Source organism: Solanum verrucosum, unplaced genomic scaffold, assembly GCF_900185275.1.
Source record: "Solanum verrucosum unplaced genomic scaffold, falcon-dt-bn FXZP01000051.1, whole genome shotgun sequence".
In the NCBI taxonomy this organism is placed as follows: domain Eukaryota; kingdom Viridiplantae; phylum Streptophyta; class Magnoliopsida; order Solanales; family Solanaceae; genus Solanum; species Solanum verrucosum.
The window spans coordinates 2086452-2158540 of NW_026020110.1; the positions used below are offsets into that span (position 1 = coordinate 2086452).

The window sequence follows — 72089 nt, forward strand, 5'->3', positions numbered from 1 at the left end:
AGAGCCTAACGTGTGAACTTTTAAGTTTGATGTTTGGTTTTAGGATGAATATTGACTTCCTGAGGTTAGGTTGAGGTGTCTAGGAATTAAACGTCAAGGTACGACCCTCTAAGGACCAACCAAGGGTCCTTGAGGGGGACCCTAAATCCTAACCCCTAGGCTGCCCTTTAAAGCAAAAAGCTACCAAAATTCCATGAACTACGGATGCAATTCACGGCCAGTAGATTAATCTACGGCTCGTGGTCCTGCTCCGTAGGTCAAGGCCACCAGGACCTAGTTGCAGACCCAAACCACAACCCCACAAGACGGGGTGTGGTCCCATCCACGGTTCGTGGATGGGGGTCTCGTGAACTGCACCTATAGACTGCCTAGACACAGCCAAAGGGTGGGTAGTTTAGGAAATTATTTTATTAATTGTTTTAAGTAGGAGTCATTTAATATAGTAATTATACATATATATAAACTATTTCATGTCATTAAACACCTCATTAAGTCATTATAACCTAAGACCCCAAATCAAAAACCCAACTACTCTTCCCTCCCAAAATCTTCTCTCTAGAACCTTCATTGAAGAACAAAGAAGGAGATCAAGGAAAGCTTGAAGGGAGGAGTTTTTATCACGAATTTGGAAGGATTCTACACCTAAGGTATGCGAGTTCTTCATCCTTGGGAAGCTATCACCCAATGAGCCATTTCAAAAGCTTTTAACCCAATTCTAGAAAACCCAATTAGCTAGGGTTTCAACTCAACCCCATGGATTCCTTTCAAAGTTGTTCTTAAAGGTTGAATTATGTTTGTTATTGATGATACTACTGATTTTAGATGATTTACACTTGAATTCCAAAGAATCCATGAGTTTTCCCCAATCCTAGCTATGGCTCTTCTCTACATCATGAATGTTGTTGAAAGTTTACTCAATTGATTGAATGTGGGTTGATTATGATGTAATTACTTGATATTAGTGCAAATCTACACGTATTCTTGATTAATCTAAGGTTCTAGGGTGAAATTGATGTAGCCTAGGGTTATGTCATAAAAGAGGCAAATTGAGGGTTTAGATGTGACCTTCTAAAATTGATGAACTTCTTGATGAATTGCCTTAGATTAGATCACCTAGACTTGAATTGGTTTAGGGTAATGCTTCTAAACATGAATTGAGTTGATCATGATATTATATGTATGTTTGTGAACACTTGAAGTATAAAGTGTCAATCATGATGTAATTAAGGTATTGATGAGTTGTTGGATCATGGTATTCCCTTATCTAATGTGCTATTGCTATATGTTTGGGATGATTTGGTCTATAGCCCTCGAAGGGCATATTGTGAAGGTTTGTTCATGTTGACAAGATTGTGTGTGAACTCATGATCTACTTAGAAGTTAAAGGTCATTCTTCTCTTACCCTTACACTTGATATTGTATGAATTGTCTAGGATGATGATAATGTTGTTGTTGTGTCATTGCAAGGACAATTACACACACACTTCATGCATAAACATGATCATGATATATCAATGGTGTTAATTGAAAGTATAGTTCTCATATGCACCTTTACACATTATTATGCATGAAATGTACATGACCATGATGATCATATTGTGTTGATTGAAAGTCCATTCTCATGAGAACACATGATCTTGGTGTGAAAGTTATCCTCACATACTAATGATGATTCTAATGTTGAAAGTCCAATTCTCACCTAATTGAATCTATGAGCTATTTAATGAATTGTATTGAATGAAGGATAGAGCACTCATTCACACATGTAAATACAATTCAAGACTAATGACGTATAATTTGGGAAATAATGCTTAGCACCGAGTGGATATGGATAATAAGGAAAAGGCCTTTCCGCCAATGTAATAGGGAGGGTCACCTAAAGTGAACTCATGAGATGGAAGCCCCTCCGCCAATGCAATAGGGCGAGTTTCTAGAAGCAATCTCCATATCACATAACTATGTGCCAACATAGGACCTTAGCTAGTTGATCCACCTTATAGCTATACATTTAGTTCTATCTTAGGCAAGTAGGACACCTTCTTTCAGTGTGGGGTTACACAACACCGGATTCCATGTAGCTCACATGGTCTATGTCGGTTATGGCAACTTTTCCCTAAATAATAAAGTAATGAATGAGACATGAACTATACTATGACTTCTTGGTAAGTTTACTTAGTAGGGGTGGGAGTATGAGACTTCACTCCCGCATTACACAAGTAGACTTAGTAGGATGTCATGGGATGGTTCCTTTATGTAAATTATGATATTTGAATGCATGTATGTGTATTGAATGGATAGTGTTATGAATGACTTTCCTTATAATTCAAGTAATGTACACACCTATTTCTTTATTTGTGACTATTGATTATGATGAGGTCTAAAGATGAAATGCATGACTAAAGTAGCTTCAAAAGAGTACTTAGTAGGGTTGGTATTATGGGATGCCAACCACACATTGCACAAGTGTTCCTTAGGGGTTACTAAGTAATGGCTTCACTATGAAATGAGTATGAATGTGATATTGGCTTGTGTTGTACATTATAAATACATGTTAGTTATCATACATTGCACAAGTGTTTCTTAGGGGTTGTTTATGTGATGATTACTTAATGATGAAATGATCTTGGTAATTGACTTTGTATTACATTGTGATTGGAGGCAATGTGTTGTGAAGATTGGGATGTGTATCATGTTGATGTTGGAGCCTATGCTTGTTATTATAATGATATCTCTCATGTTATGATGAAATGTGTGTGAGTTGCCTTATTGGTTGCATTCTCCAACTATTTCAAATATGATGTAAAAAAATTGCATATAGCATGACTTCAAATGAAATGTCCCTTTTTATGCATGTTTTAATGGTTTTGTGCATGGCTTCCATACTTAGTACTTTTTGTGCTAACCCCATCTTTCTACATTTTCTATAAGTATAGGCTTTGGAGATATTGGATTCCATCCTGGTGGCTAGGTTCATAGGGGATCAAGAAGATGAAGATTGGTGAGACCTCATTGTATTCGAGGGCTTGACCACATATCCTTTATTGTCTTTCTATTATGTTTTAGACCTTGGTTATAAGGATTTTGTCCCTAAGATTGTATTTCAAGAGTTTTTATTCCAAGTATAATAGATGGTTTGAGACAGTGTTGTAGATTATCTTTCATTTTATAAGAGACTTCGATTGTAAAGAAAAGTTTTTAAATTTCGCTCTATTTTCCTATGTTTTTGTGTTCATGAATGCTATGAGGCTTGTATGCGACCCCTTTGGGGCCAATTACATTGTGTTACTTCTAGGGGGTAACCCTGGGTCGTGACACAACTTTTGATCTTTTTGTGCGTTTTCACTTCTAAACTCTCAACCTTTGCTTAAATACTAGTGTGTCTTCATTGTGAATCAGTTTAATTGCTTGGAGTGCATATTTTCTCAAGATTCTTGACCACAAAACACTCCCTCATTCATTTTTGTTATGTGTGCATGTTTGAGGTTGGCTTTTCGAAGCTATCATTGATGATTTTGTTTGAAATTGATGCATATGAACTGGATTTTTGTTGTTGATGATGTTGTGCTATTTAATTTGTATGGATTGTTCTACTTAAGTCCATTGAATAGTACTCATGAACTAGGATAGTTAAGTTTGTGTCCGAACTTGCTAAAATTGAGTGTGAAAGTTAAAAATTGAAATTGAGTTATTAAATTGACTGGCTTTGATTGAATTTGAGTTGGGTGAAGTCTGATTAACCCAGTATTGTCCATTCGACTTGTATTTTCCCAATTATGGAATGGTGACATCTTTCTTAAGGGAAAATTGTCAATTTGGCAATGCTTTGTAAATTTTGGGGAAAGTCTAAGTACCCATGGGTAGATTAACATGTGGGTAACTTGTAAAATTGCTTGGGTACTGGGTAGTGTTGCATTTTTGTGTTGAATTTTTGAAAAATAGACATTGGGTTGAAATTACTTATTCGACGAACTTGTCTTAGTTCGCCAAAGTGATTAAGCGAATCATCGGTAAGCCCCAATCGCCTTCTAAAATTGAATTTTTAACTTAAGTCATGTCACATTCGGAGGGCTTGTCTTAGCTCACCAAAATCGACTCGATGGATTGCGGAGTTGGAGTTGGAGTTGACATTGCCCTTATGCCTGGTCCAAATTTGTTTTGCACTTTCACATTCGACGAAATTTTCTTTGCCCCTGAAACCAACTCGGCGGACACCAAGTTGGAGTTGACACCGCCTTTAATGTTTGAGTAAAATTTTATTTTGTTCTATCAACTTCAGAGAGCTCGCCTAACCTGTTAGGTGAATCACCTTTTCATTCGGCGAGCCTTAGAACATAGTTTTAACTATGATATTTGTGAACTCTTTTACAACTAACCTTCACTCGATCAGTGTTTTGAAATGTTGTGTCTTGCAGGAAATAGGCAAATCTAAAGGCAAGAGAGTGGTATCATCTGATTCCAAGCATGACTCTCCTCCTCCACCTACTCCTAAAATGAATAGGGGAATTTCAATTAATAAACCCATCTGAGTAGTAGCAATCCACTCCACGTGCCTTTACGTGTGTGAGTGAAGCACCTAAGAAGGTAGTATCCAAGAAAAGGATGGACATCATGTTTGAGCTGCCGAATAATTCGGCCTCACATGACTCCAAAGTGCTCCCAATCATAGCTCCCAAAACCCTTAATAGGCTCAAAGCAGCGAGGGAGTGAACAATTCTCGAGGAGAGGCATTTGCCGACGGATGGAGTCATGAGTGACTACCCAGCCATATTGGACACTATCAAGTTTCATAGATTTGACCGGTTCACAAGAGCTCGACCCCCTTATGTCTCGGCATGGGTCTATAAGTTTTACACAACCTATGCGGAGGACTTGCCCAAGAAAAGGAAGCGCATTGTTTGGAAACCCTTGGATGAGGTCGTAGTCTAATGGAAGATAGTGTTATGTCATGGAGGTGCCATTAATGATATTTTGGACACAAAGGGCAATAGGGATAAAATGTACAAACTTCGTATAAACCAGAGCTTATATGCACTTAAGGGGTGGCTGCCACCCTTAATTTCTGTATTACTCCCACATGGATGGCTGGTGGCAAGGATTGAAAAAAAAGACATCAACATCAACACCCGATTTTCATTTGGGGTTATAAGTATAAACCTCATGTTGTCCTAGAATGAGACTATCCTCTGAACCTGAAGGCCGTAATAGTTGGCAACATTATTGACGAGGTAGAAATCCATGCTAGTGTTATTATTGAGGAGGAGATGCTTATGAGAGAATGCCAGTAGTAGACATCGCTTAAATTTCTAGTCTTGATCACATAGTTGTGTGAGGCAATTGATGAGTCCGAGATTTGGACTCATTTAGGGCATTGTTTATATAGTTTTAGTGTCCTCAAATGCTTTATTTGTGCTATAAACTGATGTTAAAGCCTTGATTTTCATGTATATGGATTGAGAAGCAAAACAAGAACACTAACCTGCAAAAAAGAACAAAACTAATTGAAGAAGTGAAGAAAGGCTAGCCTGATGATCGCCAAGAGCACTTGGCGAATCGCCGAGTGGATATTTTGACCGCCTAAAGTTCTAATTTGCCAGCCCTGAGGGAAGAAACCAAGTCGACGACAGGAAAGAGGCATTTGGTGAACCACCAACAAGTTCTGCGATGCCAAGAGTGATCGACCAAAGTCATAGAACTTGAGGATGATGAGAGCCAAAGCAAAAAGGTGATAGAAAGAGCAAAGGGCGGTTCGGCGAACCCGACTTATCTCGCCTAATGGCCCTTCGTAGCTAATTTTTGGCAACTATAAATTGAAGTTTGAACTGTTAATTTAGGAGTTCTCTTTTCCATATTTTAGCTAACAACCATTTTAGAATAGTTTCTCAGTAGACTTGAAGGTTTTTGGAGATTCAATTCGAAGATTTTGCAAGTGGGTTACTGATTTTCTTCGATTTTGAGCATTGTAAAGGCTTAATTACTTTTACCCAGCTGATGGATAATCGATTTGGTAACCGTTTTTACTTTTTTATGATGTTTGGCTAAAACCCCAATTCTTGGGGTGTGATCATTTGATTATGTGTTGAATTAGTTTATGGGTATTGTTAATTACTAGTTAAAATGTTATATTGAAGTGAGTTTAATCATTAGTCGTGGTTTAATTTATGAATTGTAGTTGCAAATGCAGTTCTAAGTTTGTGTTCTTAGCTTGCTCGAGAAAGAGGTTTTAGAACTAAGACTATTTATTAAAGGTTTGTAGGTATTGGGTTGAGATGGGTTCAGCTCGAGAGAGTGAATCCTAAACCCAATCCTACCCATCTAGCTTGAGAGAGTGGATGAAGTAAGGTGTGGGTTGTTCTTCATTGCTATGCTTGTTGATGTTCGAAAGAAATCACCTAATTCGGGATAGTTGTTCGAGAGAAAGTTATCTCCCTTATAGTCTAGCCTACCCATTGATTTGTAGTTGTTTACTAGTAGTTTCAATTACCCATATATCAAAAATTGCCTATAATAGATCACATCCCGAGAATTTTTCTCCTTATTGATTATTTCAAATTGTTTGTGACTTCGTTGTAGTTGATAATTGCAAACAAAAACCCTTATCTAACATTCGTGTCACCCCTTTTGATTTATATCATGTTTTTTTCGATAATGTCTATTCCTATAATTAGCTAAATCACATTTGTACTTCTTGATTGAATTTGGACACGTACCGCTCCCTGTGGGATTCGACTCCCACTCATTTGTTGGGTTATATATTGCTTAACAATCGTTTGCATTTAGAATTGGATGAAGTATATTTGATAAACGTTAAACATAAATCAAAATGGCGCTGCTGCTGGGGAGTGGTGCTGTTTGAAATTCTATCAGTGAAGTTGAATTGTGATCTATTTAGTTATAGTTGAATCTACTTATTTTTGTTTTTTGGTTTTGTGTTGCTTGTGTTAAACAGATGAGAAGATGAGCGTTAACATAAGTTATGGTAGATAAGTGGGCCACGAAGATGATGTCGTAAACCTCAATGATGTAAATGACCCAATTCCATTGGGTGGTGTGGGGGCAATACGTCTACCTCCTAATGAAGGAAACATTGTTTTTCACATGACTAGCACAATGCTTCAGCTCCTACAATTGAAAACTTTATTTTGGGGGCTGGCTCATGAGGATCCCCATGAGCATATTCGAAACTTCGTGGACGTTTGTGATCCGTTCTCATTTAAGAACATATCACAAGAATCAGTCTGTCTCAGATTGTTCCCATTCTCTTTGATGGGTGAAGCCACCAAATGGTTAACTGAGTTGCCAAGGGATTCCATCACTTCTTGGGACGAGCTTATTACCGCATTTCAAGTGCGATTCTTTTCCCCATCGAATATGATGACTCTTAGGGATAGCATCCAATGTTTTAAATGCTCGGAAGGTTAGCCAATCCATGAGACGTGGCTGAGGTTTAAGAATTTGGTGCTGCAATGCCCAACTCATGGACTTCCAAATAATGTGCTACTGCAAACTTCTATAAGAGCCTTGACTCGGTGAACAAATGAGTTGTTGATCAACTTGTTCCCGGTGGTATAATACAACAACCCTATGAAATAGCATCTCAACTCCTTAATTGCATGACCAAGATCAATAGGGCATGGTACACTCGTGAGGACCAAGTCTCTCCTTTTAATTTTAGAATGACAAAAGAACAGATCGAAAAGGATCAAGAGAGACCAAAACATGGCCAAAATGATGACCCAGCTGGATATCTTGGCCAAAAATGTCATGGGTGTTGGTACAAATAGTGTTAATACTGTGGGTATTGGTGGAGTAAACCCCTATGAAGCACAATTTGAAGCATTGCACAATGAGGAAGTGAACTTCCTAGCCAACCAAAGAAGAGGTTATCGTGCAAACTACCCAAGGTCGGGTGGAAATCAAGGTTGGAATAGAGATGAGGTTTGGAGAGACCGTGACAGAGATTGGCGTGATCGTAACGCCACTTGGAAAGAAAGGAAAGGTGACAAAGATAGGTATGTCCCTACCCATGAGCGTCAAAACCCAAGGAATTTGAAGGTGGTCGTAGAGAAGATATGCTCTCACGCATTCTCAACAACGTCGAAAGGTCGAACAAAGTGTTGAAAGAGGATGTCTCAACTCTCAATCAGACGGTCACCTCTCATTCAGTCTTTATTAAGCAGTTGGAGACCCAAATGGGTCAAATTTCTTCTCATTTGAATCCAAGACAACATGGGGGTTGCCTAGTGACACAATGGCGAACCCCAAAAATGAAGCTTGATTTGGTATCCTTATCGTGCCACGATTTTAACTAAGGCGCTTCTTGGGAGGCAACCCAAGTTTTCATTGCTTTAGTTTTGATTTTGAATAGCGGGTGTTGATTGTGCAGGTTAAAAAGTGAAGAGTGTTGGAAAATGGGCAGTTTGGTGAGTCAAAGGTTCAGTCGACGACGCGCCGAACAGGTCGACGAGCCCGTTTTGGATCGCCGTTGGACCCACCAAGCTTGAAGTGGGAATTTGTAAAACTCGGCGGGCTAAAGATCTAATCGGTGACTCGCCGAACAGGTCGACGTGCCCAATTTTATCCGCCATTTGAACCCCAAATTCCCTGGAGGTCTAGTAAAACTCGACGAGGAAAAGTACCACTCGGCACATCGCCGAGCACGACTTACTCTGTCGATGGTGCCGCTAACGTAAAAGCTTTAAAGGCCAAACGGTTTAAAATTTCAAAATCCTTCATATTCTCTCATTTTCAACTCTCGTACTCTCTCATCCATTAGTTAATCTTCAATATTTTAATGTTTTTACCCATTTTTCTTGTGTGAAATCGTGTTTGGAATTGGAAAACTTTGTTGCCTAGGTTTTCAACTTCTAAATTCGGCATACATATTGGTTTTCTAAATCCTGTACTTTCATTTTGTTGTTGAACTCGAATGGAATAGGTACATATGTGTTGATATGTGTTGGGTAATTGCTTTAATCGTATTTTATGTGTCGAACTACCCGTAATTTGTGTGAACTTGTGCCTAAATGCTTAAATCGATCGATTCCCATGTTTTGTGCGTTAAAATTGGTTCTAAATTGTTGTGTTGTGGTAATTTTGTAATGGGTCTAGTTGGGTGAAGTCTAAGTAACCCCGAGTTGTGCTAAATGACGTAATTTGCCCAATAATGGAGCGTTTGACGTCATTCTTAAGGGCAAAAGTGATCAAATGGCTAATTTTGGCCATATTAGGGGAAGTCTGAGTACCCCAAGGGCATGGGTAGTATGGGACTGATGCTAATTCATTAGTGCATGTGTTTGATTTTGAATGCAGGGGTTGTGGGTTTGATTTTGAAGTTTGGGGTTGAAAATTGGCACGTTTGGCCGCTTGATAAGCATTGTCGAGCTCACCAAGTGGATTGGCAGTTCCCCGAAGTCCCCCTCAGATCGCCTTTAACTTTGAGGTTTGGTTGATTTCATTCTATAAATTTCGACGATATGTATGTGCTCACCGAGTTTACTCGACGACTTGCTGAAAGGTCTTCTTGATCGTCCTTTCTACGTCCCTAACCCTTAAAATGCACTGTAACTTTCGGCGGGCTACCCCAAGCTCGCCGATTGGTGTCAGCGATTCGCCGAATGGCCCTGAACATCGCTGACTTGCCTTGATTCTGGAAATTTTTAGGGCTGGTATTTTCAGTGAGCCCCATCTAGCTCGCCTAAGTAACTCGCCGACTGGTTCGACGAGTCTTTCTGTAACCTTAATTTCTGCATTTTTCTTGAATTGTTTTTGATACGTTTCTATGTATTTTGCAGATATGGCTAGAACAAATCTAGATGATAGTGGCAAGCCACCCCGTAAGCGGGCACGAGGGATTATTATCAATGAGGAAGCAGTTGCTTCTTATACAAGGAGCAAGAAGTTACCTCCAAAGGGAGGCAAATGCAAGGGCAAGGCTCCCGTAGTTGAGACACCGGAGCACAACTCCGGTAGTAAGGGGGAGTCCTTTGATTCTTAGGCTTCATTCTCTGAGCCTAAGCATAATCAGTTGCTACAGGCCCGGTGAGTAGAGCTACGTTCCAAAACTCGTAATGATCCGTCTAGGATTCTGGAGCCAACCCCTCCTACTTCAGATGTAGTGCTAGCTCCAGCATAGACGGTGGTTCCAACACCACCAGTTCAGGGTCCTCCTCCCCGGTTACTCAACCAGTTAAAGGCCGAGGGATTAAGGACCATTTTGGAAGAAAAGAGATTGTCCAGGGATGGTGTAGTGGACAGATACCCAAATGTGTGGGACACTCTCCGATTCCACAGGTTCGAGGTCTTCACCAGTCCCCGTGGCCCATACATTCCTACATGGGTCCGGGAGTTTTATGCTACAGTGACCTGGTACCCAAGGAAAAGAAGAAGGCTAGTGCCTTAAAACCGTTGGAGTCTGTGGTGGTCCGAGGGACAACAGTGAGATGAGCAGCGATCATATCAACGTTGTATTTGAGAGGGCTGCAGACGTTGAGCATCAGTACCAGAGTATGATCACGGCACAGACTCTGGATGATCTAAAGGGCTGGCTAGCACCCCTTATTTCTGACACCACCCCAAGGTGGATTGAGGCCGGAGCGCCTATCGAGAAGAAGGATCCGAATATAGCAGCTTGATACTGGTTTGGATTCATCAGTAGCTCAACCATGCCGTCATAGAACGAGTCCATTCTCCGCCACCCAAAGGCGGCATGTCTCAGATCTATCATAGCCAGGAAGAGGCTGAACTTGGGGTTTATTATCGAGCAAGAGATGACCATGAGGGCCAAATAGCACCACATACATCCCTTCCATTTACAGTACTCATTACAAAGTTGTGTTGTCGGGTTGGAGTTCCTCGTGACGAGAAGAGGGATGTTGAGGTTACACCTACATCTTTCACCAACATCCGGTGCATAGAGGCCAAGTACACATGGTACAAGGCTGATAGGAGGAGGTCAGCTCCGGTGGATACATCCCCGGAGGCTGATATTTATTCATTACCTGCAGAGGCAGCCTTGCCAACTCTGGCCTCCGGGACTTCAAGTACCTCTAGTTCTATTCCTTCTCAGACCCCGAGTTCTTCTGCTTCTCCCCCGCCCCTAGAGTTAATGATGGTACCACTGCCTCCAGGACTCCGATCACTCAGGCCATGCTCCTCAAGATGGGGCACCTAGCCCATTCTGCCGATGTGCAGGTTTCTCGGCTAGAGGTCAAGCTACCCTGGTTGATTGAAAAAGCTATTACTGCTACGTTGACTCCTCTCAGGGCTTCCATTGCTGCCCTCTCAGCGAGAGTTGAGGTTTGTGAGAGAGGGAAGGGTGTTACTGATGTTTGTGTAATCAAGACACAACTTCCGATGAAAGTGTCTACAATCGTACAATAGTTTAGTAACCCAACCAAGGGTTGGGATCGTCCCAAGGGAGTGGTTTTGAGAATTAATAGAAAAAAAATTAGTTCAAACTAGTCGTAGCTAAAGACGTTAATGATTAAAATCATTGAAATTAAAGGGGGACACAAGAGTTTCAATTAACAATGAGGGGTTTTGTCACAAGTAAGTAAAAACAGCAAAATAAACAAGGATTTCTAAGAAATGAGAGAGGATCCTTGGGATGTGACTGGAATACGGGTTAAGCTAGATTATTGGGTACATGCTTTCGATAGAAGATTCATAGAATAATTGTGACTAGGCAAACTTTAAGGGGGATAAGCTCTCTCTCGAGCAACTTACCCCGTTTCAAATGCGTTCCTCTCGGACACCCACTTGCTGCATGAAGACCAGCCTACGCCTTAACCCACTCTCTCTCTCGAGCTGAGTGTGTGGGAATGAAACTAGGATTCACTCTCTCGAGTTGAACCTCATGTCGACCCACTACCACTGGCCATCAATTTAGTAGTTTTAGTTTTACGACCTCTCTCTCGAGCAAGCCGAAAACACATAAATAAACTTGTATTTGCAACTACAAATTCATTAAATTCATCAACAACTACTAAACGAAATCACAATCAAACTACGATTAAACAATCAGCAAGCAAGACCCAACAATTATCTTAACCCATATTTTCTAAATCACACCCCAAGAATTGGGGGTTTTAGCTACACATGTATAAGAGATAGAAATTTTATACCAAATTGAGCTCACATTCAACTGGGTATGAAGATTTAAGTCTTGATACAAGCCAAAATTTAAGAATCCAAGAGACCCAAATCCAAATATTGAAGATGGAACCCTTTGGATCTTCAAGTCTTCAAAACCCTCTCAAACTTAGATAAAAAAATCAAAAAATATTATTCTGTATGAAAATTATAATAATTGTTCGACTCTTAAAACAACAATTGTAACTAGTATTTATAGTTTTCAAAGATTTGTGCTGCAGCGGATCATTCAACGTCATTAGTCTGAATCGCCGATCAACTCGGCGATTCACCGTTTAGTGTAGTTCATCGCCGTCTTGCACCAGCCTTCAACATCGTCATGGTCTGGGTCATTGGGAGACATGGTATCGCGAAACTTTTCAGCGATGCACCGAATGCTCCCTTTTTCCTCTGACTTGATCCTTTCCTTCAGGGCTCAGCATACTGGAACAAAAGGCGAAGTAAGACCCTTCGGCTACTCACCAAGTGGACTAGGTGATCCTCAAGCCTTCATTTCCTCTTTCTTTTCAATCTTTTCGTTCCTTTTTGCGACGTAGTGGATATGCTTTCCTTCAAACTTCAAATACCTAAAACTTAAGGGTTTTCATCAGATATTGAGATAAAATAAGCATTTGAGGACACAATTTTCTATTAAAATATAGCCATAAATAAGTCCAATTTGTGGACTCATCAACACCCCAACTTAAACTTTTGTTTGTCCTCAAGTAAAACTCAAGTTTAGTAGTTCAACAAGGATGTTTCAAACAGTGCTACAGAAGACTCAATTCTGAATGTACACAACAAGACTCAATTTACTTATGCAAGGATCAATTGTGTACTCAAAGATTCAAGTTGTGACACACCATTACCAAAGATTCTGAAGCTCACAATACTTGCTTTAAATGCAAGTTCAAGCTCAACAAAAGCCTTCGAAAGCCCTCACACAAATGATGATTCTATTTTCACATGCAAATGTATAATCAATTTAAAGTTCAAGAATCAGATACAATGCTCACACTTACAAAGATGAACACAATGTATGCTTTCACCCATAGGTTTGCTCATTTTTTCCAATCAACATTTGTTTCGACTTTTTCAAGATGACAAAGGTCTTAACAAGGCTTGTAACGGGGCTGAGTGCAAAGGTATGATCATTTAGGCTTAGTGACTTTTATCCTCATGAAATGTGGTGCTCTCAACACTTCCTTTCTTTTTCCTTCATCATTTTCATTAGTGCATCATAGGTCATCCTATTATTCGCTTCCTATGGATTGTTAGAAACCCTATTTCTTTGGTACTTTATTCCACAACTTTTATTTTTATTTTTATATATACTCTTTTTTTTATTATTATTATATATGGAAGGGATCATTTTTTCTCAACACCATGGGTTGAAGGAGACTTTCCTTGCACTTCTTGACTTTCCCTTTTCTTTTTCACCACACTTTGGCCTAAGTTGGCTATTCAATTAGCCACAATTCAAGAGGATTATAGGTAATGTATTAAGAAATGTCTAGTTTTCATCAAGTTTCTTTCAAAGAAGGGTGTGTTCAAGAGAGAATCACACCCTCACAACGTAAGTCACAAAAGAGATATATGTCAAATTGATTCACACTCTTCGAAGTAGCCTAAGATCATATCAAGAGAAATTCTTACTTAGTCAACCGGACCAACATGGCAAATTCTAGGTGTTTTCATGCATGGTTCTTGGAAAGCTTATCACACAAGGCATCGACAGTTAAGTCAAATAAGACTCCACATTTTTGCTAGTGTGCAACGGTCATCACAAGAAAATCTATTTGATAAATGGCTAATCACAACGAGATGCTCGTGAGGATCCTCATAAGCCAGTCCGCTAAAAAGTCTCTTTAGTTGCAAGAGTTGCAACATGGTGCTCGTATGTGGAACACTGCATTTCCCTTGGCTGGGGGTAAACGGATGGCTCCAACACTTCCCATGATATGGGGGCCATTGATGTTGGGCTCTTGGACATCGTTGAGATTTTCGATGAAGTCTTGGTGGCCTACCTAGCTACCGTTGCTATCATTAACACTCATGCTTTCTAAAATATTCACACAACAAACAAAACAAAACTAAAAATTAGGTAAGTAGACTACAACTATTAAGAACAAAAATTCTACTAATCTAAGAATTCCCAAATAAAACCACTCCCCAGCAGTGGCGCCATTTTGATGTTTGCATAATCAAGACACAAATTCTGATGCTAGTGTCTACGATCGTACAATAGTTTAGTAACCCAACCAAGGGTTGGGATCGTTCCCAAGGGAGTGGTTTTGAGAATTAATAGAAAAATAAAATTTAGTTCTAACTAGTCGTAGCTAAAGACATTAACGATTAAAAACATTGTAAATTAAAGGGGGACAATATGGTGTCAATTAATAATGGGGGGTTTTGTCACAAGTAAGTAAAAATAGCAAAATAAACAAGGATTTCTAAGAAATGAGAGGAGATCCTTGGGATGTGACGGGATTATTTTCAATAGAAGATTCATAGAATAATTGTGACTAAGCTAAACTTTAAGGGGGATAAGCTCTCTCTTGAGCAACTTACCCTGTTTCAAATGCGTTTCTCTCGGACACCCACTCGCTACGTGAAGACCAGCCTACGCCTTAACCCACTCTCTCTCTCGAGCTGAGTGTGTGGGAATGAAACTAGGATTCACTCTCTCGAGTTGAACCTCATGTCGACCCACTACCACTGGCCATCAATTTAGTAGTTTTAGTTTTACGACCTCTCTCTCGAGCAAGCCGAAAACACATAAATAAACTTGTATTTGCAACTACAAATTCATTAAATTCATCAACAACTACTAAACGAAATCACAATCAAACTACGATTAAACTATCAGTAAGCAAGACCTAACAATTATCTTAACCCATATTCGCTAAATCATACCCCAAGAATTGGGATTTTTAGCCACACATGTATAAGAGATAGAAATTTTATACCAAATTGAGCTCACATTCAACTGGGTATGAAGATTTAAGTCTTGATATAGGCCAAAATTTAAGAATCCAAGAGACCCAAATCCAAATCTTGAAGATGGAACCCTTTGGATCTTCAAGTCTTCAAAACCCTCTCAAACTTAGAGCAAAAATATCAAAAAATACTATTCTATATGAAAATTATAATAATTGTTTGACTTTTAAAACTACAACTGTAACTAGTATTTATAGTTTTCACAGATTTGTGTTGCAGCGGATCATTCGGTGTCGTTAGTCGGAATCACCGATCAACTTGGCAATTCACCCTTTGGTGTAGTTCATCGTCGTCTTGCACCAGCCTTCAACATCGTCGTGCTCTGGGTCATTAGGGGACATGGTACTGCTTCGCGAAACTTCTCGGCGATGCGCTGAATCCTCCTTTTTTCCGCTGACTTGATCCTTTCCTTCAGGGCTCAGCACACTGGAACAAAAGGCGAAGTAAGACCCTTCGGCGACTCGCCAAGTGGACTCAGCGATCCTCAAGCCTTCATTTTTTCGTTCTTTTCAGCCTTTTCGTTTCTTTTTGCGACGTAATATCCATATTTTCCTTCAAACTTCAAATACCTATAGCGTAAGGGTTTTCATCAAATATTAAGATAAAATAAGCATTTGAGGACACAATTTCTATTAAAATATAGCCCTAAATGAGTCCAATTTGTGGATTCATCAGTTACTACTGAGGTAACAACTTTGAAAGCCGATGTTTCTAAGCTGAGGAAGGATGTGGACCATCTAAAGTTCATAGACTTTACTTCACTATTTGGGACAGTGGAGATCCTAGATGATCCGAGTGTTGAGATTTCAGTCTGTACTATAGTGCCTCTTGCTATCACCGGAGATGACATTATAGAGGACACTGCTGTGAGATGCAACTGTTTATGAGCATCTGGCCGACTTAGAGGGTGCCATGTTCGAGATTGCCCGACAGGCTTCTTGAGAGACACTAATATGGCTGGCCCCAGTGGAGCCACAATTGACGCTACACCGGGCACTGATGCCCCGATAGATGGAGTGACTGAGATGCAAACTTCACCCAGATTAGCCTGGTAGGATGACATTTTTACCTCCCTCTATGTTATTTTGAGATACTTTATGTTGTTTTAGTTGCATTTAAAGACAACTGCTTCTTTTTGTTGGGTGGGGTGAGGTATTTCCATACCTACCTCTTGTGATTTTATTTTGTTTGTGAATATTGGGCTGATTTTGTTAATTTATATATGTTTTGATCTTGATCTTGTGGATGTTTCAGCTTATGGCCCCTTGTTTTGAATGGAAATAGTTTTGATCCTAATTTTAAAATTTTCGCCACCTCTATTGTGTGTGATTGTGGTTGTTCTTGTGCAAATTTGAGTATCGATTGTGATCAATAATGATGACTTGAATAGTGTTCTTAATTAAACGAAATAAATGTGCTGCTACGATGAGGCCAATGAAGTTGCATAGACAATGTGTGAACTTTTAGTATCTCATTGTGACTAGCCGATTATCGAATGAGCCTCTTGTGATGAATATTACACATTAGCTAGAAAGTGTGGAGTCTTTGTTTGATATTGGTGTCAATGCCTTGTGTGATGAGATTACTTTGAACATTGCGTGTGATGACACCTAGAATTTGCCTTGTTGGTCCAATTGATTGAGTGATGCAAGCACTTGAAATGATCTTAGGCAATAATTTTGAAGAGTGAAACAATTTGACAATATACCTATTTTGTGGCCAACCTTGTGAGATGTGTGAACCTTGCTTGAACCCTCTTAAGTCTTATCCTTTTCTTGGAAGCAACTTGAACAATTGTGACCTCTCTTTATCCATTCACCCATAACTTTCATGAAGTGTGGTCTGTTTGAATAGCCAACTTAGTCCAAAAGCCTAAGTTGGGGGTGTGGTGAAAAGAGAAGGAAAGTCAAGAAGTGTGAAAAATCCCCCTTTGAGTAATGGTTTTGAAAAAGATGGAACTGCTCCATGTAAAAAAAAGAGAAAAGAAGAAAGCAAAGAAAATGAATGAAAAAGTTGTGAAATAAAGTAGTGGAAGTTGCAAAAGAAATGGGGTATCCGGTAGTTCATATGAAGTTGAATGATGGGGTGGATTATGAGCATGATTAAAACGTTAAAGAAAAGGAGAAAAGTGATGTTCAGACCACACTTCATGAAGGTAGAAGCCACTAAGCCTAAATGATCATACCTTTACACTCAGCCCCGTTACAAGCCTTGAAAAGACCTTTGTGATCTTGAGTGAGCTGAAACTAATGCTGATTGGAAAATAAGGGCAACCCTATGGGTGAAGTCATGTATGTGTTCATCTTTGTGAGTGTGAGAGTCGCATGTGATTCCGAAACTCTAAATTGTTGAAGAATTTTGTGTGGATATGGAATCATCTTTGTTGTAAAGGTATTTGAGTACCTTTGTTGAGCTTGAACTTGCATTTGAAGCAAGTATTGTGAACTTGAGCATCTTTGATAATGGTGAGTCACAATTTGAATCTTTGAGTGCACAATTGATCATTACATGAGTAAGTTGAACCTTGTTGTGTGCATTCATGTTAAGTCTTATGCAGTATTGTTTGAGACATCCTTTTGAACTGTTAATCTTGAGTTTTATTGGAGGACAAGCAAAAGTTTAAGTTGGGGGTGTTGATGAGTCCAAGATTTGGACTCATTTGGGGCTTTGTTTATATAGTTTTAGTGTCCTCAATGCTTTATTTGTGCTATAAACTGATGTTAAAGCCTTGATTTTTAGGTATATGGATTGAGGAGCAAAGCAAGGACACTAACAAGCGAAAAAGAACAAAACTAACTGAAGAATTGAAGAAAGGCGAGCCTGATGATCGCAAAAAGCACTTGGCGAATTGCCGAGTGGATATTTTGACTGCCTAAAGTTCCAGTGTGCCAGCCCTGAGGGAAGAAACCAAGTCGACGTCAGGAAAGGGGCCGTCGGCGAATCGTCGAGCAGTTCTGCGATGCCAAGAGTGATCGCCCAAGTCATAGGACATGAGGATGATGAGAACTAAGGCAAAAAGGCGATAGAAAGAGCAAAAGGGCGGTTCGCCGAACCACTCGGCGAACCCGACTTATCTCGCCTAATGGCCCTTCGTAGCTAATTTTTGGCAACTATAAATTGAAGTTTGAACTGTTAATTTAAGAGTTCTCTTTTCTAGATTTTAGCTCACTACCATTTTAGAATAGCTTCTCAGTAGACTTGAAGGTTTTTGGAGATTCAATTAAGAGATTTTGCAAGTGGGTTACTAATTTTTTTTTATTTTGAGCATTGTAAAGGCTTAATTACTCTTACCAGTTGATGGATAATCGATTTGGTAAACGTTTTTACTTTTTTATAATGTTTGGCTAAAACCCCAATTCTTGGGGTGTGATCATATGATTATGTGTTGAATTAGTTTACGAGTATTGTTAATTACTAGTTTAAATGCTATATTGAAGTGGGTTTAATCATTAGTTGTGGTTTAATTTATGAACTGTAGTTGCAAATGTAGTTCTAAGTTTGTGTTCTTAGCTTGCTCGAGAGAGAGATTTTAGAACTAAGACTATTGATTAATGGTTTGTAGGTATTGGGTTGAGTTGGGTTCAGCTCGAGAGAGTGAATCCTAAACCCAATCCTACCCATCTAGCTTGAGAGAGTGGATGAAGTAAGGTGTGGGTTGTTCTTCATTTCTACGCTTTTTGATGTTCAAAAGAAATGATTCGAGATAGTTGTTCGAGAGAAAGTTATCTCCCTTATAGTCTAGCCTAACCACTGATTTGTAGTTGTTTACTAGTAGTTTCAATTACCCATATATCAAAATTTGCCTATAATCGATCACATCCCAAGAATTCTTCTCCTTATTGATTGTTTCAAATTGTTTATGACTTCGTTGTAGTTGATAATTGCAAACGAAAACCCCCATCTGACATTCGTGTCACCCCTTTTGATTTATATCATATTTTTTTCGATAATGTTTATTCCTATAACTAGCTAGATCACATTTGTACTTTTTGATAGAATTTGGACATGTACCGCTCCCTATGGGATTCAACCCCAACTCATTTGTTGGGTTATATATTGCTTAACGATCATCGACACTTAGAATTGGATTAATGTATTTGATAAACGTCAAAGATAAATCAGCTGTCAGAGTGCCATACAAGGAGATTACTGATGTCTGAGTTACCCCCGCCTTATCCAATGACATTTATAGGATATAAGCTGATTATCTGAGGAACGATGTAGCCAGAAGGAAGACGCCACTACCTGACACCATATTGGTAATGGATTTCACTACTCTAGAGTCTGACACTACTCGTCCCGCTCCTTTAGTGGAGCCTTCATGTATCACTCCACCCTCGTTATGCCTTTTATTCTTATGCACTATTCACTTCGACTACACTTACCCCTACACCCTGACCTCCCTTGAACTAGGCCTTGATTTTTATCAAATGTGTAACCTTGCCCATTCTATGGATTTTAGGGTGTTAGGATTGAAAGGGAGATGCCCATATTTATTGAGAGGTCTATTGAGGCTTCTATGTGCCCAGTTAGGGTTGTTGTTGTGTTACATTGCGCCACTTTAGCTTTGTATGGGGAAAGGTTGGACAACCTCATTTCTAGAGTTTAAGCGAGAGACAACTGTGAGGGCAACTCTAATGATTTGACTAAGTCAAGGGGTGACATAGCTACCCTTAGGGATAATGTGGACTAACTAAGGTCTATTGATATTTCGATGTTGTGGGGTGAGGTTTCCTTGCTCGAAATGCCAAAGGTTGTGCCTCCTACTAAACTGAGAACTAACGCACCTAGTAGGGTAGCTGATCACCCAACAGATGTTGATGATGCCGAGGATGATGTAGCCTAGAAGACTAATGAGGATGAGTTTCAGAGAGACGGTGAAAGGGTGATTGCTGAGACTTTAGCAAAGCTACATGAGATAGAAGAGTCGACAGTGCACGTGAATTTAGATACTTCCATGGTTGGCACTAGTAGGGTCTGTCCTTAAGACTCTACTATTCCTCATCCCGATGTGCCATACAATGATGCCCTGGTTGATGCTACATTGTTGCCTTCTGTTTCAGTTGTGTGAGGTACTGATACCGACATGATGTTATCCCCTCCGAGCCTTAGAATCAGATTTGTTTAGAGGCATAGCCTGTCAGGGGGACCTTTCAATCATTCTCCTCCCGCACTTGCATTTTGATAGCATTGAAGATGCTGCTTAATATTTTTTTGTGGGGTAAGGGTACATGTGCCTACATTCCCCTTTTTGGATTGTATTTTGTTATTTCAATTTTATTTTGAGATATTGTAGTATTTTTGTTTTATTTATGATATTTGGTTGGTTTTAATCTCATTTTGGCCCTCTAACCATTGGCTCATATTTTTGGAGTTATGGCTTGTGTTTTCATCGATGAAATTTCATGATTGATTTTGTTCAATATTGATGTCTTGGATAGTACTTATGAAGAGAGATGTATCGTGTGTTGATATTACATGAGAAAATCAGTGTTGCTTTACTTGCGAATGATCTTTTTTATTTTTGTGTTGACTAGCTGCGTATTGATGTGAGCCTTGCAATGAACATCGCACACATGTCTTTTGATTTTGTAGAGTTGTGTTAAATGACTGTGTTTAAAGTGTCATGTGTGGTGATGTCATACTTAAAAGCATGCTTGTTGATTCCTAGAATTTTCCTTGTTAATCTAATTGTCTAGCCTTGGTGAATGCAAGAAATGATCTTGAACACAATTTTTTAGAGGGAACCCAAAAACTTCATACCTTTTGTGACTACCTAGTGAGGGTGTGCAACCATCTTGGCATCATTTGAGCCTAAATCATTTGTTGTCATCTTTGTTGAAAACTCTTGATCCAAATATGTTCTTAACTTCTCACTAATAAACTCTTTTCTAAGTATTGATTTGTTTAAATAGCCAATTTAGGCCAAAATCCTAACTTGGGGTGTGGAAAGGAAGGAGAAAAGAAATTCAAGTGAAAAAGAATAGAGAAAAGTGAGATTCAACCTTAAAGTTTATAGCAAAAAAAAGGAACCCCTCCTTATAAAAAAAGTGAGCAAAAACATGAAAATGAAATAAAAAGAAGGTTGTGATGAAATAAAAAGAAGGTTGTGATGAAATAAAAAGGGTGTCCAATAAATTGAGTGAAAAATTGAGGTTTGAGTTTTCAAGTGGAAAAAATGAAAAGAACTTGAGAAGATATGAAAATGAGTACAACAATGCTTTGAAAAGGTGAAGTCACTAAGTCAAATTGACCATACCTTTATCCTTAGCCCCATTTCAAGCTTAAAATACCCTTGAGATCTTGCTTAAACTAGGTTGTGTGATTATTGGATAATATAGGCAAACCTATGGGATGCAACTTGCATGTATTTTTTTTTAGAGAGTGAGGAGTTGTATTGATTCCTAACTTCTTTGTTGATGTGCTTTGTGAGAGCTCTTTTTTTTTTATGTGAGCGCACTTAAATGGTTTTCTTGAAGCAATATGATTTTGCATTATTAGAGAGCATGAGTGAGCTTGAGCTTGTATTGATATCGACCAGTCATCTTTTGAAGCTTCTTGAGCATGATTTCAATATTCCATTTACTTTTTAGTAGTTTTTTGGTGACACTTGCATGTTCAGTGGCATTTGAGAATTGTTGTAGACAGCCTTGTTGAACTAATTGTGTTCTTGATTTACTTGAGGACAAGCAAATGTTTAAGTTAGGGGTATTGATTAGTCGTAGATTTCCACTCACTTGAAGCCTTTTTAGTTCAACAATTAGTGTCCGCAATGCCTATTTGTGTCCTTATATGATGATATTTTGACATTTTGAAGTTATAAAGGATAAAAGACAAGGCAAGGATGAGTATATGAAAAAGGAGGTCAAAAACATTGGAAGGATTACAAACTCCAAATGGGTAGTCGCCTAACCAAAAGGGCAGATCGCCCAATTGGTCAAAGCTCGCCCAAGTTGACAGTGTTCACAATTAAAAATATTCAAGGCAAGTTGACAGACTAAAGTTGAAACAACAATTCACCGATGTCGTTGGGTGAGCTGAAGTTCCATCGTTAAAGGTGACAAACTTTTGAGTAAAAAAGAAAGTTGAATGGGCAAACATGATAGTAATCAGTGATCTATTGAACATGATAGGCTGACTCGATCGAGTTTGCCAACTGAGGTTCAAACACCTGAAGCTTGAAGCAAATGAAGGGCTAGCTAAAGAACAGAGACGGTGAATCGCTGAATGTGTTAGGCAAGGCTGACTAACGTTGTCGAGTGAGTCACGTATGGAATTTTAGGCTAATTTTTGGTGAACTATAAGTAGCCAGATAGAGAAAGAGGAGAGTTTTTTCCATTTCCAAAATTTAGTGTTCTACTGTACTTTATTTTTTATATTAAGAACTAGGCTCTTTAGGAGTTTTTCTAACACTCTTGTAATTGACGATTATGAGTAAAATTTGAAGTGGGTATTGAAGATTGTTGCAAATTTCTAACTCTTTTATGGCTGGAAACAACATTATTATACTTTCTACTCCTATTATAATGACTGGCTAAATCCTTGATTCTAGGGGTGTGATTGGGTGTTGATTTAATTTTGGGTCTTGTGCCTTACTCTAATTTATTGTTGTTCATTCATAGATTTGAGTAATTTAGCATGTATGAGTTAAGATTTCAAACTTAATCCTTGTCTAGATCTTTAATTGACACTCAAAAGAGATCAATTAAAGTGGGTAAATAACTTGATGCATGCAATTTAGGTTTGATTTCTATAGTTTGCTCGAAAGAGAAATTGTGGTTCAATTCTAGTTGCCAAATCTGGTCGAAAGATAGCCTTTCGTGAGGTAATGAGTTGATTTGTTATTCACATAGATGAGAATGAAAGGAGATTCCATGATATGATGTTTTGGGATCAAAAGAAGATTAGTTTCATTGAAGATCAAAAGAAGATTAGTGTCATTGAATAACCATGTTCTCGATCTTAAATTGGGGAAGCGATTCATATCTTCAAAATTAAGACATAAAAGATGAGGTAGTTTGCGTTGTGCTGTGACGTTAAATTGTGCGCTGATAGGAGACAATCCATTATTTTTGAAATTTTTATAGTAGTGAACAATCAAGGATTTTGGACTCATATTAGGCTTCTATTTCACCAAAGGTAATGTCCACAATGTACTTTTCTGATCAAAATGTGTTTGTATTTCAGATATGAGAGCATACAGATGATATGAAGATAAAAGAGATCAAAAGAAGTCAAAGGATTTGGAGAAATATGCAAAGGCAGTGTTGAGCATCGCCCAAGTTGACTCAGCACATTGTCGAAGGTTATATTTCTCATCCCTCAAGTTCATCTAAGTTTGGCCATAGAAGGGAGAAGGTTGCGTATAACCGAAGTGATTCGGCGAAGGTCATTGGTGTCGTCAAATTTAATACACCTTAAGGAAAAAAATAAAAGTTGGAAAGCCTGATTGATGATGATTGCGCATCGCCGACCGACTCGGCGCATCATTGACCTACTCGGCGTGCCCTCGCCGACTTAGTTCACCGAAATGACATAGAGGGCATTTTCAAGAAAAGTTTTGTGAACATATAAATAACTTTTTGAAGAGAGATACTTTTTGCCATTATGAATTTTCTAACTCTCTACAAAAAAATTCCTACTATTGGAGATTAAGCTTGTACTTGAAAATTGGGTAGAGCCTTCTTGATATTGAAGGTTTTGGGGATTGAAATCTTAGAATTTCAAATCAAGTAGCTATTAAGGATGAGAATTTTGGTATATTTCTATTACATTTTGTTGTGAGTAGCTTATCTCCCTATTCTTAGGAATGTGCAATGTATGGATGATTAATTTATTGATTGGATGTTGTTTAATTGCTTATTAAATGTTGAACTGATTTGAGTTCAACTATCTCTTTATGTTTCATCTACAACTTGAGGTTGCAAACTCTTAATTACTTCAGCCCTCTAATGTTGCTTGTGAAAGACCATTGGAGTGAAAGAAATCTTGTACTTTTAGTTTTAATAATTTTATGTCATTACATTTATAATATTAATCTTTTTGTTAAATATACATTTCATGATGTTTGATACTTTTAGGGATTGTTTTGGTAGAGTGTATTAGCAAAATTAATGCATGTATTAGCTTTATGTATTAGTGATACCTTGTTTGATGCACTTTTTTCATGCTCTAATGTATATTAGAGAGTGTATTACTAATACCATGAAATATCTAGGTATTAGTAATATCAAGGAATTTAATGCATGCATTAACATTTCAAAGAAATAAATACCCCTCAAAACCCCTTTTATATCCTTTTCAAAATAATTGTGGAGGATATTTTTGAAGTTGTTTTTAATACACCAAAGCAAACAACACATAAGAAATAATCTATATATATAACTAATGCAAGTATAACTAATACAAACATTATTAATGCAAGCATTGTTAATATACTTTATTTAGCATTATTTTTACACAACCTACCAAATGACCCCTTAGTTTTTATGATTAATTTAATTAAAATTTACTAATTTTAAAATATAAATTAATTTCTTACTATATTAATTAATAACATATGTTTATCCATTAATATATTCTAGAAAGACAATATATAACTTAAATATTTAATTTAATATCATTTATAAATATTCTTATTTATTTAATATAAAAATAATTTTTATTCTGAAAATAGTTTAATAAATATGTAATTAATACAGAAAGTGATGTAAAATATGAAAAAGAAGGAATCTCCCCAATATACCCAAATACTAGGTACCGACTAGGGTTTCATACAGAAAAAAGACAATCTCCACAGAGTGCGGCATCAGAGAGAGAGGGAGAGCGCAATATGGGTTCGCGTGAGAAGGACCAGCCGACACCGCACCTGAGCAGCCTAGTTGTACGGCCTACTGACAGTGGCGGAGAAAATGGAGGTGGCGGTGCCGGTAGCGACTACGAGCCAGGTGAGGTTCGTCGGGATGCACCGCCGTATTCACGTTCCGATCGATTCTCTGATAGCCATGGTTTGTCCTTTTCTTATCATTTTTCTTTCACCATAATTGTTTATCAATTTTGGAGCCCTCAAGGTCACTTAGTTAACTATTCCAAATTACTTGGAAACTTTTATGGATCTTCACGTCTAGATCGAACAGAGTATATTGATCTGATTGTTGGTGAAAGTTACAGTAATTGTTTATTTTTGCTGGAAATTCTTAAAATAACTCTGTGTATGTCTATATGGATTGACATGTGTTGTCTCCTTTTTTCTCATGGATGTGGCGTGTCATTCCTTTCATATTACACATTTTGCATTTTTGTTTTTAGAGCAGGTTAACTCATGCACTTTCAAAGGGTCAGGGCATGCTTTTTGGGTGCTAATTGCTGACAGTTGTCTCATTTGGCTTACACATTTATATCTTCTGTTGCAGTGTGGTTATCAGTTAATTTGATGTCAACAATGGTAAACCCTAAGGGGTCGTTTGGTGTAAGGGATAATACCAAATAGTCCCGGGATTAAATTATAGTACCGCTTATTTTGTTGTTTGGTTGGCAAGTTCAGGATAACTTATCCCGGGATTAATAATTAGTACCGGGATAAAATAGATAAACGACAAAAATGTCTCTTTCAACCCTTTTGTTATATCACTTTTTACATTAATGAAGGGCATTTTTGTAAACAAATAAATTGTTCTTAAAATTTATTATTTTGAATACAACAAACCAAACACTCAATAAAAAATAATCCCAACACAACTTATCCCATCATAACTAATCTCAACATAACTTATCCCAACATAACTTATCCCATCATAACTCATTTTCAAACCAAACGACCCCTAACAGTTTGCGTCCTATATATCAATCCTACTGCCCTAACAGTTTGCGTCCTATATATCAATCCTACTGTCGGTGCTTATTGCACTCCATTGCTTAGTAGTTTATTTGTTTGTTGGACAAATTAGGGTATCTCTAAGTTTTACATTAATTCCTACAGTTGTAATGTATAACCAAAAAGATTCAGCGTAAAAAAAGAATGTAACCAAAAGACTCTTAGCAGAAGCCTAGTTTGTTACAAGTGTCAATAGTTACTATAACTTAATAACAGTTCTTTGCTTCTAATTTGTTTCATTCTTAATTTAGCCCATGTTATTTCTAAGATAATGTAGGTCTTTTAAGACAAATGTGCTATATTTGATTGTAGTTCATCTTCAGTTAACATGGTGTTATCATCCCTAGTTCACTGACTGACGTATTTGGTCTGTGTAGTATGATCTAATCATCTCGGTCATTTTTCCTCTGGTTTTCACTTGCACTTTTTGTCTATTTGATCAGTTCCTAATCATTTAGTAATTTTGTATGACAGAATCATCTTAACATTCTCATTTCGTTGAGGCTTTGTCTTGTGGCTATGTTGGGCCTTTAGAGGCTCAACAATCTCTCCATTTAGTATAGATGGTCTCACAACCATTCTCTTTCACTTTGCTATGACTGTGTCTGTTGCATGACACCCTCATAGCACATTTCGAGTTTGGTCATGATATTTTGGTCTAGTTTTGTTTTAAAAATTTTCTTAATTCTTACGCATGCTTACATGTTGTGCATACATCCTATCTTACTTCTACTTATCCTAGGCCTTTACTTTCTGGAGTATGTCTCCACCGTTCAAGCTTTTGCAGTGAACTACCTCGCTGGTTTCATCAAATAAAACGATACGTCCCTGAAAGTTTAAACCATGAAAGTGATGTTGTATACTATTGGTGAACTCATATGCAGCTAGCTTAAACAAGTAGAGGCTCAACTTCTTTGTGAGCTTCTTTAATTTTCTCCCTAATTTTTGTATTTTGTAGTTCATGATCAATTCCTTCATATCTAATGCCATAGTGAAGTTGCTACAGTTTGACTCTTCCTATCGTCCTTGAATCCACTTGTTAGGGGCTCTTACTATAGATAATATTTACGAGGTAGTTTGGGAGATTTACAGGCTTTAGGCAATCAACATGACACATTTGAGAGATCTATTTCATCAGACAGATCTTTTTCGTGCCAAGCCTCTACATTTCTCAGTGAGATGTAACACCATTTATCCACCCACTTGATTCCCGTTGTTCTCCAGTATCATTTATGGAGTGTTAAATTGTGAATGAATTTTGCTATTGTGTTTTACAGCTGAGCACTTTGCCTGGTGCAAGAACTTTGCTCTTGAAGAAGGCACATGGTGGGGTTCTGGTGAGAAATTTTGTTGGGGTATTTTGAACAGGAAAGAGTATATATCAAGTATTATATTTTATGGACTTTTGCATGGGCTGTGAAATTTTTGTATCATGTTGTGTTTCATGGGATAGCACTATTGATTGCCAGCTTGTATGGATTGGAGAATGATACATGAGATATCTGAGAGTCCTGATCCATCATTGAATGGTTGATGTTGTGAATGAAGTGTTTTTGCTGATTGTCTTTATAGTTGTATAGTTGAGTGGCCGGAAATTCTGCAAGGGTGATGAGTTGTAACTGGTGAAACATGACAAAGACCCCAACTCCTTATGAAGAGATCATTTGGTAGACACTGATTGTCTGGTTATTGGTGTTTTGAGTCCATCCGAATCCTTGCCAATTGGATTCAGGGAAATTAATGAATGTTTTAGTCTTTTCAGTTTTTTGCTTTCTCCAATTGGCAGTGGCTTTTGGGATTTATTCTTTTAGTACTTTAATTTGCTGGTTAAGTAGGAGTTGAATTGGGTATGCATGTGGATTAGTTGCTTTGGTGAATAAGAGATTCCATGTAAGTTTCGACGCATCAATTCCATATAGAAGCTTGAACTTAATAGGACTTATCAACATACTGTGAGCTGGTTTGCGAAAGGGGTTTGTTGAGTTCAGTGATTGGATTTTCTCAGCCATTTGCACAAGCGTTTATGATGATTATGGTTGGTTTCATTCAATTTGCAGTCCTTTGGCTAAGGTGTTGGATTTTGATTCAATTGTTAGCAGTTTGGTAATTTATGGTATGCACTTTACCTGGATTGTTATCAGTTCAGTAATTGTAAGGTCCCTTGGCTCTGGTGCAGTTTGGAGTCTGGCTTGAAGTTCTCAATTACTGCTTACGTTGGTAGTATTGGTTGTTTCTCATAGATGAAAATGGGTTTTATTTGATTCGGTTAGAGGGAATTAATGGCAACCGTGAAATGAGTGTCGCCGTGCTACTGGCTTAACATTTAGTAACCAAGTCTATTTTTCCTCGAGGATTTCAATAAATTATCATGTCAGGTGTGGATGATATGGAAAAATGTAGTTCTCTACGGTTGATGCACTGTAATAATTTAATTTGAGACATAACTTTGAAGACAGTCATCCTCTTGAGATTCACATTCTCTTCATGCTACTCTTTCTCTTATTTTCGACATCAGGCTATGAACAATGGTAACTGGTTATACAAGCATAGTCCAATTGTTGTTGGCATTTCATGGGTTTCACACTTTAGCTTAATTAGGAAATAATATGGGTAACTTTCTCTCATGATATAGCGCCTCTTATGTTTGGGATTCGCTGGATTTTTTTCAGGATATAGAGCGCATGCAGGTTCTGTTTCACCTGTGCGCCATAGGAATGCAGATCATCGGTATAGTACTGATTTTGATCATTCAGGTGGCCCACCACGTAGTCATGGATTTGGTAGCGGTAGAGATCCTGGTAGACATCGAGACTATTCACCTCCTTATGGTCATGGGAGACACACTGGCAGGTTTGTGGGCAGAAGTTATGATGGACCTGGTTATGGTGCACGGCAAGTTAGAGGAGAAGGTCTGCCTAGAAGCAATCCAAATGTACGGCCAAGAGATGGTGATTGGATGTGCACGGATCCCTTGTATGTTCTTTTTCTCCCCTATTTTCTGTTAGCATTGAGTTGTCCTTTGAATGTGTCTCATTTCTTTTCTTCTAAACTTATGGTTCTCCTTCATTGCCTAAAAATGTTATGGTATCTCTGCTAAGATTGTGACTTAGTGGAATTCCTTGATTGAATGCATTGAATTAATTGAGAGTTTCAATATGCCGTTGCTGTATAAGGATCGTCTGCATGGGAGATAGTCTCTTTAGAACTTCTTGAGAACCAACTTTCATTTGAAGTACTTGAAACATGATTCTAATCACTTATTGGTTTGAATTGCAGTAAATGATTTTTGCACCTATGAATCCTACGACTAAGATTGGGGCTCAGTAGAAGTCCTTGATTGAATGGATTGAATTAATTGAGAGCTTCAATCTGTCATTGCTGTATAAATCGGCTTGAAAGCCAACTTTCATTTGAAGCACTTGAAACATGATTCTAATCAATGATCAGTTTTAATTGCAGTTAATGACTTTTGCACCTATGATTCCTACGCCTTGCCTTCAGGTGACTTGTTGCCAGATGAATCACAACTTATATTGGAATTCTCTCATGCTAAAAGCTCTGTTTTGTCAAGGCTTAGAATAAATTTAAGTGACAAATAAACCATCATTTTATGCAAGAAGAGCTTAAACAAAGATAACTTTGCTGCTAACTGAGAAACTAGTAAGAATATTGAATGGACTTATTGAGTTTTTTTCTGATTATTGTAATGATTGAACTACTTCAATAGTATTCAGTTCTAGAAGTAGATTTTGAAAGGACTGATGTACTTTGATTTTGTGGAAGCATTAGATCATTGACATTATGTAGCACTTTGGTTGTTTGAATGATGTCTATTGCTGACCTGTGTCTGTGGATACAGACTTCTAAATCATGGCGAGAACTATAATTGCTTACTCCGAAGAAGAAAAAGGGGAAGTAAATATCTTCTGTTCTAGATGTCATAGCTGTGTATCTTACTCGGCTTCCTGACATTGCAGGTGTAACAACTTGAACTTTGCGAGACGAGAGAACTGTAATAAGTGCAAAAGGCCTCGATATGCACCTCCAGGGAGTCCTCGGAGGGGTTATCCCAGCCCTCCTCCTCATCATCGCAATCCTGGCCCCCCAATCAACCGTTCTCCAGGAAGGTTTGTGAATGGGTATAGGTCCCCTCCTCGTGGCTGGGCTAGAGATGACCCCCGAGATTTCAGAGCTGGGGTTCCTCATTCCAGATATGAAGGGAGGTTTGCAGATCCGCCAATCCGTAGAGATAGGCCTGATTTTGCTGATGCTGATGGTAGGGACCGAAGTAGGTTTGAACGGCCTCCAGCCCTGGATTGGGGACATAGAGAGCGTGGGAGAGACAGCTATTTGAGTGAGAGAAAAGGTTATGAAAGGCGAACACCATCTCCACCTCATCCACCAGTACTACCACCTCGTGGCCAATGGCCCCGTGATATCAGGGAAAGAAGCCGTTCTCCAGTGAGAGGTGGACCACCACCCAAAGACTATCGCCGTGATATATACATGGGAAGGGGGCGAGATGATCGGAGGGTTGGACGAGGTGCATATTAGCTGTTGTTGAAATGATTATATTTGTTGAACAGTGTTTACTGGTTAGCAAAGGTAAAACGACACAAATATTTTCCTAGAACTAGTATTATCCAGGCACATATTTTCTATCAAGTTCAGAATCCGTTTATGTAACTTTAAATTGTGCAGGCATTTGCAATTGCTGAACCAGATATAGATTTTTGGGAATTCCCTTTGCCTCAAAACATATTATCCTCATTTCTCAGCCTGTCTTGTTGTATTGTTGTAGCGATTATTAGTATTTATTGTCTTAGTACTGTGCTTATTTGATTTACCTTTGGATGCTGCTCACCATATTCGAAAGAAATGGTAATCACATGATTGGTTAAATGTGAATTTTTTCCCCATTTCTTGATGATTTTGTTTACTCTCCTGTTCATAATCTTGATTCTGCTGTGAACATTTTACAGACCTAAATGATAGCTGGTAAGTAGGACTGGTCCATCACGTTATCATCTTGTAGGTGACCTAAGTTACAAATATTTTTTATTTACTCTGAATTTATAATTTTAAACCATGGACAAAATAGTATTCATTTACTGATCTCGTCTTGCTTGAAATTGGAACATAATGGTAATGGTGGTGGTTATTGCAGCTTGGTCTACGATTTTTGACTTGTTAGTGTCAATCATTATTAATCGCGTTAAGGGTTCACTGCTGGTTAGTAGTCCTATAGCTTGTGTGTTGGCCCATATTTTGTTTTGAGGAAGTTGGATATGTTAAAAGCTAATTACATTCTATCCCTACTCTTTTTCAAATTACAAAAATTTCTTAAATTTAGTGAAATTCGGATACATCCAGAATGTCTTGATACATTGCGTCCCCATTTTGGACACATTGCTCAATGTTTTGATACATCATATTTTAGTTTTGAATACATCTCGATACATCGCGTATAGTGATGTATACGAGAATAGAGATTTTTGTAATTTTTTCAAATGGTAGGAAAATTTAGAGAATATGGTAAATAAGTTGTGTGTTTAGGTAATTTTTCCATTTTGTTATTAAGAAAAAACTACATAATAAAATATTTTCTGTCCTTTGTATGTCATAACGTTGGTCCTAAAGTCTTAGATGTGATTATTTATTCCACACTTTCTTATTAATTGTAAGCTTCATGTTGTAACTTTCTAATTCTTAGATTTGGAAGTTGGGTTCTGATCATTCTTGCATCTCTTGATGATTCTTGAGTATTATTATAATAACTTGTAAGATTATATTATCGGCATCTAAAAAAAAGGAAAATTTCTTAGTTAAAAAAGCAGCCAACTTAACCACAACTGAAACCCCTTAGTTCCATCAATCTCTAAATCTTCCTTACTTCCATAGCAACATTCAAAAGGGTCTCCCATAGTGAAACCCTCTAAAATCTTTTTAACAGAGAGTGAATCTTTTTCCATAGTGAGAGGCACGAGATTCTGAGAGGTGCAATATATATTTCAATCCAAGCCGAAATGCTTTGAACTCTACCACCAAGTTAGTACAATAACCCAACTTTCTAGTCTCAACAAATACAAATCTTCTTGCATCATTTCTAACACATTAGGCACCACCAGGATTATCTTTACGAGCTCCATCAATGTTACCCTCAATTGGAGGCAATATACCACCTTACACACTATCCTAACTCAACCAATAAACAGGTAGAATACAGATTTATCAACTAATTAAGGATATTAATTTTTGGCCATTAAACATAGATTTCTGAATAAAGGCTATATCATTCCTCCTTCTCTATATTTCCCACACTATAAACATAAGAATTGCTTTAAATAAAGGCTTCGGTTTAGTATCAATCATTATTATTCGCGTTAAGGGTTAACTGCCGGTTAGTAGTCCTATAGCTTGTGTGTTGGCCCATATCCTGTTTTGAGGAAGACGGATTAACTATTTCTATATATTATTTAAGGTATTTACATTTAATTATAGATATGCAATGGTTTTTTCTTTACAAAAAAAATTGTGATTTTTTTAGGGAATTTTACACAAATTTCATAGTGTTAAGAGCTAATTACATTCTATCCATACTCTTTATCAAATTACAAAAATCTCTTAAATTTAGTGAAATTCAAATACATCCAAAATGTCCCGATTCATCGCATCCCTATTTTAAATACATCGCTCAACGTCTCGATACATTGCGTTTCAATTTTGGATACATCACTCAACATATCGATACATCGTGAATAGTGATGTATCCAACTGATACATCGGGTAAAGTGATGTATTATGTTCCGATACATTGCGTATAGTGATTTATCCAACCAATGCATCACGTAAAGTGATGTATCCGAGAATAGGAGAAAGTAGAGTTTTTTTGCAATTTTTTCAAATGGTAGAAAATTTTAGAGAATATGGTAAAATAAGTTGTGTATTCAAGTAATTTTTCCATTTAATTAAGGAATACCTACATAATAAATATTTGTAGTTTGTATTTCTGTCATTTGTATGTCATGCACGCTGGTCCTAAAGTCTTCTTGTTTGTAAACGTATAATTGTGATTGTTTATTCCACCATTTCTTATTAATTGTAAGCTTCATGTTGAAACTTTCTAATTCTTAAATTTGGAACTTGAACTCTGTCCATAATTAAGATCATTTTGCATCTCTTTATTGCTCTTGAGTATTATTATAAGATGTATTATCGACATTTGTAAAAATAAATAAATTTCGTTAGTTAAAAAAACAGCCAACTTATTTCCTTCTCTAAATACATGCTCCACCACAACTGAAACCTCTTCCATCAATTTTCAAATCTTCCTTACTTCCATAGCAACATTCCAAGGGGTCTCCCATAGACCCTCTAAAATCTTTTTAACAGGCCGAAATGCTTTGAACTCTACCACCAAGTTAGTACAGTAACCCAACATTCTAGTCTCAACAAATATAAATCTTCCTGCATCATTTCTAACACAATAGGCACCTGAACTTAAACCAAAGCTATCTTTACAAGCTCCATCAGTGTTACATATAAAAGCAACCTCAATTGGAGGCTATATACCACCTTACACCCTATCCTAGGGCTGTAAAACTCAGCCAATAAACCATATCAGACCATGTAGAAGACATACTCCTTCTGTCCTTAATTACTTGTCTACTTTTGAATTGACACACCTATTAAGAAAATAATGATTGACATAGTGAGTTTACCATTTTACTCCTATTAATTATGAAATAGATGAATTAAAAACTTCAGATTTTCAAGAAGTTCTACCTTTTTCAAAAAGTAATTAATTGAGGGTAATAATAGGTAAAAATTGTCCTTTCTTGATTTGTCAAAATGGACAAGTAATTAAGAACAACTAAAAATGGAAAAGTGGACAAATAATTAGGGACAAAGGGAGTATTTATTAACCAAGGCTATAGACTTTTTGCCATTAAACATAGATTCCTGTTAATATCCATCTTCATGCTACTTCTAGACATCTTTTCTCCGTGAACTATAGCATTCCTTCTTCTCCATATTTGTCGCACTATAAACATAGGAACTGCTTTGAGTAAAGGCTTCAATTTAGGAGCCATATTTGAAGTTTCTCACTTATTAAATGTGTCTCTTAAGTGTAAGAAAGGGCCAAATAGTCCAACAACTGCTGTAAAATCTTTCCACATTATCTCAAAATCAAGGCATCTCATGAAAAAGGTGTTCAAAAGATTCTTGAACTCCTTGATTGCAACAACTAAACACCACAAAGTTTGCAATCCTACCATTGCTGAGAACTTCTCCAACTGGTAGTCTTTTCTTCCATAATCTCTATAAATAAAAAGACACTTTGAAAGGCACCCCTTTTGCCCAACAGCTGCATAGTTCCTTATGCAGATCATTTTTTGGTCTAATGACTTCCCAGGCAACTGATCTAACAGAGAACTTTCCAGTACTGTTTAGCATCCACAAAGCTTTGTCCCATTCTTCCACCCTCTCTTGTAGCTAGCCCATTCTTTTAATATGATCAAATATCTAATTGAATGTATTTGATAATAATTCTTCATGTGACTTACCTTCGCTGAATAATTGTCTTACCTCATCCAACTGTAAGTTGAGATGTTGATGAGTCAGGGATTTCGACTCATTTGGAGCTTTATTTTCATAGTTTTATTGTTCTCAATGCCTAATTTATGTTCTAAACTGATGTTAAAGTGTTGATTTGCAGCAATGAAGACAAAAGAGCAAGGCAAAGACATTACCGGACAAAAAGGAGCGAAAAAGATGAAGAAGTGCAATCCTGGTGATCGTCAAGACTCATTGAATTTCAGTAATTGGTAATCACCTGTATAGCGAAATTGGAAATTAATCGATCACATCCCCAAGGATCCCTCTCTACTTGATCACTCCCCTGTTTTTGTAGTTGTTAAAGTTGCTAATTGACAAACCTGATCCCCCATCTGACACTTGTTGTCAAACCTTAAATTTACTTTGATTTGTTTCGATAATATTTACTTTTACAACCGATTAGAACACACTTTTTACTTCTTAATTGAATTCCATTCCGTATCACTCCCTGTGGGATCGACCCCAACTCTTTGTTGGGTTTATACTAGATTACGATCGCCTACACTTAGAATTGGATGAAGTGTAGTTGAGTGTTATCAAATGTCTAGTAATAGGGATGAAATAATGTAGAGCACCCAGTTGAGTCCAGTTATCAAACCACACTCTTGAATGCCCACACTTAGGCTCCCACCATATCTCCCGATCAAATATATATCTAGCTTCTAACATATATTTTCAAGTCTGAGAACCACCTCTCTATTCTACCATATGAGGCCTGTTCTTCTTATAATATGTGTTCCATATAAAGGTTGACCAAAGGAATTTTTGAGTCCTGAAGACCCACCATAACTTCGCAAACAAAGCTCTTCCAACATCAATAACGACTTGCACCCAGATAGCCTTTCCTTCTTAGGTTAACAAATATCAAACCATGCAATCAAGTGTTTGCTTCTTCCAGCCTCCTTGACATTTTAAAAAAAAATCTAGCAAAGATTTTGTTCAGGTCATGGATCACACACTTAGGAGAATTGATAGTAGAGAGTAAATAAATAGAAATACTATTTAGGACAATGTTAATAAGCACAACTTTGCCACCAAAAGAAACCCCTTCCAAGCTTGCAACTTATTATGAACTTTCTTAATCAGACCTGAAAATGACACTTTTTCTTCTTTTCATGGGTTATGAGGCAAAACCCAAATAAGTTAGTGGAAAGTTGCCTTGTTCAAACCCAATAGCAAACCTCACCTCTTCAGCAATAGAATTATCAATACTACCATGAGGAATTCACTCTTCTGTTTGTTCATCAGTTGCCTTGATGAAGACTCATAATTCTGTAAAACATTCGTCACCATTTTCACTGATTTTTTATCAAATGATACAAAAATTATTGTATCATCTGCATAATACAAGTGATTGATCTGTTCACTCCACTTTGGCAAATCAGAATATTTAAAATCCGGATCAAGGAATAGGGAGTTTAAAGCTCTAGATAAAATTTCAGCGGTTAAAATAAATAAAGTCTCCTTGCTTTTGACACCCTTGGTTGAATGAAAGAAACCATGTTCCTGACTATTGATCAGAATTGAATACCAATTATTTGCAACTAGCCTCCACACTCTGTCAGAAACATCAATATCAAACCCCGTCTTTTTTAAAACTTCAATTCACCCTGTCCTTAAGCCTTGGCAATGTACAGTTTAATCACCACATTTGCAAGCTTGACTCTACATCTGATATCAGAAATAATTTATTGAACTAAAAACATATTCTTAGTAATATTTCGCCCTTTAACAAAGCCATATTGATTCATAGAGATCAACTTAGGTAAAATCTCCACAACTCTATCATGTACCACCCTAGATATAACCTTATTCAGAAAATTACTAAGACTAATAGGTCTCATATCAGAGAAAGTTTGTACAACTTCTTTCTTTGGTAGGAGAACCAAATTAGTATGGGTAATAGACTTGGGTAGGGTAACACCTTCAAAGAATGCCTTCACCACATTAAACACATTTACCCCCACCACCTCCCATGATTTCTGAAAAAAGTTCTCTGTGAAGCCATCAAGTCCACTGGCACTATCTCATTCAACTCAGAACCCACAGTTTTAACCCCTTTCAAACAAAGAATTTTATTAATCTTTTCATTATCTTCAGCATATATCATATTAGGAATATGATCCAACAATGTCAGCTCCACATCACCCCTTCTATCTGAAAATTTATCCTTGAAGAAAAGAACTTCTCCTGGAACTTGTCTTTATTTTCTTGTCATTACTCTATATTACAAGTTCTCGTACAAGTCTAGACTAGGTCCTTGAGAAATGTCGGATTTTATGAAATAAGACGAGTTGAGTTTTCGATCTATTTATTTGTTTATTTTTATGAATGAGATTCTCTTTGAAATTATCTTTAAAAAAGAGAGATGGATGGTAAGGAGTCTCCTATCGAATTAGAACCGACTAGGTGTCCACACAATCTCTTAAGTTGACAAAATATGACGTAAAAATTATTGCAAATCACAATAATTCACTACTTGAAATATTTCAAAAGGCATATAAGAAACTCTCAATTTCATATGTATCACATAAATTTTGACAGAACATAACATATATTGGGTTCATGCTAACACGGACTCCTATATCTAGTTTTAAAATAGATACCATAAGTTAAATAAAAATAGTACATGTAAGTATTGTAAATATGTATGATGACTGAAATAAGTTAATCTAGTAAATTCGAACTTTTTTTGAACTCCAGAACTATTCAAAAAGTTTTAAAATAGTATCATGACTGAAATAATGTGAAAACAATTGTTTCACTCATGCTACCACTTTTGAAATTAATGACAATATATATAACTGTATCCTTTTGAACTCCAGAACTATTCAAAAAGTTTTAAAATAGTATCATGACTGAAATAATGTGAAAACAATTGTTTCACTCATGCTACCACTTTTGAAATTAATGACAATATATATAATTGTATCCTATAAATTCACATGGTCAACTTCAAAACTGAAACACCAATTGCTGGAGTTGTTTTGTGTTTTAGTTGAAGATATTTGTCCAAACCTTTTCCCCTGTCAAACATTAGTAGCTTTTAAAACAGTGATAACATGAGTCAAAAGTAAGCTATCTACCAATTTTTACACTCAAATCTTGAATTTATAGACGTATACTTGAGGCATTCTAGTTCGTACATGTTGGTTCTCGATGGCAAAAGAAAATTGAAATTGAAAAGCCAACGAAACCTTGGTCAATGAGAGCTGAAAGATGGCTGCAAAGTTGATGGGTCTAAATGATGATAAAAGCAATGTTTCTCAAAACACAAAGTGCTCCTTTTTATAAACAAAGGGAAAATGACCTTCAAGATTTCACCTACACTCGGCAGTAACATGGCATATGCTGATAGTAAGAGCAAATTTTATGAAATTAATCTATAAGGATGAATTGACCTCATAATCTCAACATGACAAGAAAAATTGGTTATTGTCCACATGCTAAAAGTATAAAGGAAAACAAATATTTGCAGAATAACTTGATATTCCAGAATCCAGTCAATCAGTACTTCAAATGAGAACGTTCGTTGCAAAATCTTCCAGTGAGTAATCATCTTTCATTCTGCAAAAAGATAAACAAATAATGAATTCTTTGTGAGAAACATCGCCTCAGAGCACACTTAATAGAAAGCAACCAATTACATTTATGTACGTGTAAAATGTCCAGTTCGAGTGAAAGTACAATTAAAAAGAAAAATGTTGACCTTATCAGCATTAACATGGACATCAGAAATTATAAACACCATGACCAAGCACCAAGAAATGTTTTATTGTGTATAATTATATTATCCACACCTCACATATTACTAATTTTTAAGAAATAAGCTCAAGATCCAGATAATTGTTCCGTCATCAAAAGCTTTCATTTGACTGTCATTCTAGTTTTCAGTCCCATCAGGACCAGCTCAAACAGGCTTCTCTCTATCAATGAACTTATTTCAGAGCCCACGAGACAGCTCACATTCATTCAGCATGCATTCACCTCTCCAAACTTCATATTTTGAGAATCCCAATAGTATGAATTTGCTCCTTCCATAAAAATGATAATGAGAGAATAATCCTAGAGTCCACCCTGAAAGCTTGATATACAAACTAACCCGCTAACAGGACCAAAAGTCCAGAATAGAATGCAAGCAAGCGCTTTATTTAGAAATCCACAAAGCACTGTGCGCACTCAAGTCATCACTAAAATTAATCAGGCCGAGTCTGATTATCACAATATGAATCAGAACATGTAAAATTTCTCCAATTTATTTTTCATCATCTTTCTTTCATTTTCTTCTCCCCCTGTACCTGAAAAGTTATTTCTATTTCTCCCATCCTGTGCTTATGCTCGTAGATTAGGATATAGCATCCAATTACTCCTTTCTGCCCACTTTAATGAGAGTATAAAGTTATCCGTATCTTGACTCCTTGAGATGGGATAGACTATACTAGTTCCTTCTTTTTTCCTATGACAGTCACGAGTCACGACAAAGAAACTTGTCTTGATGGAATATTCAAGCCAATTCTACTAATCAGCCCAAACTTCCAGATTGAGCACCTAATGATGGGATGGAACTACCCCCACATTTCTCATAACAGACAATTTACCTTTGCCCGAAGTTATTAAATAAGTTGAGCTATAATGATCCATGATATCTCCTAGAGAAGTAAAAAAATTAAGACTACCTCTCAACCTCATTAGTTTTAGTAACTGGTCAACACACTAGCTGCTAGGCAAACTGCAATTCAATTTAAATTATATATATAGACATGTCTATATGTGTATGTATTTCTGTGTGTATATATTTAATCAGAAAATAAAATATCTCACTGCATCCATCATCAAGTGAATGCAGTGGGGTGTGGAATGTGCATTACAAAATGTAAAAACTAAAATTCGTTACTGTATAGGAGCGGAATTGAAGAAGTGTAATAGGCTGTCTAAGGTCTCATTTGTTTGCACTTAATGGAGGTCTGAATCTTAATCATTTAGATTCAGCCAACTAAGTGTGTTTGTTTTTCAGGTATGAACCTTAATCATTCAGATACAGCCCATTAAGTCTATTTGTTTATTTTTTTTAAAAGTCTCTTCATGGATCTGAAAAGATCAAAATGAATCAAATATAAGAGTCTTAACAACATTTAGACCTATTTAATAAGCCATAAAAAAGGTGTCGTCTCTCTCTCTCTCTCTCTTTGAACACAACTTTTCTTCTCTCTTGCTACCGACTTTCTTCCTCTATTTTCTCAATCAAACACCATTTTTTTCTCCTAAGCAGGTAAGTTTTCATTATCTTTACAAGTATTTTGTTTAGTGTATTTTTTATACTAGTTCTCAGACACGTGCATTGCACTTGTATCCCATACAATTTTAAACTACACAAACACAGTCAAATATGAACCTGTGTGCTCCAAACATAGTCCATGTCCACACTTCAAAGTTCAAATATGCAAAGGCATTTGCAGATCAACTTCTATCTGAATTTGAGTTTTATTGCAATAGAAGCTTTTCAGAAATACATATTATACTAAAAGAAGTGAATACGCTGCTAGCTTAGCTATAATACAAAAAGTGTTGGTCAATATTTGTAGTAGCTTAACAAATTGGGATAGATTTACCTGAAGTAGACTCTTTTTGGAGGAGAAATCTAACCGAAAGAAGGCAAATGGAATAATGGGACAAACACACCTTATGATGCACTTTATAGAGTATTTTAAAGAATGTGAAAAAATTGACTAGAATAAATATCATGGAGAAGATAAAACTACGTACAACCAATAATAACCAAGAAAAATTAATATTAATATAAATGAATAAATGAAGAATGTAAAAAGGTTGTAAAGAGAAGTCACTATAGAAGATGAAAGAAAGAAAATTTAATGAGTGAAATAATTTAGGGAATTTATACACTTGTGACCTGACCATAATTAATTGTTGTTACACAATGCCTTCCTACATCCTCACCAAACGTTTATGTTCCTATAAGATAAGTTACTCGGACTCTTCACTTTTGGTGCCTCACCCGTGTTGATACGACATGGGTGTGGTGTGGGATCTGTGTCTGACTTGGTCAACCGATTTTGGGTACTCTGATCAAAATCGACGGGGAAAGTCTGGACAGTTTTAATGATTTCTATAATCAATACAAAAACTAAGATGAAATGGAAGAAAATGGAATACCTTTTAAATAGAAATTTCTATGTCACTACTTTTCCTTTAATCTCCTTCCAAGATTCTCCCCAAGTTCTCCACATAATATCTCATAATTTAGTTTTAAACTTTATTTTTAGATATTTTAATTATTTTTAGGCAAATCCCCGCACCTGTATCCATACATATCCCATATGCCCGAATCTTAAAAATTAGATCATGAAGGATCTGACCTCTAGATCCGCACCTGTGTCGGACACCCGCACCCGAGTCCGAGCAACTTAGCATCTAAGCATGTAGTGAAGGAGAAGGTGAAAGAGATTAAAAAAAAAATTATGGCAGTAAACACTTTGAGGAAGCATTAATATAGAATTTGGATTCATTGAATTTTGAGGGGCTAATGAATTTTGTTATATTTTTTGATGTAAACAAAAGTTACAAATCAAGATTTGCTTTTACTTCAGGGCTAAAATGGTAAACTAACTTTTGATTTAAATTCTTCCCATATATATATATATATATATATATATATATATATATATATATATTATTGTAGTAACTCAACTTGATGGGGTTATTTTGGTATTTCAACTTATAACTTTTTTTGTATATATATATATATATATATATATATATATATATATATATATATATATTATTGTAGTAACTCAACTTGATGGGGTTATTTTGGTATTTCAACTTATAACTTTTTTTGTCCCCCTTTTAGTAATATCACGTTGATGTTTGTCAAGAATTCTTGTTGTACAAATACTTTTGGGTGTATGATGTTTATCAAGAACTCAAGATTTTTGAGTGAAAAATACTCGCCATGATTAAAAACAACTATGTAAATACTTGAGGTCTCTTATTAAAATTTTGTTTTCGACAACTAATTTTATTGAGTCTTTTTTATCATCAAACCTGCTTGTATGATCAAACCCACTTGTAAGATTATACTAGATATATTTTTACGGTTGAATTTTGTTTTAAGCCACTAATTTTATTTAAGATTCATTGATCATCAAGCTCACTTGAGAAATTATACTAGATATACTATTGTTGTTGAAATACATATATACTTGAAGTTTCTAATTAAAATTTTGTTGTTGGATAATTTTTTTTATTAAAAGATGTGCATATGTTGAATTCTTTTAAAAAATCATGTTACAATAATTTTTATATTGATATATTATTTCATATGCACATTCAAATATTGAAAATAAACAGTCTTAATTATTCAATGTTCAGATTAGAGACCATATCTTAACCTTGAGATGTGTATTCAAATCTAGGCATCTAGATCTTAATGCACATTTTAATATTCAGATTCAAACGTCTTAATCTTAATGGAAACAAATGAGGCCTAACCTTAGTTGCGCGGACTCATCACTTTTGATGTCGCACCCGTGTCGAACTCTCCAAAAATGTACTACTTTTGGTGAATCCAACACCCGTTGAAATTTTTTAAAAGTCCGAGCAACATAGGGCTTAACTCAATTACATACCAAGTTCTAACATCAAAACGTCAATAGAGAAATCTATATGCACATACTTCCCTTCAAACAAAATAATAGATTTTTTAAATCTAAGTAAGCTTGATTAAAGGAGGAGTCTTGACACAACGAGAAGAGCCATAATGTGACCAGGATAACACAGGTTCAATCCATGGAAACCTCTTGCAAACACGCAAGCTAAGGTAGCGAATATATCACATATGTTTCAAAATATGGTTTTATTCTCACAGACCAAATTTGATAGTTTTCTTGATAATTTTCATCTGTGAAAATTTGTGGGGCATTCAATGAGAGATTGCTGTTGGCCATTATTTTGGTTAAAAATGATTTAGAAAAGCCTGTTCGTTGAAAAAAGCACCGGTTGAAAAGGTAGTCTTGATGGGTTAAAAAGGTAGCCCTTACGAGTTAAAAATGTATGGTAGTTCTTTGGAAGATTTCACAAATCCCTTAAGATCAATGAAGCTCTTGATACCACTGTTGGTGTTTTTTAAAAATGGGGCAGCACAAAAAGATTGAAAATGTCACTCAATGGATTGAAATGACTTTCAATAGCTTTCAATAATTTTATTAAGCATTGAGGGGCTTTAAATAGCCAACATAAAACACATAATTTGCATAATTTAAATTTAAACAACCTAAAATATCTCAACAACATAAACAAACCAACTAAAATTCAAAATTCAAATTTATTCAAACTAAATAACTTATTTTGCTAAAAGTTACTACAATAACTAAAAGCAAACTTCAACAGACCTTAAATCAAGGACTTTAGTTTTTGACAGGGCTTTGGGTACATTGGGAGCTTGGAACTAGCTCAAATCTAATGATGCCTCTAGTTGTGAAATTCTTTTAGAATTGTACAAGATAACTCCCGGGTTGTTTAGAATCATCCACCCTTGCAAACACAACACTTTGAATATCCTAGAAATTTGCATTCGCACAACATATACATGTGCATACACACATACATACATTTGTATAAAAAGTTTGTTAGAGCATGAGACCTTCTGTAAAAATAAAATTAAAAGACCATCCTGGAGCCACAATTACACCCTAAAAGGATGGGGTACAAATGAACCATCATTAAACACTGCAACGAGAAGCAAATGTCTAAAATAATTATTCTAGCAAGCGTCTTCATTTGAAACCAGGAAATTTTGTGTATACCAAACTTGTGCTTTTTCATCCAACTTAAATGATAATAATATCATCCCAATTGTTACAACGAGATTGGTTACTCTTGTTTCATCTTTTTCCATCCAATCCTAGGACAACAAAACATGTCTGGATGTTATATTCTAACCAAAACACTTCAATAACTAACCCAATCTTCTAGGGCTAGCACTATGAAACATGTAGAACTCCCCCCCCCCTATAACTAGATTTTCCCTTCGCCTACACCTAGGTATAACTTATATGATACCCTAGTCTACCCTAGGGAAGTACAATCATACTTACCTCGCTGATTAAGCAAAATAACATTTTACTAGCTTCTAAATGAAGTGCACATTCAATTTTGCTTGCTCACATGCTTGCAATTGATTTTATGAGAAATATAGAAGAATATTATTGAATTGTGTGTTTACATTATTTAATTGAGACCCTACTTATCGGCACTACAATACAATCTTTTACCAAGTAGGATACTATATATTATTCCTATGCTTATTCCTATTCTAAGTAGGATTGAACATACTTATTCCTATTCTAAGTATGATTGTATATACCAAAAGTTACCAAGTTTCAAAAAAAAAGTATGATTGTATATACCTATTCCTATTCTAATACTCCCCCTCAAGATGGTGCATACAAATCATATGCACCTAGCTTGTCACAAATATAATTAATAGGGAGACCGATGAGGAACTTGGTGAAGATATCTGCAAGTTGATCACTTGACTACATAAATTTTGTAACAATATCTCCTAAAAGTATCTTCTCTGACAAAATGGCAATCAATCTCAATGTGCTTAGTCTTCTCATGAAATACTGAACTTGATGTAGAATGTCGATAAAACACAGAATGATGAACTCCAGTACAAGTCATGTCAAACTCCTAATTATTGTACTCAACTTCCCAAACCAAGCTTAAGAACATTTCAGACCATAGAGTAACTTGCGCAATCGACATATAAGGCTACTAGACTCCCCTTGAGCAACAAAACCAAGTGGTTTCTCCATATAGACTTCTTCATTAAGATCACCATGAAAAAAAACATTCTTAATGTCCAACTAATTAAAAGGCTAATGACGAACAACAACCATGGATAGAACAAAGCTAACATATGTTATTTTAGCCACGAGAGAGAGTATCATTGTCACGGGAAAGATGCACAAAACTATGCCAATCGGATATGAGGAGTAACCTGAAAGACGCATAGTGCAATACAACACAAATATGAGTTATGACAAAGTAGATCGAAAAGATGCACAGTGCTACACAAATCATATATGAGAAAGAAGTCACCAAAAGAATGGTATGGTGCTAAACAAATTGGATATGAGAAAGTAGTCACCGGAAAGATGCACAATGTTATGCAAATAGGATATAAGAGCGTAGTCATTCGAAAGATACACGATGCTACGCAAAATTGGATACGAAAAAGTCGTCACCGTAAAGATGCATGGTATTACCCAAATCAAATATGAGAAAGTAGTCATCGAAAAGATGACACGATGCTACATAAACTAGATATAGGAAAGTACTTACCAGAATGATGGCACGATGCTACACAAAGCAGATATGAGAAAGTTATAGAGTTATCTCTTGTGGGTGGATCTTTCTGTTAGATTGAGTAGTTATATTGTTTTGCCTGAATATGGTTTGTCCATGTTTACAATCCATGTATCTTGGTACCATCTTATTTTCTTCTCAGTCTTACAGGGAGTAGTGTACTGGCAACCACCTGTGCGAGCACTTGAAAAGGTGAAAGAAGTCATTTGAGAACCTTCAGTTGGTCGTTATGGTGCTGATGAGGGCCTTCCTGAGCTTAAGGAGGCGTTGATGCAAAAGGTATGGTTTATCAGTTGGATTACTCTGGTACTCTGGTTTGCATCTTATAGGCTGGGTAGTGGAACAAATAGTGGAGTGGCGTAGGGTACTTTTGCCTAGTGAACCAGTAGTACTGTCACATGAAATTGGCTTCATTTCATGTTTTCAAACTATATTATTCACTCGTTGAGATTTGGTTTTTACATCTTTTGATCTAATACTTTTTTTGTGCTCTTCTCTGGTTGGGTCGTGAAAATAACCTACATAAGTCCTCGGTGATGGTTACTACGGGTGCAAATCAGGTAAAATGTTACATTATTACTATTTAGTAATTTGAGGGTATAGGTGCCAGTCAGCTTGCCTCTCTTTCTTACCCGTCCTTAATAATAGTAGGCTACCTTTCTTTCTCGCTTTTCTTCGAGCTTTTTCCAGATAAAGGTTGGATGGTGTAGAATGAAACTGCATTTTGGTGATTTGCATGCTTGAGTTAGAGTGGATTGATATTGACAGAGGACCAGTATTTGGGTGCATGTTTACTTCACCTTCCTTAGCTATTCTTCAGTTCTCCTTTTCCCACTGTCCCTTCATTTATATTCAAAGTTGGCTAGTTCGTAGCCTCTAGTCTTACTCATGTTTTGACTAAGGATGAATTAAGGTTACTTCAAGAAGTACTCCTTACATGTTGTTGAGATGATTCATTATGTGCATCGATTAGGCTTCATGACCTATGTTGTCTAACTTTTATGTTATGTTTATGCGAGCTATCATATTTAGAACATTTTTGTACTAATGCATAATCTTGCCTACATTTCTTATCCAAATGTAGGGTCCGGCGTTCCCAATTCTCACCTTTGTGGCTAGGATCCATAGTAGAAGAAGAGTTGAAGATTAGTGAGTCCTCATTCATCCGAGGATTTGGCCACTACTTTCCTTATGTTCTTTTCATTTTGAGTTTTGAACATTAATGTACGGGCTACGTCCCGAGGAGGAGGAGGAGGAAAGAAACAGAGGAAGAAGAAGAAGAAATACGTATTGGTTGGACTTTGAAGTCACCAAAAAAGTCTAGTTGGTTGCCGAAGAAGTCTAATTGAGTCAACTAATTGGAGTCACAGTCGCAGTCTAAGAGTGCAATTATGTAAATCGGGAAAGAAAACCTCAAATTACCTTTTAACTTTTAAAACCCTAAATTGGTTGCCTTTTTTTAAGAAAATACAAAAGGCGATGCCTTTCTCGCCTTTGTTGCCTCTCACCATTGTCGCCATGGCGACAGCCTTTAGAAGATCGCCTCACCACAAAGCTAAAAGGTGATGAAGGGTCACCTCGCCTCTTGCCATTGGCGACGAGGAGATCGCCTTTCACAACATTGGGTATCTATCCCAATTTTTTTTGTCGATTTTGGTCAAAGCACCCAAAATCAGTTGACCAAATCAGGCACAGATCCTAGACCTACACCACGACGTGTCGACCCATGTGGGGCACCAAAAGTGAAGATTCCGAGCAACATATATTTTCTATATTGGTTTCACATCGGGGTCCTTCAAAGGGCAGGAAGTTCTCTATATTCTTACAAAGGGAAAGAAGTTCTCAATATTCTTCTCTTGGACCTAACATAGAAAAGGGGAGGAAAATAAAAAAAAATTGAGCTACATTAGTCTTTTCTATTATCAACATCAAGTCAGCTGACTGAAAATATGGATCTGTTCAGCATAATATGAGTAGAATAATATCATAATATGTTAATGATTTAGTGTTCTGACATTGACAAGTTAGTGGACAGTTTTAACCTTAATTGTTATGGGGACAAAGGCTGAATAAGCTGAATATTACAAGCTCATCTTGCTGAAAATTATATGTTAATCTGCTTATGGGCTTCACCTACTTTAATATCCAAACTTCCAAATCAAGCAAGTGTTGAGACACAACGAAAATCAGGAATGGGGCATGAATTGTGATAACCACAACCCATAATGAGGGGATGGGTGGGTTTGGGGGGAGGGGGAGGAACTTGTTATCAAATTGTGCATCTAGTAAAGCACGAATCAGTAAAGGCAGTGATAGGGATTATACCATACCTAGAGGAGCAGTAAGAAACCACACTTCAAATATGGAAGAAAGTGCAAGCAAATATGAGGAGATTCTGACAAACATATACTACTGAAGAAGACGAACAAGAATATGAAAAGCACAAAAATGTACAGCAAACAGATGATGAGAATTTGGTATGTGATAAATGGGAACTCGGGAACTTCCTTAGTTTTTAGGCATTTCAGTTTAAGCATATGAGGATGAGGCATTAACCCTTAGTGTCAAAATAGATGTAATATGTAAAGCACAAAAATGTACAGCAAACAGATGATGAGAATTTGGTATATGATAAATGGGAACTCAGGAACTTCCTTCGTTTTTAGGCATTTCAGTTTAAGCGTATGAGGATGCCTTAACCCTTAGTGTCAAAATAGAAAAGAGAATAGACTATAAGGGGAGGACAATAAAACCATCCCTACCACTACAAAATCTGATCACAGAGAAAAGAATTTATTGGAATTGACATATTGACATGTTCAATAAGCTGTGATGGGAGAAAGGTAAATTTACATAACAGGAAGAAGAGAGTGAAGTTAGGTAAAGAATAAAAAATATTCTGCAGATCTATAAGATGTAACAAAATCTATGAGAGGCCATGCTATATAGAGAAATGGGAGAGGAACAGATAAGGGAAAGGCAAGAGAGTTGGAAGACTGAGTACATCGCTTAAACACAAGCAGAATATGTTAGAATAATAAGATTCTCCAGTATCACTTGGATTAAATGGATGCAAAATATTATAATAAAGGGGGAAATATACATAAGTGAAAGCAGTTTTCTGAGTTGTTCCCCTTCTGTATTGTATGTCTAGAGTCTAGACTCTGGTTAGAGTTAGATTTTGCATTTTAAATTAACAGTTGGTTGAATTTGTTTACAAGTCTAATGTACTCTCTAGTTGTATATTCTTGTTTCATGCATTAGTATAATATTATTTTAACTTAGAAAAAACCATCCTCACTTTCAAATTAAATCAAGAAAAATCTGATCAGACGTGTCATAATTGATTATGACCTGAAAAGGTTAGTCCAAGAAGTCACGCCACAAAGTTTTCATAATGCTGTAGTTTGACACTGCAAACAAATTCAAAATACACTGCTTACAAAGTTTACATAGAAAGAACCATATTAATTAAAGTAGGCCAGTGACTTGCTCAATAAGCTCTAGTTTGACACTGCAAACAAATTCAAATACCTGCATCAGCCTCTAAGCTTCTCACCGGAAATATTGTCAGTATCTTCGCCATCCTCATCTTCATTGTCCTCATCATCATCATTTTCTCCATCGTCTCTTATTTTAGCAATTTCCAGCTGTGCCCTCTCAACTATCTGTTTCTTCTGCAACTCTAACTCCCTTTGGAAATCCCTTCTCATCTTCTCCAGCTCCATCATCTGCTTCCTCTTACTATTCTCAATCTTCTCATATATCTGCCCAAACCTTTGAATTGAATCCGCTAGCAACTTAGCTGACGCATCATCACCCTCCCATCCTCCGGAACCCTGCTCTTCCTCTTCTTCATCATTATCCGCATCTGATCCTGCAGGACTATCTCTCATCTCATCCAACACATTTGACCTATCCAAGTACATTCGTGGGTCCATAAACACATACTCCCCCGAATCAAGCCCACAACCCAATCCACAATGCCCTTTCATCCTCAAATTCATGAGCATATCCATTTTCTTAAAAAATGTCCACTTGCTATGAAACCCACCTCCAGTTTTCTCCATTTTTGTTATTTCCTTCTTGTACTTCTTCTTTAGCACATCTAATTGATTCCTACACTCAGCTTCAGTTTTATCAACACCAATCATTTCTGTTACCTTCTCTGCAACTTCACCCCAATCTTCAGCACGTAAGCTCCTCCGTCCGAGCTCCAAATACCTCTCACCCCACACTTCCAACAACACAAAACTCTCTTCTTCACTCCAAATTTCCTTTGAACCTGGACGAGGGGCAAAATTGTAATTTGAAACTAAAGTTTCCAACTTTCTCTTCTTTTTACCTTGAAAATTATCAACATCATTTTCTCCACTGCTAAATTCTTGATTTTCTTCTTCATCATCAGATTCATCATCATCAGCAGCACCAGCAGCACCATGATGGTTATATTGAAATTCATTATTATTATACCCATAATGGGTATTTCTTGGATAAGAGGTAGGGTTTCGAATTGAGCGTCTTGATCGAAGAGAAGAAGTGTAAATGGCAGCGTTGGGTCTTGAAGGGTATGGAGTTTCATCATCAGAATCATCCATAGTTAGGAAAAAGGGTTTTTTTAAGATCCCTGTCTTAGGGTTTTTGATGATTCAAAATTCACATCAGTTTCTTACACATTCCCAACTTTCTTCTCTTTTGCCCTTTAAATTCAATAACTACTTTTTAAACAACAAATTGACAACCCCCACCCTCACCATAAAAGTTTAATTTTTTAACAAATGTCCAAACATAATTTTAAAAATTTATGTCTTTTACAATCTCCCGTGAATTCGTTACGAAACCGGTGAAAATCATTTACATCCCTAATTTTGGTTTTACAATCAAACTTCTCCTCAACTTTGAAAATTAACCATTTTCCCCTTTTGTACTACGCAAAATTTATTTTATCTTTACTATTTTTATTCTTCCGTTCATGTAACATATTTTTATAGTTTGTATTACACATTTTATTGAAATTCATTAACATTATAAGTATAGATAAACCTTTTATAAGTTTGTTGCAAAATCTAATGTTATTTTTTTATGTTTGTTATTTTAATATTGGGAAAAGGCATAGATTTCTCCCTAAATTTATCCCGAAAAGTCAGTTACACGCTTCAACTATCATGACGACCTATTGCACACCTTTACTACTTAAAAGTGAATTTATTTACCTTTTTAATATTACTTAAAACATACTTAATGCATGCATGTAATATTAAAAGGGAAAAGGCACAACATTAAGTATGTATGCATGTGTTATGTGCATGCATATTCAAAATTTCACTTTTCTCTTAGGCGTAATTAGGGTTGCGTATCGGTTGGTTCGGTTTTGAAGTTTATCGGTTCAACTAATCGGTTATCGGTTTGTAGACATCCTTAATTAACCGTTAAGAACCATTAAGATATTGTCTTATCGGTTCTCGGTTTATTGGTTATTGATCGTTATCGGTTCGATCATCGATTTAATCGTTAAGATTTGACACAAAAAATAAATAATTGAAAATCACTTAGAAACATGGTGACAAACCAAATAAACCATGCACATGAGTTGATAAATTGTATCTTGCTAAAAAATAACACTAACACATTGTAGAATAACCAAAAGTTTGAGATTGTCAGAAATAAAAATATGAAACTAAATCTTAAGTAAAGGACTTTATATACCAAAATGGTATAAATATAATTTATTAATTTACTATCGGGTTATTGGTTAACCCGTTAAGAAAAAACCTCAAACCGTTAAGAATCGATAACCCAATAACAAAAAAAATCAAAATCGTTAAACCAATAACCCATTACCGATGAACCAATAACATTTTTTTTGGTACGGGTTATCAATTTCAATACGGTTTTGAACAACCCTAAGCGTAATGCATTAACATATCTTTTAACTTAACTTCAGTTGATATCTATGCTCTTCATTTTTTGGTGTACACAAGTAGACACTTAAACTTATATAGAGTTGAACAAGTAGAGACATGTGTCGTAATATGTGCCATACATGGAATAAAACAAATTAGTTCGAGCGTATCTCATGTGAATTGACATGTAAGACATGTTTTTCTACTTGTGCATACCCAAAGTTTGACATAAATGTCAGTTGAAGCCAAGTTAAATGACACATTTATGTAATATGTCTAGATTTTATTCTCTATTATGATGAATTGCTGATAAAACATGTTTAAATGCATGTTTAGGCCTAATTTGATGTTTTGTTGAAATTTTGCATTGACTGTGAGTTGAAGTGTTATGCCTGGCACATAACTGATCTACGAACCCCACCCACGGACCGTAGGTCAACCTACTGACCATAGGTGGGGGTCCGTGGAACAATTACACACAAACATTGGGTGAAGTTAGGAACCACGGTGTGGACTACGACCCGTTGTTTAATCGACAGACCATTCTGCACATCCGTGGTTCGAGTACTGGAACTCAATAAATTCACCACTTGACCTACGGAGGGACCCATGAGCAGTCATTCCATCGACGGACCGTAGGTACCCACCGTGAGTCACAAGTTTAGCTACTGCCTGAATTTTTTTTGAGTTTTTGTCTGGATCCGAATCTTGTTTTAAAATTATTCCACGAGTCTTATTGCCTTGTATTGGTACTAACTAAGTTTCCACAGGTACCATGGCTCCTAAATAAGCACCGATGTACGCCAAAAAGGGCAAGTCCAAGTCCATCACCGCTTTCCGACGCCTGCTTGATGAGGACAACGATACAGAGTATATCCCACCTACCGCAAGGGTCTCCCCCACTGCCCCCCACACTACTAGGCGATCCCAGCAGGTTATTTCTACGAGTGACGAGGTCGAGTCACTGTCGCCCAGTCTGAGGAGGGGGGCACACATTTAGGAGAGTCGCAGTTTGGCTCTGAGTCTCAGTCAGGCTCTAGTTCTATCAGTAGTCCCGCTTCTTCATTTGATGCAGATAGCCCAGGAGACATCCCGGTACCTCCCAAAGCTGAGTTTGCCCCTAATGCTGCTAAGCGGAACAGATGGTGCGTGGAAGGCCAGTACAAATTATATAAAATGGCACCATGCTCAATGAACACTAGAAGATAGACGGGACCGTGACTGAGGAGCGCAGGTTTTTACAAGCAGCCTTCACACCGTACCCGGGGCCTAGGGAACTACAGTGAGGAGATGACTCGGGAGTTTTATGCTTCCTATGCCACCACAGTCCGCAATTCCATATCCAAGAAGGCTAAGCCACTGGCCCAATCATCACTTCAGTCCATATTGGTGCGGAATTTCTCGGTTGACATCTCAAAAGCCACCATTCATCATTTTATTTACGGCCCAGCCATACTCTGTCGATTAATATAGCAGAGTATGACTACATTATAGGGATCGTACATAGTGAGGCATTTCAAAGGGATGTCGAGCAGAGGGAGACACTTTTGAGGTGGATGGCTTGACACACAGCTGAGGAGGACGAGGGCACTGAATGGGTGAGGAACATGACATTGCCTATCATAAAGGCAACTCTGAGCTTCACAATGAAGTTCTTCTAGCTTGTGGTTCGTACTAGACTGTCCCCTACTCAGGCGGACAATGTTGTCACTTGGGACTGGGTCGTGATGATTGATGCTATTATGGCGGGTTTGGGGCTTGATTTTTTCTGCATCTTTATTGCCTAGATCTACGAGAGGGCCCTCCGAACCACCACCAATCTGCCCTTCCCGTGTCTAATATTCCATCTCAACAGGGATGCTTTAGTGCATATTTAGTATTATGACGGATTGCTTGAGGCGACCAAGAAGGTGGACATCGGCCTCATTCGAGATGATGCTAATATTGCTGCACCACGGAGGGAGTCATAGGTTGATGTACCGCCCTTGCATGCTGACCTTGTGCTGATGTGGAGGAGATCTAGGCTGATGACACTATTATGCCAACCCCTACAACAAATGCCCAGGCTCCACCCTCTACAACCACTAGTCAGTCCCCGAGCTCATCCCAAGCCACTCCCTCTTCAGGGTCCATTGTCGCTCCTCTGGCCAGAGTCCAGAAGTTGGAGACCTAGATGGGTACCTTGCTGCAGCATATGAGGTCGTGGATGCAGTGCGCTATTGAGGAGTCTAAGGTTAGGATGAAGCAGATAGTAGATCGGAAGATTTAGGCCATTCATAAGCGCTTGGATGCATTTGAATTGCGCGTGTTGGAGAGGCATACCCCTGCTATTAATATCACCATTTTCCAAATGGAGTTGGCTAGCCTCCGTGCTAATGTTGATTCCCTCCTAGCCCCTGCTGAGACTATCCCGAAGAACGCACCGGTGGATGAGGTGGTATTGACTGCCCTGTTTGGTGACTCTATGCCACCACCCGACCATTCTCGTACTTTTGGGAAGAGCCATCGCTCCGATCATACTTCTTACACTGAGGAGGCTCGAAGATTGAGGAAGAAAGAGCACTAGCAATTGGAGACATCCCAGAGAGAGTCGATCATTGATGAGGAGATGAGGCAGTAATAGGCCCGTGAGGTTGATGTTAGCCCTTCAGGTTCGAGGAGCACTGCTGATGGTGTTCCCATTGTTGGTGAGGTCGCTATAGATGGAGTCCCTAGTGTTGATCCAATGGGTTCCGGGAAATCGGACCGACCCATTTCTTGATGGGTCTTCGGTGCATTTGCACCACAGGTTTGCTTTACCCTATACTTTACTTTTTATTTTGTACATTGAGGGTAATTGCACCTTATTTTGTTGGGGGTGGGATAAATGGATTGTGAGTGATAGGGTGAAGTCTGAGTAACCCAACTCATAATCCTCCCTTGGTGTTTTCTTGCCTATGTTCTTGTCACGCCCCAAACTCGAGTGGCGCAACTAGCTCCTAATGCCAAAACTTAGGCCCGAGTTGACCCTGCTGAACCATTTGCTACTAGTGCATGGCAGCCACACGCAATCAAGAAAACAAACAAGTATATCTCGGTAATAAATTAAGCCCTCGGCCGGCAAGGCCCCTATCAACTGATCTATAAAAGAAACAGCTACTCCCAGGAGATCATATAAATAAATAGCCAACTAGCACAGAAGTCCTGATTGGGCTGTCGAGGCCACCATGATATCTATACCAAAACTAAAAGCAGGTATATATTAATACAATACATCAAACAACTCACAAGCTTCAGCAAACCAACAACATAGACCAGTATGGCCATAACGTAGCTATACACCCCACACACCAGTCTGCAAGCCTCTAAGAGGAGTAAAGATTAGCGGGACAGGGCCCAGCCTACCCATAAAGATATATACAACAAAAGGTAACAAACCTCCCAACTCTGGCACCTCCAGAGGAAAGGGGCTAGCCAACCGGATAAAACTCAATCCTGCTATTGAGGAGGTCTACTCGGTCGTCTGTCAGGACCTGCATGCACGAATGCAGCTCCCCCAAGGCAATGGGGTATCAGTACAAAATAATGTACAGAGTATGAAAGGCAATAGACTAAGAAGAGGTATCCTGATATACTGGAATAATCTGATAAATAAATCAAGGATAAACTAAGTGTATTGACTTGCTCCTAAATCTAAATTTATCAAAAATAATAAAACAACAACCTAACCAAGCCCCCATAAGCTCGGCAGGTACAAACAGCACACAAGACCACCTACTCAGGCCCCATAAGCCCGGAAGGTGTCAATTAGCCTATATACCCCTATCGGTAGTCCCCTAGCCCCGTAGGCAGTCACATAGACCTCTTAGGCAGTAATATAGCCCCATAGGCAGCACAGAGCTCTCTTAGGCATCAACATAGCTCATAGACAACTCATAGCCCTTTTAGGCAACAACATGGCCCTGTAGGAAGCACATAGCCTTCTTAGGCATCAATATTGCCCTGTAGGCAACCCATAGCCCTTTTAGGCATTCATATAGCCCTGTAGGCAAAACATAGCCCTTCTAGGCATAAATCACATTCTTGCAGCTAACCACAATAGCCCCAAGGGAAACAATAACAATCTAGTCGCTAAAAGCAAGAAATTTAGTTATAAGAAACCTATACAAATAGCTTCTAAGTCATGTCCAACATAGGGACGCTACTAACTGAATAAGAATCCCGACAAGGAAGGATTATATCAACTCAAGTAGCCAACAATCAACAATAATGGCTACAAGTGTAACAAGGATAACAACTCAATTACATTGCTCCTAAGCTTTAAGGAAAATATGTCGTAAGTATGGAATAGCCTTAACATACCTTTCCAATGAACGTTCGAAAGACCGTAGTTCCTTCACAAAAGTTGTTCCTTATGTCCTAAGCTTCGCAAACACACTATATAAACAGTTCATAATTAATCTTAAATTGGCAAATTTTCCATATTGCCCCAAATTGTCGAAACGTCCAGAGAAATTCATAAAAACAACCATAAAAGGGTCGCGAGATGATTACCTTAGTTAAACAAGTGTAAACATTGAAGAAACACAAAAAACTATAAATTTATATCTTCAAAAACCAGCTCCAAACGCAGCTAATAGAAGGGGAAAATGATTGTCATGTGTAGGGATTACGTTTCTAGGCATGGGGGCAATGTTTAATGGTAGAAATCATCAAAACTAACCATCATCATGCTAGAACTCCATAGGAGCCTTCTCTTAAGCTATATCTCTGGTTTGGAACTAAAATGAAATGTTTCCATGACTTAAAACGTTATATAAGCCGACATACCATATTTTTTACCCGACCCGGATTCTGCCCCGGCAGTCCCTAGTAAAATCTCATAACTTTTTACTCTGATGTCGGTTTTATACGGGGTTTTATGCGTTGCAAACTAGACTTGTAGGTCTTCGATTTAATGGGTGATAGGCCTTCTAACTCTTTATATATTGGGAGAAAACATCCAAGACATTTGACCCAAATTTTAGAGAAATCTTTAAAAAGGAACTTACGATAACTTTCGCCAACTTTTATTTTGCCACTTACTTAACTTCAAAACTTGAGATACAACCCTTGAACACTTAAAATATGACATACCACATTATTTTTAATTTATTACTCACCCTTCTTGTCTTTCCACGATGATACGAGTTAATTTAAACATTTTGAAAGGTCGGGGTGTTACAGTTCTTTTGCCCGAAGGGACTGTTTTAATTTTATGTTGAACCGGCATGTTTAGGATTGTAAGTGTAGAAGTAAGTAGAAGAATGAAAGCATGAAGGCATAAAGAGCATTAAATTGATACTTGTCCAAAAAATTTGTAATGTGTTAGATCTATAGGCTGAATGAGTTGAATATGTTGGATCTTCATATGACATGACAAGGAACCGGTATGATAGCATGACTTAAGCTAAAACTTGAACGGGGTAATTCAATAATCTGATAATGAAACAATGTGCCAAGTGTGTGTGCGAAAAGTTTGAATGTTCATACAGTATGTGCCAATCTAGAACTTGCCCCGTTGGTCCTGCTAAGATAATCTAGGCTAGAAGTTGGGGGATGATCATATGCCCTTGTTCAAATAAGTCCACTCAAGCCTAAAATGATTCAACCAAATGAAATAAATGCTCATTTTGATCCAAATGTTTGAGCCTAATGTAGACCACCTCTTTAAATACACCTAATTCACCTTCCCTAAAATATTGTTTTGGCCCCGGTCCCTCCTTGGACATGTGCACCTTAACTTAGGCCAAAAGCCTAAGTTGACGGTGGTTAATTCAAAAGTTACCTTAATCTTGGCCCTGGTCCGACATCGGATATTGTGCACCTCAACACATGCAAAATACATAAGTTGAGGGTGGCTATGAAAAAAAAACCGAAATAAAAAAGGTATGAAAGAGTTTTGTGTAGAAGAAAGAAAAAGAAGAGAAAGAAAAAAAAGATGTGACTGAAGTCAAAAGAAACAAAAAGATGAATGACAAAAGTGTTGAGAGAAACAAAGAAAGATGAAGTAAAAGAAAGAGAAGAAAGTGAAAAATAAGAGTGATAAAGTCAAAAGTCACATCGGTGTTGAAGAGAGTCGAAAGAAGGAGCAGAAAATAAAAAAATGTCAAGAATTGGTTGAGAAAAGAGGTAAAAAGCCAATGTAATGTCAAGGAGGACAGAAAAGTCACTAAAAAGTACCCAAATGTACACTACCTGACCCTGAGCCTACGTTACAAGCTAAGAAAGTCCTATAGTGATCCTAATGACTAGTTTGGAGAATCTATGCAGTGAAAATAAGGGCAAGCCTATGGTATTGAGAACTAATTATACTTGAAGTCACTTCTAAGTATGAGTGTTGAATGAATCCTTAAATTTGAAATTCATATCTATTGTGTGAAAAAAATGATTTCTTTTGAAGTGAGGGCACTAGTTACATTGTTGGAGAGTTGGTACCTTGGTGATTGTGAAAAGTGTATGTTGTGGTGTCTATTGGTCGATCTATGTCATGTTTTGATCCGCATGAGTTAGCTTGTTGAGTCTAGATGAAAAGATTTGCACTAATATGAGGGAATTGATTAAGAAAGCCATGTGATTGCTTGAGTTTGTATGTTTTCTTCTACATAAGTGTCGTTTAGAGTTTTAGTGTGTCGCTTAAGGACAAAAAACAAGTTCAAGTTGATGGTGTTGATATACCGTGAGTTTACGATATTTTTGATGCATTTCACTTAAAGTTTGTGTGTGTATTGGGATAGTTGGTTATTAAAAATAATGTTTTGTGTGTAATTCTTGCAGGAAATAGGCTTGGATGCGGTTGATGAAGATGTGAGCTGAAAATTGCAGAAGTGGCCATCGACAGAGCAAATCACTGACCATAGGTGGGAAAGCATAAGTGGAAGATCAGGGAAGTCTGACCAAGGGTGGAACCACGAAGGCAGCGACGGACCGAAGGTCGACCCACGGGTCATCCTGCATATCCGTCGTTGAGGATCTGGGATTTTAAAGTTCCAGTACCTAATTATTTTTTCCAAGTGTTGAACCACGGAAAGGGACCTATGGATCGTAGGTCGACCCACGGTCTGTAGGTTGAGGCATCAATTGAAATCGTGTCTGAGCAGTTTATTACCTTTTTGGTTTCCTGTTTAAGTTAGGATTTGTTTTCTATAAATAGGAGTTGTAATCCTCGTTTTTTGGGGTTAGACATTATTGTAAACTTCTAGTTTTTGTTCTTTGGGAATTAATTGGAAAACTCTTAGCAATTAAATTTCTGGATTTCGTTTTATACAATTTTTCACTTTGAATTTCAATTCAAGATTTCAGGGTTCATCTATTCTAACGGTAAGTTCATGAATTCTTTCAACTTAATTATGAATTGTGAACTCTCAAGCATGAGTAGCTAAATTCAAAACTAGGGTTGTGGGAACCATGAGCAATTAGCAAAGTATGAATAATAATTAAGTGATTCTTGAATAGTGTTTATGCATGTATTGTTAATCTTTTCGCTTAGAAGTGTTTTTAATGGTTGCAAACATTAGAACTCGTCTCGTTCCTACTTGCCGGACCAAGGAGGTAGTGAATGAGAAAAGGATTAAACAACAAATATTTAGTGATGCTATCTAATAGTTTGATGTCAATTGGAATGAGGGTGAAAACTAAACTACATTGATATGACGACTAATCTGGGGTAAAGGTAAGGGTTAGTAAAGCACACACTTGTAGACTGACCAAGTTGCGTGGTAAAATTCCCTATTTGGAGGACTAATCACTTGGGGATACCTAACCTACCAACTTTGCATGTTAAACACTAGGAAAGGATTACTATTATTAGGATTACTGCATTAAAAGCTTGTGGGGAACACATATACCCTAGTTTCCTTCTCATATTGATAACTCAAAGTTTGAATTTTGTTTACTTGTTACTTAAGCGTTCAAATCTGTTACATACTTACAAAATACCACCTATTTACTTTCCTCGGAATAATTTGACTAAACGGATATAATTGTTAGTTAAGTTTAAGTCTGAACCATATTCCTTGTGGTGTCAACCCCAACCTACAAGTTGGGTTCTTTACTTGATAACGATCGCTTATACTTCTTTAGGGAGGTGTAATTTGAGCATAACATTGAGCATTATCAAAAATGGCATCGCTACCGGAAAATGGTGTTTAGAATTCTTTTTATTGAAGTTTAGTGGTAAACTGATTTTGTTATAGTTGAATCAACTTATTTGTGTTCTTTGTTGGTTGCTCTAAAACAGGTGAAGAGATGAGTGTAAATGGGAGAAATACTAGCCAACTTAGGAATAATGACGACATCGGTAATTCACACGATGTTAATGAAGATCAACTGGAAAGTGCGGGTGCTATTCGATTGCCTCCGACTATGGGCAATGCGGTATTTCAAGTGACCAGCACTATGTTGCAGCTGTTGCAAATGAAGGAACTCTTTGGAGGTTTTGATCATGAAGACCCTCATGACCACATATGAAACTTTGTGGATGTGTGTGGGCTATTTTATTTCAAGAACATCAATCTTGAGTCGGTCCGACTTCTTTTGTTTCCGTTCTCTCTAATGGGGGAGGCAACGAAGTGGTTGGCCGAATTACCAAGAGAATCAATTACTTCTTGGAAGGAGCTCACTGATGTGTTTTATGTAAGGTTTTTCCCTCCCTTGAAGATGGTGAAGTTAAGGGATAATATTCAGAAATTTAAGCGAGTGGATGGTGAACCTATTCATAAGACATGGTTGAGGTTTCAGAAGTTGTTGCTCCAATGTCCAACTCACGGACTACCGAACAATGTGTTGGTACAATACTTCTACCGGAACCTCGGCTCAGTCAACAATGGTGTAGCAGACCAGCTCATTCGAGGAGGAATCATGAAATAACCATTTGACATATCATCTACCCTTCTTGATGAGATAAGGAATTAATCGAGCTTGGTATACTAGGGAAGATCATGTGTCTCCTTTGAACTTCGGGATGGAAAATGAGCAATTGGAAAAGAACTAAGAGCGAGATGAAAACATAGCCAAGATGATGACCCAAATAGACCTACTGACGAAACATGTAATGGGAAGTGGTTCCAAGGTTGTGAATGCAGTTGGAGTTAGTGGAGTGAATCTTGATGAAGCACATTTTGAGGCAATGTACAATGAAAAAGTACATTTCTTGGCAAATCAGGCAGGTGGTTCTCGTCCGAACTATCCAAGGCCGGGAAGAAATCAAGGTTGGAACATGGATCGCGATGACGGTTGGAGGTACCGAGATAGGGAATGGCGTGATCGTTGTACGAATTAAAGAGAGCGAGATAGCGATAAAGAAAGATGTGTACCTCCTCTTGAGCGTCAAATGCCAAAAGAGACAAGGGCTAACCTTAAAAATTTCTGCACCGAAGATATGTTTGCTCGCATTCTCAACAAAGTGGAAGGATCAGACAAGGTGCTAAAGGAAATGAAAGATGATGTCTCTTCTCTAAACCAAATAGTTACTTCACATTCTATATCTATTAAGCAGGAAACACAGATGGGTCAAATGTCAACTAATTTAAATCCAAGACCAAATGGAGGTTTACCGAGTGATACCATGGTTGACCAAAGAATGAAGCTTGAAAACGTGTCTTCGTCATGCCATGACATTAAATAAGGAGCTTCTTGGGAGACAACCCAAGTTTTAGTTTTTATATTTCTTGTTTGAATAACGGTTGTTAGATGTGCAAGTTGAAAATTTAAAATTTGGGAAAAAGGGGTAAATGGGCAAACTCAGGTACCATTCGGCAAATCACCGAAAGGGTCGACAAGCCCGATATAGATCGCCTTTTTGACCAACCAAAGGGTTGGAGTTCTAGTAACTACGGCAGTCAAAAGTATCATTCGGTGAATCACTAAATGGGTCAGCGACATAAGTGGATACCACCGACTGGGGCGCGAACTGAAGGGTGAAAAAGGATTCTAACTATTTTAAATTCAAAATTCCCTTTTATTTTTCCTTTTTCAACTCTTGCACTCTTACATTTACAATTTAGATTATATTTTACTTGATATTTTCGCGTGGGTATCATTGCTTGGTGGAAATTTTCTTTTGCCCTCATATTTGCTCGCATGAATTTTTGTGTCTGTCTATTTTGAGGTTGGTATCCCGAACTTGATTAAATTTCTAGCCATTTGCTATGCATGCTCGTATTATTGTTAGATCTATTACATGATCTTGTGAATTTGGTCGATTTTGAATTGTGGGCTACTGTATTATTGTGTTAAATTTTGTGTTTAGCCCCTATATTTTGAATTTCGTGTTTAAAGTGCTTAAAATTATGTGTGTGTGGTTGTACTATGTTGGGTCTAGTGTGGGTGAAGTCTGAGTAACCCGAATGGTATCGATCAACTGAATTTGCCCAATGATAGAGCGGGTGACGTTATTCTTAAGGGCAAAAGACGTTGATTGGTCAATTTTTGATAAAATGGGGGAAGTCTGAGTACCCCGGGGTTGGTAGTGATATGGGCTAGGTGTTAATTGCATAGAATAGGGCTTTAATTTTGTTCTCGTAGGTTGCGATTGAAAATTGGAAGTCGGGGTAGAAATCAGGCACAAGAGGCTGTTCGGCGAGCTTAGTCATTTCGCCATTTCGCCCTGATATTTTAGCTTTTAGCCTATGTAACATTCGGCAATATGTATGTGCTCGCCAAATGCCCTTTTTAATCACCCATTGTCAACCCAATTTTATTGAAATTCATTTTGTTAGATTCGGCAAGCTACCCTTTATTTTGCCGATCGAGTTCGGCGACTTGCCGATTGACCCTGGACCTCGCCGACTTGTGTTGATCCTAGTTCATTTTGGTTTTGTAACTTTTGGCGAGCCCTTTAGGACTCACCGAATGGTCGGTGAATTTTTCCGTAAAGTTTTAAAAAATGATAGTTCGCTGACCTATTTCTAATACATTTGTTCGATATGTGGTGTTTTGTAGATATGGCCAGACCTAAACTCCCCGGAAGGAACCAACCACCCCGAAAGAGAGAACGTGGAGTGATTATTTCTGAGGAGGCTGCCCATCCACGATCAACACGACCTAGACTTCCTCTAACTGAGGGAAGGACACAGATAAAGAAAAGGTCTTGCGAAGCCGAGTCCAACTAATTCCACCTCCGACGGCATGGGCATCAACGAAACCCACCTCACTACTTCAGAATCGGATCGTGAGGACAATTTGGGGCCTAGATCGCCGGCTTTTGCATCAGAGCCAGAGGATGACCAAACTCTTCAGCAGAGACGAGTTGAGTTGCTCTCCAAAGTGCTACATGATCTAGCCAGACTTCCGGTCACTCCTCCACCTCCTCCACCTCCAGCGCATACTACTGAGCAGGCACAACCAGTGCCCCCGGTACAGGCACTTCCACCTCATTCAATGAATAGATTGGAAGCTGCCAGGTTGCGCACCATTTTAGAAGAGAAGAGGTTGTCCACTAATGGGGTAGTGGGCAGATATCCAGATGTATGGGACACCATTAGGTTCCATAAATTCGAGTGATTCACACAACCCCGAGGCTCATACATACCTTCTTAGGTTGAGGAGTTCTACACTGAGTATGGGAAGCAGGTCCCGAAGGGCAATAAGAAAGCCAAATCGTTTACACCTGTTAACTATGTGGTAGTCCGAGGAAAGAGGGTGAAGTGCGGCAGTTCGTACATTAATGAGGTATTGGGGTACACCGTCAATATAAAACACTTCTTGGCGGATAAAATTCAGAAGAAGACCTTAGAAGACCTTAAGTGGTGACTGCCCCTTTGATTTCCGACATAATACCACAGTGGATTGAGTCAGGGGTCCATATTGAGAAGAAGAACTTGAATGTGGCTGCGTGGTATTGGTTCAGATTCATTTAGCAGCACATTGATGCCTTCCTAGAATTAGTCCATACTCTGGCATTTGAAAGCAGCTTTGCGGGGTTCTATTATTGATCGAGATAGACTGAATCTCGAGCTGATCATTGAGCAGAAGATGCAATTGAGGGCCAAGCAGAGCCAGACATCGCTCCCTTTCTCGGTGTTGTTCATGGAGTTGTGTTGGCGTGCTCGAGTGCCCTTTGTGGCGAAGACAGATATGGAAGTGACTTTCACTTCCTTTACTAACATCTGGAGGATTGAGGCCAAGTACACCAGGGACGAGGCTGAGCGGAGGAAAGCAGTGCCAGTGGACACATCCCCGGCTGTCGATGTAGATATGCTAGAGGGAGATACATATCTTCCCACTCATGCTAATGAGCCTTCAGGTACCCCCTAGTACTACTACTACTGCTCCATCTTTGTCTGCTACTACCACTACAGTTGTTGTTGCCACCTCCCACCCCCTGTTGACACATGCGATGCTTTACAAGATGGGCTATCTAGCCCAATCTGCTGATGTACGTGTTTCTTGGGTCGAGGCAACTGTCCCCAGACTGATTGAGCTGGCCATTGTTGTTGCCCTAGCCCCTATCTGAGCTGAGTTGCGAGAGAACTGAGAGTTGATCACCGCACATGGCCTAGCCTTGGACGCCCTCACGGTGCGAGTTGAGGCATGTGAGCAGGGAGGTCGCCAGTCCGCTGATGTTACGGCTTTGAGAGCCGTTGTTGCTGGATTGAGGGGTGACGTGGATGAGCTCAATCCACAGATCTGTTTATGTTGTTCGACACTGTTGATCTTCTCGAAGTTCTAAGTACAGAGATGCCAAAAATTTTATTTAAAAAATTAATTTTGAAATATTTTTCAAAAATATTTTTTTTGGGGTGGGGTAGGGGGTAGAGGATAGGGGTGGTAGGGGTTGGGTGAGGTAAAAAAAATTAAAATTCGAAACATTTTTCAAAAATAATTTTAAATTTTTTTATTTTTTTTGTTTGAGAGGGGGGGGGGGATGATTGGGGGTAGCCGAGTAGGGATAAATATATATTTGGAATTGAAAAAATAACAAAATTTAAAAATAAATCATATTTTTTGAGGAAATATATTTTTTTTAAATATTGAGGAAAATATATCTTTTTAAAAATATTGAGGAAAATATATCGTTTTAAAAAGAAAAACTAGAGGATTTTTATTTTTTTTGAGGAAATACATATTTTAAAAAAATAATGGAAGGAAAGTCATTTTCCTTAAATTTGAGGAAAATGAGTTGATTTGAAAAATATTTCCAAACATTTAAGTCAACCAAAGAAATTGAAAAACATTTTGAACCATAGATTAACTCTACACTTGTCATCTCTAATAATACAAAAATATCAGTGCCAATATTATTTTATAATAAATAATCTTGAACCACTTTTGCAATGTTTTCTAATCTTCAGTTACTTTTGTAACGTCCTGTAATCACTCATGATTTGACTTCCATTCTTTTTTTATGAATTGTTCTTCATTGTGTAACACATTAATCCTACCTAAATACATTAGAAAATTGCATCTCTTCCCCCCATTAAAAAATGTTGACCTTATTTCTAATTTAGTTTGATTTCTTTTCTTGATTTGACTCAAATTTATTAATTTGATGTTGTCCTACTTTCAATTTCTTCTATAAGTTTCAAACATTTAAAAATATATAAAACGTAGAATTAGTTCATTAATAGTAGATATGCCCTTATTAATTAGATAATTTCATTCATGTTTTACAAAATTGACTAAATAGGAGTTGAATTAAAAAGTTCATTGCTTAATAATTTAAGGTGTTGACCGATGTGCTTTTCTCTTTTCCACAATAAATAAAATAAATTAAAAGTTAGAATTAGCTTAGGAGTAGATATGATGTTATTAATTATATAATTTCATGTTCTACCACCTATAAAATGGCATGAGGTTCAGCAACAATTTGAAATGGTTGAGGTTAATTTTAGAGAATAAAATGAGGGAGAAAGGCATTTTGATATTGGTTTTAACCATATTTTTAGTTGGGAGCATATTAGGTAGGCAATTGGCAGAGAGTGATGCACTGACAAATGGAGTGAAAACATTGTCTAGTCAAAAGAATGGTGGTGTACCATTAATTAGAGGACCTGGACTAGGATATGGTGGTCTTCCTGGTATACCTTTACTCGTTGGAGTACCTGGCAACATTCCGGGTATACCTTCAATAGGAGGAGTACCTGACAACATTCTGGGTATACCTTCAATAGGAGGACTACCTGGCAGCATTCCGGGCATACCTTCAATAGGAGGACTACCTGGCAGCATTCCGGGCATACCTTCAATAGGAGGACTACCTGGCAGCATTCCGGGCATACCTTCAACAGGAGGAGTACCTGGCACCATTCCGGGCATACCTTCAACAGGAGGAGTACCTGGCACCATTCCGGGCATACCTTCAACATGAGGAGTACCTGGCAGCATTCCGGGCATACCTTCAATAGGAGGAGTACCTGGCAGCATTCCGGGCATACCTTCAATAGGAGGAGTACCTGGCAGCATTCCGGGTGTACCTTCAATAAGAGGAGTACCAGGTCAAGGACCGGGTGATGTCCCCGTTGGACCTTCGGTAGGTGGAGACGCTGGACCTGCATATGGTGGTATTCCTTATATACCTTTAACTGGGATACCTGGACTTGGATATGGTGGTCTTCCAGGAATACCTTTGTTAGGAGGACCTGGCAATATTCCAGGTATACCTTTGATAGGAGGTGTACCTGGTATTATTCCTGGAATAATACCTATAGGAGGAGTGGGATGAGGAATAGGAGGAGGACTAGGAGGAGGAAGTGGGGGAGGAATAGGAGGAGGTATTGGAGGTGGTGTTGGAAATGGAATAAACGGATTGCCGGGAGGCAACGCTGCTGCTGTTGCTGGTGGTGGTGGAGGAGGGTTTGGAATTGGTGGACAAGGCATAGGCGGAGGATTTGGAAGAGGTGGTGGTTCTTCTCTAAAACAATAAACGCTATTAATATGTATCAATTTTGAAGTAGAACTCGTATTTTGAATTATAATTAATATGTTCTTCTTCAAAATGCATGGTGTATTTACATTTATGTTTCTTTGAATTTACTTTCTAGATACATTAAAAGACAACTTATGTGTGAATCAAGTGCTTTTGTTTGATATTCATTTATATCATTATTTAATTTATTCAACTAATTCTAGGTGATAATTTTGTCCTTAGATGTTATTTTATGATCAAATGAGCTCCAGCTACTAACTAAATTACTTTTCCTCGATTGAATGAAATTAAATACCCTCTCCATTTAGTAGCATTATTTGAGTGGGCACTATATTTTGAAAACGAATGTTTTTTAAAACTTATTTTTAAAATAATATAGATTTGACATTATGTGGCAATAAATAATCACATTAAAAGTAATATAGATTTTTAAAATAAAGTATTTCTAAATATATTAAGTAAAAATCAATATGAATGTGGGGGCCCTATCCCAACCATATAACAGTTGTATAGTTTCTGATTTTAGTATAGATTTCTTAGACACTGTGATGATAATCACATTGTACACACTTATCACACTAATCATTTTATCAGTTAGGCTAGGTAAGAATCATAACAATTAGACTACGCCTTATCAAAATGCAATCAAAGGCTTTATAAATCCAATAACTTATAGAATCGAGTTGAAATCATTGTGGGATAAAGGGGCACATTAATTAAGACAGAAACAAATGGTAGAAAGAGTTGGCTTGCCTTTATAGTCAGAGAAATGATTAATCAACCTTCTAGTAATGCCAATCCCACACAAAATTCTCGTAACACTAATGGTGGTAATAATGCTACTAATACTAATAATGGGATGAAGCTCCACTCTATAGTTTGACTCACAAAGAGACATTTGAGGCTTCTGATGTTGTGGTCTGATGTCTTCCAAACTACATAATTTTTAGGGTAATAAAGCGGTCAATTTCAAAATGCAGTAACCCAACTAGATTGAGGTTGAATCCCATAGAGATCATACTAGAGTTCTCTATAATTTTTTATTAAAATTCGAATTAGTTATAACTACTTGGATTATTATCAAAAATAAAGACAAACTAGGCTTACGGTTCTAGAGTTGAACTGAAAGAAATACTTTACTATGAACTCACTCAGGTGTCTTCACTACGCAAATCTGACGAATCTATAAGTCTATTAAAGCCTCCTAGAACAATTAAGAGAATATCACCCTAAGTCTTTGTCGGTACTTGAGGTGTTTAATTAATTTGTTCATTCATCAAAAGTCTTAGGTTAATTATCCTCTCTCGAGCTCAAATTATTAGACAGTGAATGGTAGCACCAAATCTTTGTTAATGATTTTTTCCAAGTCTTAATTTATTTTGTCAAGCGAATTGGAATAGGGAAAAGGATCAAAAATACCCCTCAACTTTGTTTTATTGGTTGACTATACCCTTACTGTTAAAACAAAGTTATTCTTACCTCTACTGTTACTAATTTCATCATTTGTACCCCTCAATTGACGAAAATCCCTAAATCGACCCAAATTAACCCGTTTTCAATTGAAATTGCCCAATTATCTATTTTAACCCAAACCCGACCCAACTAACTTAACCCAAACCTATTTCACCTCCATCTCAAAACACCCATTATCTTCTCCCAAAACCCATCTCCTATGAGAACCCAAATCGCAAGAACTCAATGGATTGTAGATAAGTTGTGCTCTTTCCTCTAGAGTTAAATATTTATGTTAGCTAGCAATTTAGAATTTTCAATGTGAGGGTATGATCAGTCGGGTATGGTGATCCCCTTGGAAGCATGTATGTGTATGTAATTGCAAAGACTTATGACGACTTAATATTGGGAGTTGTAATTTGTCTATTTCCACAGTTCAAGAGTCCAATTTAACTTGCGTTTTTTGCAGGCGTAATTATGAGGCATGGGTTTATTTATGATATGTGTCGTGTTGGGAGAGTGAAATTTCCTCTAGGCATACTTGATTACTATTGGGTGTATCTTCTTCATCTCTCATTCTGTTAAAGTAAGAAAATTATGTTAAAGTAAGAAAATTGAATCGACAAGCTGATGAATCCACGAGAATATATGATGTTGCAAATGTATGAAGTTTTTATGGAGCAAAGAGATGAAAATATTTTTTTTATTCAGGGAGGAAGAAGATGAAGAAGAAATTGATTTTGGGATTTAATTTGTCATGTGTTTTGTTTGGGTTGGATTCGAATTTGGGTCAAAAAGATGAAATTGAGTAATTTCAATTGAAATTGGATAATTTTGGTCAATTTGGGGCTTTCCATCCAATTGAGGGTTACAAATAATGAAATTAGTAACGGCAGGGGTTAGAATAACTTCATTTTAACGGTAAGGGCATAGTCAACCAATAAAACAAAATTGAGGGGTATTTTTGACCCTTTTCCCATTGGAATACAAGCTAGTTCTTAATGTTTGCAACTAAAAAAAAGCAATCTCTATGAAAGAAATTTAGTACACAATGATCACACCTCCTTTAGAAGATATTTATTTTAAAATAATTTATTATCTTCATTCCTACTCTAAGCTCCATTATCCAAGTTATGTGTTTAGCTACTCATAACTAGCAGTAAACAATAACTATAATAATTAAAACTACTATAGAACAAGAATATAAGAGAAAGTAAACAAAACATTTGATTAATGTAGCTCTTTCAAGAGAATCATGCTCGTACAATAATCTATTAAAACTTTAAGTAAACCCTATAAAAACTAAGAACAATGAATCTTCTATTTTATGAGTAAGTACTAACTATATCTAACAATATGTAACCCTAGGTAATTTGTATGCTTGATGCTTTTTTGGTCCATAATATATTTCTCTTAATTGAAATGGTCCTTAATGTATAACTAAAGGTGCTCATTTTGATCATTTACTCTAAATCTAACAGATTTATCAATCATTATTGTCTTCTTTCTTAGCTACAAAGAAAGATCTCATGGAAAGAGAAAATAATAATGTTAGGTTTTGTTAGAGAAAATAATCAATTTCATTAGAGAAAGTAGAAAAAGATTATGTTAGATTTCATGGAGTTTTTTCTTTGAAGCAAACAAAAAATATAAAAATGGTGAATTTTGTAAGCCATGTGGGGTCCATACTTAAATTTAACATTATTTTAATAAATCTATTAGTTTTAGGGTGAAGGACCAAAATGAACACCTTTTGTTATCCATTTTGAACCCAAAAGTTTGTTTCCTGGAAGAAGATCAACCAACTCCCATGTATTGCGATTGAATAAATCTCATTATTGACAGCCTATTTCCAAAAGAATGAGTTTACAAAAACATAACTTCTTTGAATGTTTGAGGCTCATTTTCAAGAAGAAATATTACAAAATCATATGCGAAGGAAGTAGATGTTCTTTGACGTTTACTATGTCTTGAAATCTCTTTATTAAGTCCATTCACCTTTGGTTCTTCTCGAGGTCGTTGAAACTCTTTACTAAACAACTCAAGTCTAATTTTATATGGATAAATTGAAGGAAAATATTTAATTTATAAACTCAATAGTTCTACATGTTTCTGTGTATGTTATGTGTATTGAAAATAACGGTAACATCCCTATTTATAAAAGTGAAAAAACCAAATTAAACTAGGACTATCAACCATTCTAATTAACAAATCCTAATTAAACATAAATAAGTAAATACCATGAATAACAAATCTTAATCAACTTAGGATTCCTACTCCAACTTTGAATTATTATTTCCAACATTCTCCTGTAATTCAAAGTTGTATACTATTGCCTTTTTCTTCTTGTTATTGTTGTTGTATCGGAGTACTTCTCTTCAATCTTTAATTGTTGTAGTACTTCTCTTCAATCTTTCAATTGTTGGGGTACTTCTCTTCAATCCTCAAAAAAAAAAATTGGTTGTGTTGGAGCACCTTCTCTCCAACTTCAAAGTGTTGGAGAACTTCCTCTCAACTCACGATATTTTTTTTTCTTGGTTGTGTTGGAGCACTTTCTCTCCAATTCACGACACTTTTTCTCTTCGTTGGGTTGGAGCGCTTCTCTCCAACTTCCAAGGTTGATGCCTTTCACACCAACGTCTTTTTTTTTATATATATTATTTCTCTTGGTTGTGTTGGAGAACTTCTCTTCAGCTTCCAAGGTTGATGCCCTTCCCACCAACACCTTTTCTTTTTGGATTTTTTCCTTCTCTCCAACACAACCAAATGTTGGAGCATTTTCTCTTCAACTCACAACTTTTTTTCTCTTGGTTGTGTTGGAGCACTTCTCTCCAACTTCCAAGGTTGATGTCCTTCTCACCAACGCCTTTTCTTTTTGGTTTTTCAGATATTTTTTCTATTGGTTGTGTTGGAGAACTTCTCTCCAACTTCCAAGGTTGATGGCCTTCCCACCAACGCCTTTTCTTTTTGGTGTTGGAGCACTCTATCTCCAACTGTCGTTGATGCCCTTTTCATCAATTCTTTTTCTTTTTGTGTTTTTTTTTTAATTTTATTTTTGGTGTTGGAGTACTCTCTCTCCACTTTTCGTTGATGCCCTTCCCATCAACTCTTTTTCTTTTTGTTTTTCTACTTTCTCTAACTTTTAATTTAGTAGAGTTTCTTCCTCTTGTGCATGGTTGCACTTCTTGAAATCTGCAATATTTTTGTAAGTCTTTCCTACTAGCATATTCTTTTCATGTATATATTATTCGTCCAGCTTTTGTCAACATGATCATGTAACAACCCGAAATTTTTTAAGTTAGGACTCAAACCATTCTTCATTTACTTGTAGGTTCATATTGGGTGATTCATAAATTACCCATATTTGTAAAGGTAAATTCTTTAGTGTGGGAATGATTTGGATATGAATTAAGGTCACTAAAAACTCCTAGCACAAAGTTGAGTTGAAAGTTTCCTTATCAATTAAGTTTTGATGTAAGAGTTTACTTGGGTCAACTTCAAATAATCATATCTCCTAGAATATAAAGAGATACGTGGCCCATAAACCTATTAAATTAAAGGTATTTGAATCGTCTTTCCAACGCCACCAGTTTCGCTTCAATTCAAGTTTTGAGTAAGAAGTTATGGCCATTTTAGTAACCGGATACAGTGCAGTGACGAATTAGCCGACGAGAAAACATTAAAAAGGGTCGCTTTTGTCTTTTTACCTCTAAGAAAATCATAAACTAATTTCTTGACTAATTAAAGACCCAAAACAATCAGATTTTTATCTTTTAATTCATCATTCTCTTCTCTCTCAAACCCTAAAACAAAACTCTAAGGAAAAATCAAAGTAGAAGACTTCATTTAAGATTCTTTCAATCTTTTTCAAGATTCTTCTTCAATGTAAGTCCTTCTCCAAGAATTTCATTCTTTCCAACTCAAATTCCTCCATACAATTATGAATCACTAATGAAAATCATAATTCTTGGTCATAGAGATTTCAAGAAACTAAGGGCCCGTTTGGCCATGCGATATGATATCATGATATGAAATCATGATATGGTATCATGATATGGAATCATGAGATGAAATTGAAGGTTTGTTTGGACATGCGATATGGAATTTTTGTGTTGTATATTTTCTCATAAACATAAAAATCCCATAAGTTGTAAAACTATTAAAATAACCCCAATTGTTTATTCAATCTTATCAAATAAACAAAAATTATGAAATCGCATAATAAATTATTACAAAGTTATTTGTTCTTCAGTTAAATAATTGTTTCATCTAACTTTAATTTAATTTAAAAAAATTGAACATAAATTGTACTTGATATGTTCATATCTCTCAACTACTCTTACAAATAACCTATAAAGTAGAAAAAAAACATACATTAGTGAGTAAATATTAACTTAGAAGTTAAATGCACTAAGATAAAAATTAACAAACATCACTAACTTCTAACTATTTACAAGAAAAATCAATAGTTAAATATTATTGAATAACGAAATTTTAAAAAGTTACCACAAGTTTGAGTCAAAAACACTTCTAATAAAATTTAATCAAAAAAATTATAACTAGTCCACTTGACTAAATATTAATAACTAATTGATCAAATTTTCCTAAGTCCTCAATCAATTGGACTTGATATCCTTCAATCATGTGAACGAACATTTTGCAAATACTAAGATTAAGAAAATGCGGTACCGCCAATGAAAATTGTTTTTTATCAATATTATGCTTAGTCATAAGATTAAGACGTTTTTTTTTATTATGAAAAATAAAAAAAGTATTACTCCCTTTGTTCTCATTTATATTCACCAAATGAATTTCTACTTTATCATTTATATTCACCAAA

At 37.0% G+C, this 72089-nt stretch overlaps 3 protein-coding genes across 4 annotated transcripts; 1 reads left to right on the forward strand and 2 right to left on the reverse strand.

The window, feature by feature from the left end:
- Positions 1-24892: 24892 nt before the first annotated feature.
- Positions 24893-30759, forward strand: LOC125825390 (uncharacterized). Of its 2 annotated transcripts, none has more exons than XM_049504735.1 (3): positions 24893-25136; positions 28672-28975; positions 29980-30759. In XM_049504735.1, the coding sequence occupies exons 1-3, from the start codon at positions 24962-24964 to the stop codon at positions 30554-30556; spliced, it is 1056 nt and encodes a 351-aa protein (XP_049360692.1). In that variant the 5' UTR covers positions 24893-24961; the 3' UTR covers positions 30557-30759. The 2 variants fall into 2 exon arrangements, with proteins under 2 accessions (XP_049360692.1, XP_049360693.1); XM_049504736.1 differs by having other exon boundaries at positions 28756-28975.
- Positions 30760-37956: 7197 nt separating this feature from the next.
- LOC125825386 (trihelix transcription factor ASIL2) lies at positions 37957-49671 on the reverse strand. The gene is made up of 2 exons (XM_049504732.1): positions 48545-49671; positions 37957-38188 (listed from the first exon to the last, which is right to left on the reverse strand). The coding sequence occupies exon 1, from the start codon at positions 49606-49608 to the stop codon at positions 48550-48552; it is 1059 nt and encodes a 352-aa protein (XP_049360689.1). The 5' UTR covers positions 49609-49671; the 3' UTR covers positions 37957-38188; positions 48545-48549.
- Positions 49672-64887: 15216 nt separating this feature from the next.
- LOC125825368 (uncharacterized) lies at positions 64888-65748 on the reverse strand. Its single transcript, XM_049504709.1, has 2 exons — positions 65448-65748; positions 64888-65345 (listed from the first exon to the last, which is right to left on the reverse strand). Exons 1-2 carry the CDS (start codon positions 65746-65748, stop codon positions 64888-64890), a joined length of 759 nt encoding a protein of 252 aa, XP_049360666.1.
- Positions 65749-72089: the final 6341 nt, after the last annotated feature.

What these genes read in the sequence shown, in the direction of transcription:
- LOC125825390 (XM_049504735.1), top strand. Translation starts at nt 24,962, where the DNA reads ATGGGTTCGCGTGAGAAGGACCAGCCGACACCGCACCTGAGCAGCCTA. An exon ending in TCGATTCTCTGATAGCCATG is followed by an intron (nt 25,137 to 28,671) that starts GTTTGTCCTTTT and finishes GATTTTTTTCAG; the next exon opens with GATATAGAGCGCATGCAGGT. An exon ending in TGGATGTGCACGGATCCCTT is followed by an intron (nt 28,976 to 29,979) that starts GTATGTTCTTTT and finishes CTGACATTGCAG; the next exon opens with GTGTAACAACTTGAACTTTG.
- LOC125825368 (XM_049504709.1), bottom strand. Translation starts at nt 65,748, where the DNA reads ATGCCTTGTCCACCAATTCCAAACCCTCCTCCACCACCACCAGCAACA. An exon ending in TCCAGGTATCCCAGTTAAAG is followed by an intron (nt 65,346 to 65,447) that starts GTATATAAGGAA and finishes CTCTTATTGAAG; the next exon opens with GTACACCCGGAATGCTGCCA.
- LOC125825386 (XM_049504732.1), bottom strand. Translation starts at nt 49,608, where the DNA reads ATGGATGATTCTGATGATGAAACTCCATACCCTTCAAGACCCAACGCT.